We start from the raw sequence: 68,974 nt of genomic DNA, 5'->3' as shown, positions 1-68,974 counted from the left end.
TGTGACTGTGACTCTGTCACTCTGTGATTGTGACTGTGATCCTGTAACTCAGTCACTCTGTGACTCCATGATGGTGACTCTGTGTATCTGTGACTGTGACTCTATGACTGTGACTCCTAATCTGTGACTGTGTGACGTTTGTGACTCTGTGAATGTGACTCTGTGATTATGTGACTCTGTAACTCTGTGACTGTGACTCTCTGACATCTGTGACTCTGTGACTCTGTGACCGTGCCTGTGATTGTGACTCTGTGACTGTGACTCTCTGATATTTGTGACTCTGTGACTCTGAGACTGTGACTCTCTGGCTCTGTGACTCTGTGAGTGAGATTGTGACTCTATAACTGTGACCCTGTAAGTCTGTCACTCTATGACTTCGTAACTGTGACTCTGTGCATCTGTGACTGAGACTGTGACTCTGTGACTATGCGACGGTTACTCTGTAACTGTGACTCTGTGACATCTGTGAATCTGTGACTGTGACTCTCTGACATCTGTGACACTGTGACTCTGCGTCTGTGATTCTGTGACTGTGACTCTGTGACTGTGACTTTCTGCTATTTGTGACTGTGACTGTGATTCTGTGATTCTGTGAGTGTGACTGTGACACTATGACTCTGACTCTGTGACTGTGACCCTGTAACTCTGTCATGCTGTGACTCTATGACTGTGACACTGTTTATCTGTGACAGTGACCCTGACTCTGTGACTTGGTGACTCGGTGACTTGGTGACTCTGTGAGTGTCACTCTGTCACTCTGTGAATGTTACTCTGTGAATGTGACTGTGACTCTGTGACTATATGGTTGTGACTCTGTGACTCTGTGATCATTACTCTGTGAATGTGACTGTGACTCTGTGACATCTGTGACTCCATGACATCTGTGACTCCATGACTGTGACTTTGTGACTCTGTGACTCCGTGACTCCGTGACTCTGTGACTCTGTGACTCTGTGACTCTATGACTCTGTGACTCTGTGACTCTGTGACTTGGTGACTCTGTGACTTGGTGACTCTGTCTTTGTGACCCTGTAACTCTGTGACATCTGTTACTCTGTGACCATGACTCTGTGACTGTGTGACTTTGTGACTGTGTGACTCTGTGACTATATGACTCTGTGACCCTGCAGCTCTTATTCTGTAACTCTGTGAATGTGATTCTGTGACTCTGTTACTGTGTGACTCTGAGACTGTGATTCTATGACTCTGTGACTCTGTACTGTGACTCTGTGACTGTTACTCTCTGACATTTGTGACCCTGTGACTTTGACTCTGTGACTGTGACTCTGTGAATGTGACTCTGTGACTCGGTGACTGTGTGACTGCGACTCTGACATTTGTGACTCTGTGACTGTGACCCTGTAACTCTGTCACTCTGTGACTCTGTGACTGTGACACTGTTTATCTGTGACTGTGACCCTGACTCTGTGACTCGATGACTCTGTGAATGTGACTCTGATTATGTGACTCTGTGACTGTGATTCTCTGACATTTGTGACTCTGACTCTGATCATGACTCTGTGACTCTGTGAGGGTTGCCCTGTGACTGTGACTCTGTGACTGTGACTCTGTGGCTTTGTCTCTGTGACTGTGACTGTGACTCCATATTTGCGACTCTGGGACTCTGTTACTGTTTGAATGTGACTCTGGGACTATGTGACTCTGGGACTATGTGACTCTGGGACTCTGAGTCTGTGACTGTGTGGTTGTGACTGTGAATCAGTGTCTGTGACTCTGTGACTATGACTGTGACTCTCTGACGTCTGTGACTCTGTGACTCTGACTCTGTGACTCCGTAACTCTGTGACTCTGTGACTGTCACTGTGACTGTGTGACTGAGATTTCGTGACTCTGTGACTCTGTGGATGTGACTGTGACTCTGTGTCTGTGACTCTATGACTATGATGCTGACTCTATGACATCTCTGACTATGTGACTATGACTCTGTGACTCTGTGACTCTGTGACTGTGTGACGGTGACTCTGTGAGTCTTTGACTCTGTGATTGTGTGACTGTGATTGTCACTCTGTGACTCTGTGACTGTTACTCTGTGACTGTGACTCTGACTCTGTGACTCTGTGATTCTCTGACTCTGAGTATGTGACTGTGTGTCTGTGACTCTGACTATCTGACTGTGACTCTGTGACTGTGACTTTATGAGTCAGACTCTGTGACTGTGTGCCTGTTACTCTGTGACTCCGTGACTTTTTGACTCTGTGACAATGACGCTGCCTCTGACTCAGTGACTCGGTGACCCTGTGACTCTGTGACTATGATTCTGTGACTCTGAGACTGTGACTCTGATTTTGACCCTGTGACTTATGTGACTCTGTGACATCTGTGACTCTGTGGCTGCAACTGTCTCTGTCTGTGACTGTGACTGTTACTCCGTGACGTGTTACACTGTGATTATGGCTCTGTGACTGTAACTCTGTGACTGTGACTGTTAATCTGTGACTGTCACTCTGCGTCTGGGACCCTCTGAGTGTGCCTGTGACTCTGTGACTCTGTGAGTATGACCCTGTGACTCTCTGACTTCAGAGAAAGAAAGAAATAAAGATAGAAAGAAAACTGATAGGATGAAGGACATGGGAGAGACAAAGAGAGAAGGGAGGAGGACATGAATTGTCAGAGAAACACGAAGACAGGGAGCAGAACAGGGTGACACAGATAGAGAAAAATGGTGAGTGAGGCAGCACAAAGGCAAAGACAGGCAAAAGTGAGAGACAGGCGGTGGGGCACAGCCTGGGCTGGGCAGCAGGACAGAGATATAACATTTTAGGTCTTGGTACCCTAATTGGTCCAGGGACAGAAAATTTTACCTTGAGTGGCCCAAGGTGTCCAGGGATGGGAAATATTGACTTGTAGTGGCCTCACAGTTTCCAGGGCTGGGACACTGCAGTGGCAAGAGCAGCTCCAGTAGCGACGCTGGCCACAGCAGTGTGTCTGGCTGTGACCACGTCTCCTCTTTCACTGGGACCGCACCATGGTGGGGTGGCTGCCTCCCTATCCTGCCAGAGGATGCAGCTCTGCAACCCCTGCCCCTTTTTTAAAGGGATGCCTGGACGGGGCCCTTTGTGACATCACCAGTGACATCACAATGCTGTGGCAGTTGCACATTTCCCTGAGATCCAGAGCCTTCAATAGGGCAGTCAATGGTTCCTTAGCACCTTTTGTGCCCCACTGTGCCTGTCCCCATGTACACACCAGGGTGGTACCAAGGCACTGACAGTCACATCCTCCCCTACCTCAGGCAGGGTGACTTCACCTCCACCAGCTTGATACAGGGAATTAACAATTAACTAATTAACACTTAAAGAGCTAACAGAGAGCTAACCCTTAACCCACATCACTATTGCCTAACCTTGCTTAGCTTTGTGTAAATTATTGTATGAGAAACAGGAGTTCACTCACACATTGCAAAGATAAAAAACCTTGGGTGCACCCTTGGGTGAACTAGATAACAGAAACTTGAGCACAAGACAGGAGATACGCCAGTTCAAACCAGCTCAGCAGTCTGAGTCCCATCCAACTTGTCACACTGGACCAATGGTGACCGTGTACAGAGAAGAGGACCCGGGCTCATGATCACTGAGCAGCTGCAACCATGAAGAGCAGGAGACTATGGAAATGGTCTCCCGCAACTCACTGTAATAAGAACCACCTTCTCGGGGACAGGTTATGAATATATATAGGTGTTCCTAAAACTTTCATGAATATGTAACACTTTACTGCATTTAACAAAGCTCACACCTATTGGAAATACACAGGTATTAAATGAAATTATTCCCCATGTGTCCAGTGCTGTAAATACATACCTTCTTTACAATCTCAAGGGTTGTAAGGTCATTTCTGCGCCTCACATGAGCCTGCTGGTGGTCTTCCTCTGCCTGCCAGGTGCATCTCCATACTGCTAGTATTTTTAAACTAATTCTCATGAAACTTTTCATAGTTAGTTAGTTAGCTAGTTAGTTTGTTTGTTTGTTTTGACAGCACCATGGACAAGTTCCAGCAAGCTAATTAAACACTCTATCTCTATGTGAATGCTTTTATGCCATCATTTCCCAAAATACATTGCCTACCAATGATTCGAGTTGAGAAACACTGTTCAGAGGATCTTCTCAATTTGTATTGGCACATTTTGTATCTCTGCTTCTTTCCCTCTGTTTCCTTACGTCCTTGCCTATTCTTTGGAGAGACTCCTTTGCAAGGATATTTGCGACAGTGTCTTCAACTGGATCAAGTGAGTCTCCCCTTACAACTGTTCTGCTGAGTTCTTATAATGCAGCCAGCCTGTTGTCCTGCACATCCTCTCTGGCACGTGCAAGCAACTGAAGTAATTACTGTTTACTCAATTTTATTCAGTTTTGCAGCAGAAACTGCTACAGGGATCTCTGAAACAGTCAGATTCTTCACTCAGGATGTTAATAACTACCTTTATGCACAGGAAATAGGCCCAGGCACAGCAGGATCTGCCTGTCTCCAGCACTGTCTGGAATCCCACCTGGAGAAATCCCACACAAGTCAGGTCAACATTTAATTTGAAGGTGACTAATTTTTGCTTATTTTGGAGGTGGATGATGTTGAAGGAGGTTGACTGAACTCAGTCACTTGGTTTCAAGTTGATCCATTGTCTCAGACCAGTTTCTCCTGTTGTCTCTGATGATGAGATGGACAAGTCCTTGGACCACCCAGGTGACTAACGACTGAAGAGCTCTCGTTGCACATCCACACAACTTCGCTTCACAACCTCAAATCCACCATCTCCTCCTCTCCCCTTTCTCCCCTTGCATTTTGAATCATCCTGGTTTTGGAGCCTTCTGCTCTACTCCATTCCACGTCTGAAAACAAATGTAAAGATGAAGGGATAAACACCAGTCTTTATCGTATATGTGGACTTTTTTTGTGCTTCTTTCTCCTAGATGTGTAGTTTGATTTAAAAAAACATAATAACTCAAGAAATGGGAGATTTGAGACTTGAATAGTGAGTTTCACTTACTTCACAACAGATGCCTGTGAGAATTTGTTTTCTCAAGGCTCCCTGCGTAATCAATGGAGATGGGAGAAATCTCTCCAGGCTGGGTCCTCCCAACATATAGGTGGCATGCAAAAGAGAAGTTCTAAATCTCTTCCAGTCTGCGTGAAACTGGAATTTGCCAGGAATGGGGTAAAATAGCTAACAGACTTTAAAATCCTCTGTCATGAAGGAAGAATTCTTTATGCATGTTTGAAAAAGGTAGAAAGAAGACAACAAATTCCATGAGAACTCCAACTGAAATATGATACAGAAAAATCAGGGTATGAGAAATGCTTGAAGTACTCTACCCATATACTATAGGAAGACTGCAAGAAAGGAAAGAAGCAGAAAAGGTTTTGTAGAGCCTTTCACCCAGACTGTGGAATTATCACACTTGCTTTTTGCCATGTTCCTGTCTCAGCATAATGAACCGAATTTCAACCTGGGACTAGAAAATGAAACTGCAGTTACTGGGTTCATCCTAGAGGCTTGATCAAAGACTACAGCTTGTATTCTCCCTGGTCTTTCTACTCATATATCTGACAACAGTGGAACTCTACCATCATTTTCCTCATGTATGCAGATCACTGCCTTCAAACCCCCATGTACTTTTTCATTGGCAATCTGGCCTTCCTGGAAATCTGGTTTACATCCTCCACAAGCATCAAGTTGTTTGTGATCCTGGGTTCTGGTAGGAGAACAGTCTCACTAAGCAGCTGCTTTGCCTAATCCTATTTCTGTTTTGCCCTGGGCTGTACAGAGTTGTTCTACTTTTTGTTATGACCTTTGACCGCTGTGTTGCCAACTGCCAACCTTTGCGTTGTGCTGCCATCATGAAGCCTCAGCTCTGCATCCACCTGGTTGTTGCTCCTTGGGTCACACGCTTCACACTCTTGAGTTACCACCTGGTCATTCTCTCTCAGCTGACTTTCTGTGACTCTAATGAGATCCATCGCTTTTTCTCCCCCTTATTCAAACTGTCCTGCTCTGACACCAGGCTGCTTTGGAAAGTAGATTCTGTTTTCTTATCATTTGTCTTTCTGGGTTCCTTATGTTTAACTCTGGCATTTTACATGTGCATCCTTTTCTGCATTCTACATCTTCCAGCTGCCTCTGGTAAGCAAAAAGTTTATTCTACATGTTCTTCCCACCTCACCACCTTGACAATTGAATAAGGGAGCTGCATTGCTCTCTACCTGGGTCCTTCAGTAGATGTTTCCTTGTAGAACAGCAGAATTGTAGCATTGCTGAACACCATCTTGCACCCATTCTTAAATCCATTCATCTACAGTCTTAGAAACAAGACTGTGATACTGGCCCTGAATGCAGCCGTTGCCCGTACAACAACACAGCTTTTTCTTTTTTTTTTTTTCTGGACAGCAATTCCAGTGATCTCCTATCATATGTTAAATAATACCAATGCATATGTATGTAACCTCCAGACAGAGATACCTCAGGAGATTTATAGAATCATAGAATCCTTTCAGTTGGAAGAGACCCTCAGGATCATCAAGTCCAACTATAACCCAACTCTAGTGCTAAATCATGTCCCTAAGAACCTCACCTAAACACCTTTTAAACATCTTCAGGGATGGTGACTCCCCCACTGCTCTGGGCAGCCTGTTCCAATGCCTGACAACCCTTTCCAGGAAGAATTTTTTCCTAATATCCAATCAGAACTTCCCCTGGTGCAACTTGAAGTCTTTTCCTCTTGTCCTTTCTCTTTGGATTGTGTTAAGTGATAAAAAGCTCCTCTGCACACACAAAGAAGGCACTAACAATGGCAGGAGGAGTAAGTCAGTTAATATCCCGACCCGACTGCTCCCAGCACCATCACTGGGGAGCCACCAGCTCATCACGAGCCCATCTCCAAAATCAAGAAGAGCACAGAGGCTCATTGGCAAGTGGGAACCCTAATTACAGGCTCTGAAGAATGAACATCTTGTCTCAAGGATACCCTGGGAGGGCCATCAGCCTCATTGTCCAGGTGTGAAGCCCATCAAGAGGAGTCACTGAGGGCAGCTCTCTGGATCACCACTTAGATTAACGAGATTGTTGCCTAGGGCTGCAGGTCACATTAGGGGATGCAGGGGAATAGCACTTTTGGATTACACAGGATTTACCATAGGAAGTTTGGGGAAGGACCCCAACCAGTGCAGTCTGTCCTGTCTTCTCATTAAACTTAATTTCTAAGTCTTTGCTATGTGAGCAGATTTCTTCTCTGCGTGAACGTGTGAGCGTAGCAACCAGAGCCAGACCAGGGGGTCAGGCAGCCTGTATGACATTGGTGCCACCAACTGAGAGACCAGAATCACTGGACATAAGGGTGTGTGTGCATGTATGTGACTGGGGTTGTTTTTACCAGTATCTGGAATGGGGCTGCAGCCCCAATGGGGCGCTCATGTGTCCTGATGTCTGCAACTGGCAAGGCCGGTGTCCTGGGGAGGTGTCACAGCCCATTTGGTGATGGACTCATGATGGTTCATTTACCTTGAAGTGCAAAATTAAGGCAACCAAAATCCCAAGTGGTTATAATTCGATCAAACAGTGTTACTTTATTATTTTGCCTGTAAAGCAGCACGTGATAGAGTAAGTGGAGAAAAAGGCAGGCAAAAGAAAAAGGGGGAAAAAGAATTGGCTACCACCAAACAAGTCTCCCTCTGGTCCCAGGTCCTGTAAGAAGAGTCCTGCCAGTTCTCTGTTGTGATCTGAGATCCTTTGGTGGGGGGAATCTCAGTGATGTCGAGTCGGGAATCATCTTTTATGCTTCTTCACCCCCCGTCACTCTCATGGATTGAGGCCAATCTCTGCCTTTGTTTTGTAATCCAGGTTTAACTGTGCAGGCCTGAAGAGTCCCCGCTTTGCTTGTCGGAACCCATCTGTGCCTGCGTCACCCTGCATTCAGGGGTCTCTTACTGGTCCACTGGGTGGCCTCAAGACCCTCTGCATGTCTCTGCGCATGCTGCTCTTCATTGGCCTTTGTAACAGGGAGGAGGTGGGGGCAAGGTTGGCTGATGCAGCAGGTGAAATCCACTTTCTGGACAGCAGCTATTGCCCCAGGTTGGAGAGACCTGTATAACACAATTATTTTCCTCAAGCCCCTCTCCAAGTCCTTGTACAATTCTCTCTATCAGGGCATCTGTTCTTCAAGTCCCTGATGTTGATGTTCAGACAAATACTGTTCTTTAGACCGACTCTTACACTGTGATTCTGAATTGTGCCAGAACAATCAGAGAGGTTCTGAGGTCCTTGGAAAGGGCAGTTGTCAAACCTGTCTTCAAGATGGGCATGAACAAGAACTGTGAGAATTCCGAGCTGGTCAGCCTGTGTCCTTCCATGGGAAGGGGATGGGACAAGTCTTCATGAAGCCATGTCCAGGCACTGGGAAAACAAGGAAGGGATTGCTGAACCCAAATGGGCAGGGAAAGAAAAGCATGTTGTGCACATAGAATTTTGCAAGGTGTCAGACATGGTTTCCTGTGATGTCCTTATAATGTGATTGGTTCTCTCTGGGCTAAAGAAGTGGACGCTGGGTGGGAAGTTGGCTGGATGATGAAGCCCAAATGTCACCAGTGGTACAAAGTGCCCCATAGAGCCAGTTACCAGTGGAATCCCTCACAGACCAGCACTTGGACTAACGCTGTTGAATGTCTTTATTCTCCCCCTGAATGATGTGACGGAGTGAACCTTCAGCTCCTTTGTGGATCGTGCAAAGCTGGGCAGAGGTCTTGGACAACCTCACCTGGTTCACCCTGCCCTGAGCAGGACAGTGAGACAAGATGATGTTCAAACCTGAGTTACTCTGTGATTCAAGGAATCTTTCCCCTGGAAAGGTTTTGGAAGAAGGAATAGGTGGAGAGAGGAGACATAAAAGGTGTCAAATAAACAGAGCAGTTCCTGTGAAGAAAGTTTCTCTACTCAAATTGTTAGCAGGAAATCTATAATCGGCTCCCCAAACTCCTTGTTTCACTCACTGGCCCCCTGGGATTTACAGCACATTTCTTTAAATCAGATTCTGCACTGAAGTTTGCACCTGATTGTTACAGCTTCTTTGCAGGAATTGCTTCATGTTTCCTTAGAGAACTGGATGTAAACAGGCACTGGGGGAAATTTTAATTAGAAGAAACAAAAAAAGGAGAAAAAAAAAAAACCACAATAGAACTTAATGATGTTTATCAGCTCTATGGTTAAATTAAGTAGTTTCCAGTGAGGTCCATTGCCATAATTGAAGAGTTGCCTATAGCGAGTATGAGAGCAACTGCTGAAAAACTTTACCTGCCTGAAGCTCAAAGCAGGGAGAGAGCTGAGAGGCTCTGAATGAGCAATGGAAAGTGCAAATGTCCAGACAGGCTTCTGAAGAGATGAGTTCAGACATGGTGAGCTGAATAAGGACAGGTGGAAACACCTGGATGTTCAGGGGATTTAAATACACATCGTGATAGACAGAATTCTGGCAATGCAAGCACAAGGAAAGGTCAATGTTTCTTCTCTCACAGTACACACACATTCCAAAAATTTATTTTGGCAGAATAGAAATTCCACAGACATTTTATTGGAAATACTGAATTATTTCATCTGATAAAGAAAGTGTGGGCTTTTTAGTTCTTCTTGTTGTTGTTGCTTTGGTTTGGTTTCATTTGGTTTGGTTTTCAGTTTTGAGGGGAATTCTCAGGTTTTCGGGTGGAGCTCCATGGTCTCACTATAAGCACCCAGTGCAAACCTCGAGAGGCGCCTGGGTACCTAAGGTGTTTGCCTGGAACTGGCAGGTATCAGACAAGACTGATAAAGACATGTCACTTCTATCATTTATATCTAGTGTTCAAGACTTTTGTGCTTAATTAGAAAAGTTTCAGGACTGTAGGTAAAGAGGCAGGTATGTAAAGAGCACTTAGAAGAAGTGACAGAAGACGTATGCAGTGTGTATCACAGAATCATAGAATCGTTTCAGGTGAAAGAGACCCTCGGGATCATCAAGTCAAACCATAACCTGACTCGAGCACTAAACCATCTCCCTTAAAAACCTCATCTAAACTCCTTTTAAACTCCTGCAGGGATGGCGACTCCACCATTTCCTTGGGCAACCTGTCCCTATGCCTGACAAACCTTTCCAGGAAGAATTTTTTCCTAATATCCAATCTTAACCTTCCCTGGTGCAACTTGAGGCCTTTTCCTCTTGTCCTATCACTTCCTACTTGGGAGAAGAGACCAACACCTTCCATGTTCCAGCCTCCTTTCAGGCACTTGTAGACAGCAATAAGGTATCCCTTCAGCCCCCTGTTCTCCAGGCTGAACAGCCCCAGCTCCCTCAACCGCTCCTCGTCACGCTTCTGATCCAGCCCCTCACCAGCTCCGTTCCCTCCTCTGCACTCTCTCTAGTACCTCAATGTCCTTCTTATGATGAGGGATCTGAAACTGAACACCGGATTCAAGGTGCAGCCACATCAGTTCCAAGTACAGTGGCACAATCACTTCACAGAATCACAGAATCACAGAATCGACTGGGTTGGAAAAGACCTCAGAGATCATCGAGTCCAACCCTTGGTCCAACTCTAGTCCGTTTACTAGATCATGGCACTAAGTGCCATGTCCAATCTCAGCTTAAAAACCTCTAGGGACGGCGAGTCCACTACCTCCCTGGGCAGGCCATTCCAATGCCTGACCACTCTCTCTGTAAAGAATTTCTTTCTAATATCCAGCCTAAATTTCCCCTGGTAGAGTTTAAGCCCATGCCCCCTTGTCCTATTGCTAACTGCCCGGGAGAAGAGACCAATCCCCACCTGGCTATAACTTCCCTTCAGGTAGTTCTAGAGAGTGATGAGGTCACCTCTAAGCCTCCTCTTCTCTAGACTAAACAACCCCAGCTCCCTCAGCCTCTCCTCATAGGTCTTATGTTCAAGTCCCTTCACCAGTCGTGTTGCTCTTCTCTGGACCCGCTCCAGCACTTCAATGTCTTTCCTGAACTGAGGGGCCCAGAACTGAACACAATACTCCAGGTGTGGCCTCACCAATGCAGAGTACAGGGGAAGGATCACTTCCCTTGTCCTGCTGACCACGCTGTTTTTGATACAGGACAGGATACCGTTGGCCTTCTTGGCCACCTGGGCACACTGTTGGCTCATGTTGAGCTTCCTGTCAATTAGCACCCCCAGGTCCCTTTCTGTCTGACTGCTCTCCAGCCACTCTGCGCCCAGCTTGTAGCGCTGCAGGGGGTTGTTGTGACCAAAGTGCAGCACCTGGCATTTGGCCTTATTGAACTTCATCCCATTGGAATCAGCCCATTTTTCCAGTCTATCCAGATCCCTCTGCAGAGCCCTCCTGCCTTCCAGCAGGTCGACACTCCCTCCCAGCTTGGTGTCATCAGCAAATTTGCTGATGATGGTCTCAATCCCCTCATCTAAATCATCAATAAAGATGTTAAACAGGACTGGACCCAACACTGACCCCTGGGGAACACCACCAGTGACTGACCGCCAGCTGGATGCAGCCCCATTCACCAGCACTCTCTGGGCCCGGCCCTCCAGCCCGTTCTTAACCCAGCGTAGAGTACACTTGTCCAAGCCATGGGCTACCAGCTTTTGCAAGAGTATATTATGGGAGACAGTGTCAAAGGCCTTGCTGAAGTCCAGATAGACCACATCCACGGCTTTCCCCTCATCCACCAGCTGGGTCACCTGATCATAAAAGGAGATCAGGTTGGTCAGACAGGACCTGCCCCTCCTAAACCCATGCTGGCTGGGTCTGATCGCTTGTCCATCCTGAAGGTGCTGTGTGATTCCATTCAGGATGATCTGCTCCATAACCCTGCCAGGCACCGAGGTCAGGCTGACAGGCCTGTAGTTGCCAGGGTCAGCTCTGCAGCCCTTTTTGTGGACTGGGGTAACATTGGCCAATTTCCAATCATATGGGACCTCCCCAGTGAGCCAGGACTGTTGGAAGATGATGGAGAGCGGCTTGGCAAGTTCTTCTGCTAGCTCCCTCATCACCCTAGGATGGATCCAATCTGGTCCCATAGACTTGTAAGGATCCAGATGGCTCAGTAAATCACCAACTATTTCCTCCTGGAATACAAGGGGCCTATTTGGCTTTCTATCTCTGCCAACCATCTCTAGACATGAGTTGTCCTGAGGGCCACCTGTCTTACTGGTAAAAACTGAGGCAAAGTAGGTATTAAGTACCTCAGCTTTCTCCTCATCTTTGTTAACTATATTTCCTTCAGAGTCCAACAGAGAATGGAGGTTTTCCTTGCCCCTCCTTTTGTTATTAACATATTTGAAGAAGGACTTTTTATTATCCCTGACAGAATTGGCCAAGTTAACTTCAAATTGCACTTCTGTTTCCCTGATCTTTTTTTCTGCATGATCTAGCTATTTCCATAAATTCTTCATAAGTAGCCAGCCATTTTTTCCACAGTTGGTAAAGTCTCTTTTTATTTCTGATTTCATTCAAAATCTCCCTGTTTAGCCAAGCCGGTTGTCTTCCCCGCCGGCTAGCCTTTCGGCACACTGGTATAGCCTGTTCCTGTGCACTCAAAACCACCTGCTTGAAGCATGTCCAACCCTCCTGGGCCCCCTTGTTTTTAAGCATTGTTTCCCAGGGTATGCTCTGAACTAGACTTCTGAATAGGCAAAAATCTGCCCTCCGGAAGTCCAGCATAGAGGTTTTGTTAATGGTTCTCCCTGCATCTCTGAGTATTGAAAATTCTATTATTTCATGGTCGCTATGCCCCAGGCGGCCTCCAACCACTACATCTCCCACCAGCCCTTCTCTGTTTGTAAACAGTAGGTCTAGCGGGGTCTTGCCCCTGGTGGGCTCATTTACCAGCTGATGAAGGAAATTGTCCTCTATACACTCTAGGAACTTCCTAGGCTGCCTCTTCTGTGCAGTATTGAGCTCCCAGCAGATATCCGGCAGGTTAAAGTCACCCACAAGAACAAGGGCTGTCGATTTTGAGACATCTGCCAGCTGCTTGTAGAATAATTCATCTCCTTCATCGTCCTGGTTGGGTGGTCTGTAACAGACACCCACGAGGACGTCAGCCTTGTTGGACTTCCCCCTGATTCTGGTCCACAGGCACTCAACCTTGTCACTGCTGACCTCAAGTTTAACAGAGTCGAGTGACTCTCTAACATATAAAGCCACCCCTCCACCTCTCCTACCCTGCCTATCTTTTCTGAAGAGCTTGTAGCCACACATAGCAGCACTCCAGTCATATGAGTCATCCCACCATGTTTCTGTGATGGCAACTATGTCATAGCTTTCCTGCTGCACGATGGCTTCCAGCTCCTCTTGTTTGTTGCCCATACTGCGTGCATTAGTGTACATGCACTTCAAGTGGGCTGCTGATTTCCCTCTTAATTTGGGCTTTCCATCCGTAGGCTGATTTTTGGAGAGCCCAGTTTCAATCCCTTCCCCCTTCAAACCTAGTTTAAAGCCCTCCTGATCAGCCCTGCCAACTTATGGGCTATAGTCCTCTTGCTCTCCCTAGAAGGATGAAGCCCATCTGATTTGAGGAGACTGGGTACCACGGAGCTTGGCCCATGGTCAAAAAACCCAAAATTTTGACAGTGACGCCAAATCTTAAGCCACCTGTTGATGAGATGGGCTTTTCTACTCCTCTCTTTATTTAGTTCCTCATCCATCCCAGCTAGCACAGGAACTGAGGCAAATATCACTTGTGCTCCCGTCCCATGAACTGACTGACCCAGTGCTTTAAAGTCCTTTTTAATTATCTTGTTACTTCTTCTGTTGATGTCCTCGCTGCCAGCTTGGACTACTAACAGGGGATAGTAGTCTGAGGGCTGAATTAGCTCTGGAAGTCTTCTATTAATGTCCCTCACCCTGGCCCCAGGAAGGCAGCAGACCTCCCTGTGGGATGGGTCTGGGCGACACATAGGGCCCTCTGTTCCCCTCAGAAGAGAGTCGCCGACTACTACCACTCTTCTTTTTTTTTTCCCTCTTACAGCTGCAGTTATGATTCTTTTTGTTGATGAGGTCCATCCAGAGGGCTCTCCAGGTGGATCTTCTTGGCTGTCCTCTGCCTGATTTTCAGGGTCCAGGGCCTCATATCTATTTGTTAGGGGCACCAAGGGTGGTGATGGGGTTCGAGAGAGGGTTCTTTTACCTCTCCGATCAGGGACCTGTTTCCATTCCCCCCCATTAATTAGATCTGCTGTATCTGCCTTATGGCAGGAGGGACAAGGCTTTGCCATCTCCTGTTGCACACCCTTAGGAGTCAAAAGAGCCTGACCCCACCAGTCTATTTCTTCTTCACTCTCCCTAATGCTCCTTAGTCTCTCCACCTCTTCCTTAAGCTCTGTCACTAGGCACAGGAAGTCATTCACCTGGTCACATCGTACACAGGCCACGTCACCCTTCAGTTGCCTCTTCTCCAAACTAAAGAGCCCCAGCTCCCTCAGCCTTCCCTCACATGGGAGATGCTCCTTCATCATCTTTGTGGCTGTGCTGGTCTCTCTCCAGCAGTTCCCTGTCCTGCTGGAACTGAGGGGCCACAACTGGACACAATATTCCAGGTGTGGTCTCCCCAGGGCAGAGTAGAGGGGCAGGAGAACCTCTCTGACCTACTGACCACCCCCTTCTAATCCACCCCAGGTGCCATTGGCCTTCCTGGCCACAAGGGCTCAGTGCTGGCTCTGGTTATCCTGCTGTCCCCAGGACCCCCAGGTCCCTTTCCCTTACACTGCTCTCTAATAGGTCATTCCCCAACTTATACTGGAAAATGGGGTTGTTCCTACTCAGATGCAAGACTCTACATTTGCCCTTGTTATATTTCTTTAAATTTTTCCCCGCCCAGCTCTCCAGCCTGTCCAGGTCTCTGGATGGCAGCACAGCTTCCAGTGTCAGCCACACCTCCCAGCTTGGTGTCATCAGCAGACTTGCTGACAGTCACTCTGTTCCCTCATCCAAATCATTGATTAATATATTGAATAATACTCGCCCCGGTACTGACCCCTGAGGCACTCCACTAGATAAAGGCCTCCAACTGGACCCTGCCCCATTGACCACTACTCTCTGGCTTCTTCCCTTCAGCCAGTTCACAGTCCACCTCACTACCCGGTCATCCAGACCACCCGCCCTCAGTTTAGCCGTGAGGATGCTGTGGGAGACTGTGTCAAATGCTTTACTGAAGTCAAGGTAGACCACATCCACCACTCTGCCATCATCTATCCACCTCGTTATGTCCTCATAAATGGTGATGAGGTTGGTCAAGCACAACTTCCCTTTGGCGAAACCATGTTGACTGCCCTAATGACCCTCTTATCCTTGATACGCCTTGAGATGGCACCAAGGATAAGTTGTTCCATCACTTTCCCAGGGATGGAGGTGAGGGATCAGAAGGAGAGTGTGGGAGTGGAATGAGAACAGCTCTGGAAGATGAAGCTCTGCTGCTCCCTGGCAGTGCTGCCATGCTGGACTCTTTTCCCCTCCTCCCATGCACACAGGAACTGTCCCTGCAGCTCCAAACAGGCCTTGATGAAGGGATCTCAGGAAAAAATAGATGCTGCAAGGCCTTTTAATTTGTTTAAACACACATAGAGCACAGCTCCTCATTTACACAGCCCCTCAGAAAGCAGAGATGACAGTGAATTTGAAAGGGGATGACAATATTATCACATGTGAAAAACCACAAGCAGCAACAAAAAATACAGAAGACAGGCTGGGCCTGCAACAATGTACACTATAACTGTAAGATGATGGTCAGATTATTGCTTTAGAAAATAATCCAGTCATCAGTTTCCTCAGGGCATCCTTGAGCTCCTGGTTCCTCATGCTGTAGATGAGGGGGTTCACAACTGGAGGCACCACCAAGTACAGAACGGACATCAGCAGGTCCAGGGATGGGGAGGAGATGGAGGGGGGTTTCAGGTGGGCAAACACGCCAGTGCAAATAAACAGGGAGACCACGGCCAGGTGAGGGAGGCAGGTGGAAAAGGCTTTGTGCCGTCCCTGCTCAGAGGGGATCCTCAGCACCGCCCTGAAGATCTGCACATAGGACAGCACAGTGAACACAAAACATCCAAATCCTAAACAGACACTAACCACAATAAGCCCAGCTTCCCTGAAGTAAGAGTGTGAGGAAGAGAGCTTGAGGATCTGGGGGATTTCACAGAAGAACTGGTCCAGGGCATTGCCCTTGCACAGTGGCAGTGAAAATGTACTGACCGTGTGCAGCAGAGAATAGAGAAACCCAGTGGCCCAGGCAGCTGCTGCCATGTGGACACAAGCTCTGCTGCCCAGGAGGGTCCTGTAGTGCAGGGGTTTGCAGATGGCAACGTAGCGGTCATAGGACATGACTGTGAGAAGAAAATACTCTGCTGCAATAAACAAGAGAAAGATAAAGACTTGTACAGCACATGCCAAAAATGAGATAGCCCTGGTGTCCCAGAGGGAATTGTCCAAGGACTTGGGGAGAATGGTGGAGATTGAGCCCAGGTCGAGGAGGGAGAGCTTGAGCAGGAAGAAGTACATGGGGGTGTGGAGGTGCTGGTCCCAGGCTATGGTGGTGATGATGAGGCCGTTGCCCAGGAGGGCAGCCAGGTAGATGCCCAGGAAGAGCCAGAAGTGCAAGAGCCGCAACTCCTGAGTGTCTGTGAATGCCAGGAGGAGGAACTGGGTGATGGAGCTGCTGTTGGACATTTGTTGCCAATGAGCCTGGGGCACTGGCAGACCAAGAAAAGACAGTAACAAGTTACAGGACATTTCTCTGAGCAAAATCAAAGCCATTTCTCATACACCCTGCCCTAGTCCACTCCCATTGTCCTTTTCCAGACCTTCCTTCAGCTCCGTGGCTGAGCCCTGGGTGGTGTTGGTTGGATGTGCCGTGAGGAGCAGGGCCTGTGCCCACTGGCTGCAGAGGAGTCAGCCCTGCTCTGCAGCATGGGGTCATGGGAATGGGGGGCAGGGGACAGACCTGGGGTTCAGTTTTGTCACATGAAACCATGACATGTCTCACCCTTTCCTAAGGTCTCAGTACCCTGTGTTTGGACCACGACACACACGGCTCATTTCACAAACCCAACAGCATTTTCTCTATCGCAGCATCTCTGCGCTTCTCCTCAGGGCATTCAGATAACACACAGATGCTGGAGGACAGGTTTGCATCCTGGAGGGAAGCTCACAGCTTGGAAGGAAACCTCAAGGACATAGTGAAGTGTTCCAATGATAGCATTTGACTAAGGGAGACTCAGCTCATTCCCCAGCCCCACAGACTGCATTGCCCACAGCCCCACAGGTCAGAGCAAAGCTGGGACACATGTTCCCATGGACACACCTGCAGGAAAGGACCCACAAGATCAGGCTGTAACTCTGCAGCTGAAACTGCCATCCCCGCAGAGCCTGACAGCAAGAACAAGATCAAAACAACAGTGACCCAGAGCAGTGGAGCAAGAAGGAAAATGCAGTGAGGGTGAGTGTGAGAGAGGTCAGGGCCTTGGAGCCCCCGGCCCTGAGGGCAGAGGCTTTGCTGGGTGGGAGAGTCGGCCAGGGGGCTTCTCACAGGAGGGATCTGCACTGCAGGGGATCATAGGGACTTTTCTCTGTTCTCCCTCCCATAACAATTCCGGGTTCAGTTTCCTCTCATTTCTGATCATTTCCCAGCTGCCTGGAGATTCTCCTCCTGGACGGTGTTTCCCTGTCCATGTCTCTTCCCTGTCAGCACACACAGACCATCCCACCCTCTGTGCCCTCCCCCTGGCCCTACAGATCCTGCCTGTTCACAGGGCACTGCCTGGGGGCATCTTCCTGTTTGCAGGTTGGAAAACAGGACAGGTCAGAGTAAGGCTGACGGGTTCAGCAGATGGGATGCTGCTGCTCTCCATAGGCAAAAGAGTGACTGAAGGGATGTTCCGAGGGTTCTGGCAGATGTACTGATCACTCAGAGTTGCAGTTCAGGAGTCTCAGTGACTTGTTAAAACTTAAGAGCTCTATTTTATATTTAACCTTTCCCGCACACCCCTCCCACCCCTTTAGTCTTGGAGTACAAAACTGAAAAGACAGACTCGGGAAAGGTCCTTATCTTTAAAGTAATACCTGTATAGATCTTGTCCTTGAAAGCTCCAATTGGATGCAGTCTGCAGTGAGCTGAAGCTGTAAGCAGCCCTGACCCATGGAGAACCCAGCAGCAGAAGGAGCCTGGACTGCTGGAGGTTGCTTCGCCCACCCACATCTTCTCCCCTCAGTGTTGTTGGGATCTCCCTGGGCAGGCTGAGCGCTGACCCTGGCAGGCGGCAGAGTCCCTGCCCCGGCACAGCCCTGGGGTGCAGGGACCCTGTTCTGCAGGACAGCCCTGGGCACCCCTGCCTGCACATTTACATTTATACCCCACTGCCATCCTTGGGAGAACACAACATTCATGTCTTGTCACTCTGACAGCACAGAAGGCAATCCCTGCTCTGCAGCACATCCTCTCCTCTGCATCAGAGAATCTCTGACAGTTGTACTTACGTCTCTTGTAGGCTCTGAAAAGTGACAGTTTTCTGAGATTCTGCCATGATTTGCAGATGCAATGCCCCACAGCCACAGGCTTAATATCTGTGAAGTCTTTTCTCCCAGTGAGCTCTCAGCATCCTCCCACCCCAGGCTATGTTTCCTTCCCTCTGCCCGTCTCCTCTGCCCTCGGTGCTGCAGGCAGAGCCCTCAGCCCTGCTGCGCTTTGCAGAAGAGCTGCTCCTGGGCAGAGCTGTCTCTCTGCAGCGCTGCTGCTGCCATGAGCTCCCTGTATCCCAGGAGCCCAGCCCAGCTCAGCAGCACAGCAGCAGCCCATGATGTCCCTTTCTCTGTGCCCTCTGGGCTCCCTCCAGGTGTCCCTGGGCCTCCAGGGGCACATCCTTTGAAACAACCTGAAGTAATCAGTGAGGTTGATTCTCTCTCCTCTGCAGAGACACTTCTTGCCAGCATTGTGTTATTTGTATTAAAAAAAAATGAATTGATATGACAATCATATTTTCTTGTCCCATCATTAGACAGGACACCAGGAAGGTTACAGCAAAGGATCTAATTCCTCCAAGCTGGGGGAGGAGTATCTTCAGTTGAATGAATTTAGGCCTTTTATTCTGGTTTTATATTCCTAGGTGTAGAGAGACATTCAACAATCTGTGGCCATGTCATGTCTGTGCTCTGAGGCAAAGACTTTGCACACATGGGGTCTTGGACACTTGGTACCAGGTTTCCTGTGGCAGGTCAGAGCTGGGCTGGTGCCACAGCTGGGGTGATTCAGCCCAGATGTGAGGCAACGTCCTCAGCCAGGGACCTGACGGGGTGGGCTGGAGCTGTCAGTGCTGCAGACAGAGCCGTGACACGGATGGAATAAACTGCCAGGCAGGGTGGCAGGAGTGAATTCATCTGGTGCTCAATGACAGCAGCCGCCAAGCACAGCAACAGTCCAGATCAGAACTCAGTCTAGACCTGTAAGGCAATTCAAGTTCCTATAATGAGCTGTTACTACTACAGGAACAGTTGAAGGAGAAACAAAGACACCACGTGGCCACTGCTGAATTTAGTAAGGGAAAGTAGTGAGAATTTCTTTGCCCTCTTTTCCTCCATCTTCACCAGCAAGTTCTCCCAGGCCTCTGTGACATGAGACGGGAATCTGGAGGAGAACAAGCAGCAGTGGATGGGGATCAAGTCAGGGGTCACTGGAACTAACACAGTCCTTTCCAGTCTATGGGACAGGAGGGGCAGCACCCCAGGAGCTGAGACAGCAAGACGATGTCACAGTGAGGCCACTCTCCACCATCTTGGAAAGCTCATGGAGACTGGGGGGACTCCCTGACCACTGGCAGCTCTCACACAGTGTGTGCACTTTTCAAAAGTGGCCAATGAGTGAGCAGGGGAACCAAGGGCTGTGCCTCAGAACATGTCCACTGGGACCCCTTTCTGGGTGTCTGGCAGAGAAGATGACAGGGTTTACCCAGGATATGTTGCGTCTGTCCATCCTCTTTGCTTTCTGCAAGGAAAGGACAGGGTTGCTGGACATGGGCAGAGCAGTGGTGGTCTGTTACCTGGAAGTCAGCAAGGCATTCAGCATCATACCCCACAATATTCTTGTGTCAAAGGAAAGATATCACAGTCTTTGTCAGTAGATGGGTAAACACCAATTTGGATGGTTGGGCTTGGAAAGGTGCTATAAAGGGAGAAACTTTTCCATCATGAGGACAGTCAAGCACTGGAAGCTGTTTCCCAGGAGTGTGCATTCACTCTACCCCAGAATACGTCCAAAATATGTTTGGATAAAGCCCAGAGTAATCTGGTCTGACCCTGCTTTGAGAAGGAGGTTGGTCAAGACTCCTTCTGGGGCTCCATTCAGCTTGAATGATGCTGTCCCTTCATCTCCTTCATGTTTTAAATTTAGGGAGAACTCTCAGGTTCTCCCTGACCGCAGGAATAATCCACCTGAGGTGCAGGGCTGCTTTACAATTGCCCCCAAACAGCCCTGACCACATCTTGTGCATCCCTTTTCATTTGCCCCCACCCAGGTTCTATCCTCATGCCTGCCTTTTTAATCCTTTCAGAGCAGGTTGCTCAACAGGTGTCAGCATCCATGTACAGAGTCTGCACTTCAGCCAGGCAGCAAAGCCACCATCACAGAAATGGAGACGAGGCTCTTGACCAGCTCCTTGCACCCAGCAATCAGCACGCCTTGTCACCTGAGATTCCCGGGAACACCTGAACCTGAATTGAAAAGCATGTGAGTCCTCGTTGGGTATCCTGGCTTGTCTCCTGACCCACGTGGTGCTTCAGGCTGTGAAGAGAATCAAAACCAACTTTTACACTGGAGTAGTTTCATTTTACATGTGTCACACAGGGTAGATTAAGGCAGCTCTGAACTCCAGTGTCTGCTGTACAGCTGGGACTTGAGAGACTTGAAATGTAGGTGGTGGTGCATGTCAGTGGACACCACATTAACATTCTGGCTTCATTTGTGCCTTTGCACCAACACAGCATCTGTTTCTTGGCATTCTTTGGCTAAAAAAGAAAAAACTCTCTTATGCTACCTCCCCCTCTCACCAGAAAAAAAGGAGAACAGGTATGGAATAAGAGGATTTGGGGACAGTTCTGTATAAGAGTTGTACTTTTTCAATGACAAAATATGTAGTAGAAAGAGAAAAAGTACTGGTCTAAGAACTTAATGCAAGAGATCAGCTGCTGAAACATAGCAGCTCTTTGGAGAAGAAAGAATAACTGTTGGGAAAGAAATTCAAAAGCTTTAGTTCACCATCATAATTGAGAATAAGGAGTTCCCTGTGACTGTTATTAGTGATAGTGCCACTGTTGAAAAACATCCTTGAGACCATCTCTGTTGTCCCTCAGCTCCAAAGCTCAGCCTGCTCAGATTTTGAAAGGACGACTTCAAACCTCTGCCACCCAAATCTCTACAACTGTCTGTCATTGCAGGTCTTTTAGCCCAGGAAGGGGAAAACTCCCAATGCAGGCACCAAACCAGTGCCCAACCCGCCTGGAAAGCCAAGACAGTTGTGCCACACAACAGCCACCCTTGATGGAAGGTGGAAGTGATGGAAATGTTTTTGACTGAAATAATAGAATTTGAGAATAATTTAAGTTGGAAAAGACCCTGAATATCATTGAATCCAACTGTAAATCTAACACTGTCAGGCCCAACTCTAAACCATATACCAAAGCACCACATCTGCACATGTTTTAAATACCTCCAGGGATGGAAGCTCCAGTCCTGAGCTGGCAGGACAACATTGGCTGCAGGCTGGTTGCCAGAGTTTCTCACACCCTTCACTGAGTAGGGCAGGTGTTGGGAGGTGGGCGCACACTTCAGTTTCCCACATGCCAGGACAGTGCCCGACCCATCCTTCCCTTGGGCTTTGGCTTCCGGTTTCTTGAGATGGAAAGCTGGTGGGCTTTCTGTGGATAATCATGGTAAAATGCATCAATAATCCTCCAAGTGTTTGTGTAATTTCTCTAATATTATTAATATAATTTTTAAAATAAAAATCAAAAGGAAACAAAAGGTTAATCTGCCTAAATATAAAGCTCTGCAACACAGTAGTCAGCAGCTGCAGTAGCCATTCTGGGCAGTGCCAATTATATGGACATTTACATTAAAAGCCTTGATACCCCATCCGCAAGTACATACCTTGGTTCAGATGACAGGTGGTCTTGCACCCTTTGTGTCCCTTGGTGCCATGGACACAGGGTTTGTCTCTCCAGAGAGTGGCAGAGGCTGGATCCCCTTCTCAGGACAGACTCTGTGGGATCATTTCTGGAAACAAATGGGCATCTGTGCAGTGAGCAAGACTGCATCAAGCTGATTTAGGCCACAAGTGAAGGGTCATTGAAGAGTCCTTGACCACACAGAATGGGGAAGAAAGTTGATGAAGCAAGAGAAGAATGAGGAATTAAAGTAGTTTGTGGCAAGACATGGGAGGTGATGAGTGTCTACGATAGCAACTAATCATGTATTAGCTAGAGAAATGTAAGCAGCACGTAATCTAACTATAATAATTCAAGTATAAATGACGTAACTACAAAATCAGCAGTTTAAGAGTATATAGCCTGATCAAACTTTGCATTAAACGGCTTCAGTTTATAACTCTCATAGAGCTGTTGGAGTCCGTTCTTTTCCTGCAAGGGCTGGAAGGAAAATAACTTGTGTCTTGTGTGTGTGAGGTGAGTTGTGGGGTTTGTGTAGCTCACAGAAACTTGTGCTGTGGCATTATATAATATTTTAAATTAGATCATATTTATTATATAATAAATATATTTCTATTATATTTATTTCTATTTAAATATTATTATTTATATTATAGGACAGGGAACAGCTTGAGAGTGTCCAGCACAGAGCCATGACGATGATGAAGGGATTGGAGGAAAGGCTGAGGGAGCTGGGGCTCTTTAGCTTGGAGAAGAGGAGACTGAGGGGTGACCTTATTAATATATATAAATATGTAAAGGGTGAGTGTCAGGAGGATGGAGCCAGGCTCTTCTCGGTGACAACCAATGATAGGACAAGGAGCAATGGGTACAAACTGTAACACGGGAGGTTCCACTTAAATATAAGAAGGAAATTCTTCACAGTGAGGGTGCCGGAGCCTGGAACAGGCTGCCCAGAGAGGCTGTGGAGTCAAACCCACCTGGATGCCTTCTTGTGTAACCTCCGTTCCTCTCCTGCAAGACTCCTTGCCAGAAAGACACAGCCACGGGGGTAACTCTGGGTAACTCGTTCAGATGAAAAACATCTGAATGACAACACAGTCATTGGTCCCAGCCACCGCAGGTTCATGAGGGGAATCTCTTGCCTGACCAACTTTATTTCATTGTATGACAAGGTTACCCACCTAGGTGACCAAGGGAAGCAAATCAATGTGATCTTTTTGGATTACAGTAAAGCTTTGACAGTGTCTCTCACAGGATCCTCCTGGACAAGATGTCCAGCACACAGCTGGGCAAACACACACTACAGTGGGTGAGCAACTGACTGACGGGCCGGGCTCAAAGGGTTCTAGTAAATGGGGACATGTCGAGCTGGTGACCAGTCACTAGCGGGTTCCGCAGGGTTCCATCTTAGGGCCAGTGCTCTTTAATGTCTTAATAAACGACTTGGACACAGGACTTGAGGGATTGCTTAGTAAGTTTGCTGATGACACAAAATTGGGGTGAGCTGTTCACACTCTGGAGGGCAGAGAGGCCCTGCAGAGGGGTCTGGACAAACTGGAGAACTGGGCAATCACCAACCACATGAAGTTCAACGAGAGCAAGTGCCAGATTTTGCACATGGGACACGGCAACCCTGGCTGTACAGACGGACTGGGGTACAAGATGATGGATAGCAGCTCTGCAGATAGAAAGCGCAGGGTTCTGATCGACGGCAAGTTGAACATGAGTGTCCTGGTTTTGTTAAAAACCAGACTGGTTGTCTCTTAGTGGTTTTTCCTTCAACTCAGTTCTTCTCAGTATCTGTACTTTTCCGAGTTTTAGCCTGCATATTTTTCCTCGGATGCTGTACACGGTGCTGATAAGAGACCAACGGAATGCTGAAGAAGGTCATGTTTAGATTTATTACTATGGTAGCCAAGAAAGACTGGTAAGTTTTCCCATGTTCTGTTGTGGGAGGGACGTGTTTGGGGAGGGGTGGAAGGAGCAGGTTACTAGAACTGACCAACGGAAGTATTCCACCCCATAACTATCATACCCCCTATATAAGAGGGTGATCACGAGGGTCACTCTCTCTTCGACCATGGCCGGCATCTGGAGAGAACCCTGTCTGTCTGCCTGTTATCTACAGGCCTCAGGCCCTGCATCCTGCAACCAGGTTCCAGTTTGCTGTGCAGTCCCGCCCGTGACTTCCGGGTGCCTGAGCTGCAGGTACTGGAGCCGCCAGCTCCGCACACCCAGCTCTGCTGCTGAGTGACGCCAACTGCACATCCAGCACTTGAGATCTGAGGTGTGGAATGATGTTACAACCTGTGAGGTTACAAGGAAGGTATGTATTCATTTACGACGTCAGACACACGGGGAATCATTTCACCAAATACGTGTGTGAAATTACAGTACCTGTGAGCTTGGTTCAATGCAGTGAAGTGTTACATATTAATGAAAGTTTTAGGAACGCCTATACATGTTCATAACCTGTCCCCGAGAAGGCGGTGCTTATTACAATGAGTTCAGGAGACCATTTCCATAGTCTCCACCTCCGGCTCCTCCTGCTTGCAGCTGCGCAGTGATCGTGACCCCGGGTCCTCTTTCTCTGTACACGGTCACCTTTGGTCCAGTGTGATGAGTTGGTTGGGTCTCAGACTGACGAGTTGGTTAAACTGGCGTATCTCCTGTCCTGTGCCCAGGTTTCTGCTATCTAGTTCACCCAAGGATGCACCAAGGATTATTATCTTTGCGAGGCGTCAGTGAAGTCCTGTTTCTCGTACAATAAGTTACACAGAGCTAAGCAAGGCTAGGCAATAGTGATGTGGGTTAAAGGGTTAGTTCTTTAAGTGTAAGTGTTAATTGTAAATTCTTTAAGTGTTAATTAGTTGATTGCCAATTCCCTGTATCAGATCAGTTTTGTATATTTTGTATATATTCTCTATTTATTAGTAGCATTAATAAAACCCTTTTAAACTCTCCAACTTGAAGGCTAAGTCTCTCTTCCTTTCCCCTTATCTTTCCAATCATCCTTCCAATCTAAAGGAAGGGGTTGCGCGAAATGAGGGGATAACAGGGAGCATCTGCCATGGTTTATTTGCTGCCTTGCCTTAAACCTTGACAGATTTAATTGGTGGCCTGTATGGGGAGGCAAGACCATACGGGGAGAAATGAGACCGTACAGAGAGAGAGAGTGTACGGGGATGAGATAAGAGAAACCGTGACAGGTTTTATTGGTGCGGTTACTCAGATCAGCATGAGAAATCATGACAGATTTTATTGCGCCGGAGCAGGGACAGGGTTTTGACTGAGATGGGCTGCGAGCAGTAGCTGACAATTACTGTAAACAGCTTACCAGGTAGCGTAAGTGAGGGAGGCTTTGATGTGCGTGGCCTGTGTTTGAATCCTCTGGTGGGAGGAAGCTTTGGGGAACCATAGATCTGTGTGCTTTATGGGTCATGAAGCAGACTGTGGTTTGAGTTTGTTTTTAATTTTAAAGGATGTTGTTGCAAATCTATTTGGATTTAATAATGCCTTGTTCGGGGTTAATTCTTCTTGTTTATGTTTTTGTGCAGAACATTACTTCTGGAAGTAGAGATGAACTGGTTATAATAGCTGTGGCCCTGGGTTGCGTGTCACTGATTTATGTGATTTTAGTTAAGTCCATGATGTATCTCTACTCATTTTTACCATACTTTGGGAGTATGCATTTTTGAAATTTTCTGGTAGAAGCAGAAGAAATTAAAGAGACCTATGCCTTTTGTTTTCTCAGTTTCAGGAGTGAGATTTTAGGAAAGCTATTTAGCTATTTTCTGCCTGTGTCATTAGAGCAAATTACAGATGCTTTTGGGAGTTTTGAATACCCCTGGACCTTTGAGCGAAGCTTGTTGGTGTTATTTGGTCTCTGGAATGTGTGTCAGTCTTTGCTGCTGATAAAACTGTTTAGGAGGACGGTAGCGATTCTAACTCCTGCAGCAGGAGTTGCCGCTTTTAAAGCTACAACATCCATGACAGCTACTGCACCCCCCTCGACAGACTCTGCAGCAGCTCCGGTTCCTGACTTGGGTACAGCAGCCACTACAACTGCAACGTCAGTTTCTGCATCCACTCAAAACCCCACAACATGTAACGTGGCCATTCAGACTTCAGCAGTATTAGTTGCCCCAACAACAAGGAAGCAAAAGAAAGCACAATGGGAATCCATTGTAAAGGAAGATGAGGAAGACGAAGCAGAGGGTCCTTCTACCACAGAGCAGGGAGAGGTTGTTTCTGGAATAGAGCAAGGTGATGAAGGAGAATCAGAGGAAGAAGAGGGCCCTTCTGCAGCTCCTCCCATAGCCCTTTCTAAACTCCTTCCACTGTGATCCCAGGCTACTACAGCAAAGCAACCAGCGGGTCCTTTTAAAACAAAGCGACCAGCAAAGAACGAGCTAACAGAATGCTCCTTATCTCTGAAGGAGCTGAGGACTGTGAAACAAGACTTTAGATTTTGTGAAGGTGAGCCAGTTGTCACTTGGCTCATTCGGTGCTGGGACAATGAGGCTAATAGTTTGGACTTAGATGGCAGTGAAGCCAGTCAGTTGGGATCCCTGGCCAGAGATGATGGCATTGATAAGGCAGTTGCAAAGAAGAAACTAAATCAAAGCCTCTGGAGAAGAATTTTGTCAGCAGTAAAAATCAGGTACCTTTCAAAAGATGATATCATATGCCACCCAACCAAATGGACTACTATGGAGAGAGGTATTAGGTATCTGAGAGAACTGGCTGTGCGAGAGATAATTTACAGTGACCCACAGACAATTATAGATCCTGACGAAGTGCCATTTACCCCAGGTATAATGCGGAAGTTTGTGCAGAGCACACCACCGTCTTATGGCCACACCTTAGGATTGCTCAACCTTTCAGAAGATGGTCTGTCACCTGTGGGTGAAGTAGCAGACATGTTGCAGCAGTATGAAGACATTCTTTCTTCTCCCCTACAAGCCTGTGTCACAGCTGTGGAGAAACTGTGTGACAAACTGTCCAAGAGGGAGGACAGATCCTACTCATCGCATACACGGGCCCAAGCCACAGCTATTGGGAAGAGATGCCCTTCTGTAGCATCAGCCCAAGAGAAATGCGACATGTCATGAGTTGAATTATGTTTTTTTTCTGCGTGACCAGGGAGAAGATATGAGTAATTGGCACGGCAAGCCCACTGCTGACCTAGAGGCAAGAGTACGTGAGTTGAAAAAGAAAGCTCCCAAGAGAAAAGATGCTCCAGTTTCCAGTGGGAGGCTTTCCAGACAGAGTAGGAGGGATTCTCGTGGCTCCCTACCAGAAACTGTGCAAAGTACAAATTAGTGGGGCCCTGCCTCCAGCCAGGTGGAGGAGAGGGACAATGACAACAGAGTTTATTGGACTGTGTGGATTCGGTGGCCTGGTATGTCAGAACCACGTGAGTATAAAGCCCTGGTAGACACTGGTGATCAGTGTACAATGGTGCCATCAAATCATAAAGGGTCAGTATCTGTCAGTATTGAAGGAGTGACTGGGGAATCTAAGGAATTGACTGTATTAGAGGCTGAAGTGAGCCTAACAGGAAAGGAGTGGGAAAGGCACCCTGTTTTGACTGGTCCAGATGCTCCATGCATCCTTGGTATAGACTACCTAAGGATTGGGTATTTTAAAGACTCAAAAGGATATCGATGGGCCTTTGGTATAGCAGCTGTAGAGACTGAGAACATTAAACAGCTGTCTAATTTGCCTGGTCTTGCTGATGACCCTTCTGTTGTAGGACTGCTTGAGGTCGAAGAGCAACAGGTGCCGATTGCTACCACGACAGTGCACAGACAACAGTATCGCACCTACCGAGATTCCCTGATCCCCATTCATAACCTGATCAAACAACTAGACAGTCAAGGAGTCATCAGTAAGACTCACTCATTTTTCAATAGTCCTGTATGGCTTTTTCCAAAGCCTAATGGAGAATGGAGACTGACTGTAGACTATCGTGGCTTAAATCAAGTTACGTCACCATTAAATGCTGCTGTGCCGGACGTGTTAGAACTGCAACATGAACTGGAGTCAAAGACAGCCAAGTGGTATGCCACAATTGACATTGCTAATGTATTTTTCTTTATTCCTTTAGCAGCAGTGTGCAGGCCACAGTTTGCCTTTAGCTGGAGGGGCACCCAGTACATGTGGAATCGACTGCGCAAAGGGTGGAAACACAGCCCTACTATCTGCCGTGGACTGAATCAGACTGCACTGGAACAAGGTAAACCTCCAGAGCACCTGCAATTGTGGCAGGACATTGCTGCTCGACTAGAGAATCTGACTGTAAAAGTACCGCATGTGGATGCCCATGTGCCTAAAATTCGAGCCACTGAGGAACATCAAAACAACCAGCAGGCAGATCAAGCTGCTAAGATTAAAGTAGATGAGGTGGATTTGGACTGGCAACATAAAGGTGAATTTCTTCTAGTTCGGTGGGCCCATGATGCTTCAGGGCATCAAGGACGGGATGCAACATATAAATGGGCTTGGGACCAAGGGGTGGACTTAACCATGGACATTATTCCACATGTTATCTATGATTGTGAAACATGTGCTGCAATCAAGCAGGCCAAAAGGTTAAAGCCTGTGTGGTATGGGGGGCGGTGTTTGGAATATAAATATGGGGAGGCTTGGCAGATTGATTATATTATACTCCCTAGAACACGCCAAGGCAAGCGCTATGTGCTTACAATGGTGGAAGCAACCATGGGATGGCTAGAAACGTAGCCTGTGTCTCATGCCACTGCCCGGAACACTATTCTGGGCCTTGAAAAGCAAGTCCTGTGGCGACATGGTACTCCACAAAGAACTGAGTCAGACAATGGGACTCATTTTAAAAATAGTCTCGTAACCAACTGGGCCAAAGAACGTGGTATTGAATGGATATATCATATCCCCTATCATGCACCAGCCTCTGGGAAGATTGAGCGATATAACGGTTTGTTAAAAACTACTCTGAAGGCAATGAGAGGTGGAACTTTTAAAAATTGGGAGAAGAATTTGGGACAAGCCACCTGGTTAGTTAACACCAGGGAATCATTCAAGCGAGCTGGCTCTGCTCAATCAGAGCTTTTACATACAGTGGAAGGGGATAAAGTCCCTGTGGTGCGTGGAAGGAACATGATAGGAAAAGCTGTCTGGGTTATTCCCGCTTTGGGCAAAGGAAAACCCATTCGTGGGATTGTTTTTGCTCAAGGACCTGGATGTACTTGGTGGGTGATGCTGAAGGATGGTGAAGTGCAATGTATACCTCAAGGAGATTTGATTCTGTGTGAGAATACTCAATTTCAAACTAGGAGAGAAATTACTGCATGACACTAACAGTGTTCCATAAGTGTCTTTCAGGTTGATGCAATGGTGGTGATGAACCCCGAGCTAACCTCATCGAGTGGTATCCAGTAACTTGCCTGAGACTGACACCTCTGATTTACAGTTTCTGGACACAAACTGCATCAGATTGCACATCACCTCTCCTGCCAAGAGAGAGACTGCTGTGATAGAGAGACGTGCACTCATGCACTAGTGATATGCATATTTTTGTGTGTGTGTATATACATTTGAAGACAGGCAGAAAGCAGTAGTGATTTGGGTATGACTCAAATGGTATGGAATAAGGGGTAAAATGTACTGGTTTTGTTAAAAACAGGACTGGCTTTCTTTAGTGATTTTTCTTTCATCTATGTTCTTCTAGGTGGCTGTACTTTTCTGAGTTTTAGCCTGCATATTTTTCCTCGGATGCTGTACTCAGTGCTGATAAGAGACCAACGGAATGCTGAAGAAGGTCATGTTTAGATTTATTACTATAGTAGCCAAGAAAGACTGGTAAGTTTTCCCACATTCCGTTGTGAGAGGGGCAGGTTTGGGGAGGGGTGGATGGAACAGGTTACTAGAACTGAACAACGGAATTATTCCAGCCCATAACTGTCATACCCCCTATATAAGAGGGTGATCACGAGGGTCACTCTCTCTTCGACCATGGCCAGCATCTGGAGAGAAGCCTGTCTGTCTGCCTGTGATCTACAGGCCTCAGGCCCTGCATCCTGCAACCAGGTTCCAGTTTGCTGTGCAGTCCCGCCCGTGACTTCCAGGGGCCTGAGCTGCAGGTGTTGGAGCCGCCAGCCCCGCACACCCAGCTCTGCTGCTGAGTGACGCCAACTGCACATCCAGCACTTGACATTGGGTTTGTATATTTTGTATATATTCTCTATTTATTAGTGGCATTAGTAAAACCCTTTAAAACTCTCCAACTTGAAGGCTGTATCTCTTCCTTTCCTCTTATTTTTCTTATCATCTTTCCAATCTAAAGGAAGGGGTGGCGGGAGGTAAAGGGGATAACAGAGAGCATCTGCCACGGTTTATTGAGGCCTTGCCTTAAGCCATAACAATGATAGAATGGAGGAGAAGATGACTTGGGCACCACTTTAATTCACTGGCACCCCTAGGGCTTTAGAGTCTTCCTGGATTCTACCCAGGTTCCGCCTTGCGCTGCCATTTGTGCCCACAAGGAAGAGTGGCTGTGCTGTACAGAGGCAGAGCGAGGTCAGAGCCTGCAAAGGGATGTCCATGAACAGTGAGATAAACTTCAGCTACTGCAGGAACCAATTGGAGAACAACATTTCTGAGGGGTGAGGATGGCTGCCGGGCATGACAGGATGGTTGGAAATAACCACTCAAGGCAGCATGGAAGCATAACTGTTTGGGATGATGAAATTGGTGAAAAGGCAGGTTAGTACATCCATAACCACCATTGAGAGGGGGTCATCCCCATCCCTGCTGCGCAGCCGACAGCAGAGTGCCCATGCAACCGAGATGTGATGTCACAGCCCATGTTCCATCTGCAGCGCCGGTTTCCAGCAACAACCACAAAACAGTGACCCCCTCCAGCTCTCAGCACTGCCCTTGTCTGCTCCTCTTGCTTTCTTCCCACTTACCCTGGTCCCAGTCCAGACCTTCTCTCCTGTTCCCAGCGCCTCAACCGCTTAACCCAACCAATCACCTACACCCAATGCCTCAGTCGCTTTTTTTGGCTCACCCGTCTTTTGTTGTGAAGCTCCGGAGCAAGAGGAGACTTGTGTTGCTGGAGGTACAGTCCCGCTCCATGGCTTTGGGCACCTCCACTGCCCGGGCAGGCTGGAGCAGGCACTGCGGGGTTGGCGTGGAGTGGGGACCCGACTCTGGGGAGCTTGGGGACCAGGAGCTCAGCTCGTCCGCTCCACCCACCCCTGCAAGGCCATGGGCTGGGAGAAGCCCTTCTGGGCTGCTCGTCCCCTGCTGAAATCAAGCATCCCTGACTGGGGGGACACGTCCCCGTGGGAGTCCAGGGCACCCTGGGCTCGTGCTGGAGGGATGCTCAGTGGGAGCAGCTGGTGCTGCCAGGAGCCTGAGCCCGTGCCTTCTCTGCCCCTTTCCAGGCTGGAGCCAGGGCAGCCCAGCCCTGCCTGTGGAGCAGCACGGAGCCAAAAAACACCTGAGCAAGGTAAGGAGCTTCTGGGCACCAAGGGAGGTGTGGGGCCGGAATCTCTGCTTGTGACGCCCCGAGGGGCAGGGGCATGGCTGTTCACCCCTGCCCTCTCCACTCCCACAGAGCTGCTCCACAAGATGCTGAAGCGCACAAAGCACGGGATGCTCTGGATGTAGGTGCTGGCCCGTGGGTGCTGGTGGCCCAGGAGCTGCCCAAACTCCAGGCAGCTCTTGCTGGCGAAGTGCCCAGGGGACCCATCACCCCACAGCTGTCCCTGGGCAGCAAGAGGGGTCAGGGGTGCTGAGACTCCCATCCCACAGCTCTGCTGAGCAGCCCAGGGCGGGACCAATGCACTTTTCTGCTTGGCTTTTGCCTTAGGTTACACCACACTGTGCTGGGGGCTGGAGAGCCAGTTGCTGCATGGGGAATGAGCAGGTAGAGGAGATGAAGGTGGATGAAAACATTGAAGAAGACCTGGAGGTAGATCAAGTGCAGACGGATGAAGACATGGAAGTGGATGAGGATGCGGAGGAAGAAATGGAAGTGGATAGTGGAAATGGAAGGAAAGTGGATAGAGGAAATGGAAGTGGATGGGTAGATTATATGTTGATGATGGGTCTGGTGGGGTGAGAGAGATAGAAGAGGGAGTTAGTAGTTTGTTGTGTGTATTTACATAGTGTATTGATTTGTAGGGTGTATTTATTGATAGTGTAGTGTATATTTATGTTGTATGTATCAAGTAGTATGTTGATTGTATTTCATTTGTTGTAGTTTGCATTTCTTTCTGTAAATAGGTTTACTTTTCTATTTTTTTCTGTAAAGATATTTATTCATGTTTTTTCAGACCTGTGCTCTTTTTCTTTTTCTGGTATTGGCTGAGTTGTAGTTTCCACTTGCTCGGGGTTCCTGGGGCTGGACGTGGCTGGGGGTGCTGGCACGGCCACCCTGGGGACAGGGGGTCCCTGTGCACAGAGGGCTCCCACTTGCAGAGCTCATGGCACTGGGCACCAGTGGGGTTGGTTCATGGGCTGCTGGAAAGCGGTGTCCCCGACAGCAAAGCTGCCACCAGCAACAAGTGAGCTCTTACATGACCAAGACCTGCCTTGATATCATCAGAAGAAATACAGAAGGACTTGTGGGCAACGGGGAGGTCGCCTTGGGCATAGTGACCATGAAATGATGGAGTTTTCTGTTCTTGGAGAAGTTAGTAGGGTGCTCAGCAGAACTTCCACCTTGCACTTCCCAAGAGCAGACTTTGACCTGTTCAGGAGGCTGGTTGGCAGAGTCCCTTGGGAAGCAGTCCTGAAGGACAAAGCAGCCCAGGAAAACTGGTCTGTCTTCAAGAAGGAAATCTTAGAAGCACAGGAGCAGGCTGTCCCCGTCTGTCTAAAGATGAGACGGCAGGGAAGAAGTTCCAGCCTGGCTGAATAGAGAGCTGTGGCTGGAACTTGGGAATAAAGGGAGAATTTATAAACTTTGCAAGGAGGGGCAGGCTGCTCAAGAGGAATACAAGAATGCCGCAAAGCTAGGCAGGGAGAAAATTAGAAAGGCCAAAGACCAACTAGAGCTGAGCCTGGCCACCACTGCGAAAAGTAACAAGAAATGTTTCCATAAATATATGAGCAACAAAAGGAGGGCTAAGGGGAATCTCCATCCCCTGTGGGGTACGGCGGGAAACACAGCGGCAGAAGACGAGGGAAAGGCTGAAGTACTAAATGCCTTCTTTGCCTCAGTCTTTAAGAGTCAGAGTGGTGGTGCTCCAGGTACCCAGCACCCTGAGACAGGAGGCAGGCTCGGGGTGCAGAATGAAGCCACAATAATCCAAGGGGAAATGGTTAGCGACCTGCTACACCACTTGCACACCCACAAGTCTATGGGGCCAGATGGGATACGCCCAAGGGTGCTGAGGGAGCTGGCCAAGGTGATCACTAAGGCACTTCACACTATCTATCAGCAATTCTGGTTAATTGGGGAGGTCCCAGTTCACCGGGAGTTGGCTAATGTGACGCCCATCCACAAGAAGAGCTAGAAGGAGGATCCAGGGAACTACAGACCTGTCAGTCTGGTCTCGGTGCCAGGGAAGGTCGTGAAACAGAACATCCTGAGTGATATCACACAGCACATACAAGAAAACCACGTGATCAGGACCACTCAACATGGGTTTATAAAAGGCAGGTCTCGCTTCACCAACCTGATGTCCTCTTACAACAACGTGACCCACCTAGTAGATGAGGGAAAGGCCGTGGATGTTGTGTAATTAGACTTCAGTAAAGCCTTTGACACCCTATCCCACAGCATCCTCCTGGAGAAGCTGGCAGCTCCTGGCCTGCATGGGTGTATTCTTCAGCAGGTAAAGAACTTTTCCCCAAGTAGCAAGAGACAGGACAAGAGGAAATGGCCTCACATTGCGCCAGGGGAGGTTAAGATTGGATATTAGGAAAAAATTCTTCATGGTGAGGGTGGTGAAGCAGTCTGTTCTTTCTAAAGCAGGAAGGGACACAGCCAATGTCTCTGTGCTGCAAGTTCCTACTACAGCTTTCAACTTTCTGAGTTTCTGCAGGGCTTAGAAACTGTCCTGGTTTTGTTAAAAGCAAGACCAGTTCTCTTTGAGTGATTTTTCTTTCATCTATGTTCTTCTAGGTGGCTTTCTGAGTTTTAGCCTGCATATTTTTCCTCGGATGCTGTACTCGGTGCTGATAAGAGACCAGAGGAATGCTGAAGAAGCTCGTGTTTAGATTTATTACTATGTTAGCTAAGAAAGTCTGATAAGTTGGGAGTAAGATCCCATGCAAACTGCCTAAAATCAGCACTGGGTTGTGGTTCCTTTAACCAATGTCCCCATGTCCATTCCTCATGGCGTGGGACATCTCAGATGAGTGCCGAGCAGGGTGACACACCACAGGGCTGAGGTGCCTCCCATCCCTTGGAAGTGGCAACAGAAGGCCAGACAGACACTGTAACTCCTGCCTCTGTGTGTAAAAGGGACAGACTCTGTCTCTGAACATCCCTGGGTGCAGAAGGAGTCCAGGATGCCAGCTTAGATGTGGATGCCTGACAGACCCTGACATTTCTGTGTGTGAATCCAGGAACAAACCCCACTGGCCCAGTGAGATCCATCTCAGCTGCCCTGGACAACCTCATTGCAAGTGCTCCTGTCTGCTACGTCACCCTTGCCCATGATGCCGGGCTGTGCTGTCAAAAGTGCCACAGCAATCAGAGAGGTTCTGGGGTCCTTGGAAAAGCCAGACATCCAACCCAACTTCAAGAAGGGCTCTTTATTAAAATCCAGCCATTTTTCCGCAAGCAGAGCTGCTCCTCCACCTGGGTCAGTGACGCCAGCAGCACAGGGCTTGCAGGGCCCATCGTGATCGTGGCTGCTCCCTTGGACTGCTCAGGATGACAATGGTCTGAGCAGCGAGGGAGCGGACGAAGGATTTACTGTCCTTCTCCAAGGGCCGAAGGGCTGCAACAGAAAGAAGCAGAGCCCGGATGATCTCCCACGTCTGCAGAGACACCCAGGCATCCCCTCCCGACCAAGCTCCCTACTCACCACTGCAGATCTCAGCCAGCTTCTCCTCCTCCTTTTGGTCCCTCAGGGGCCGCGCAGCCAGCCCTGGGCACAGAGTTCCATCAGACTCCTGTTCCCTCCCCCTCATCAGAGCTGGCCCCAGGGGATACCCCAGAGCTGACATAGCGGGACTGAGCAAGGCAGCCACCAAGCCCACCTGTGTGGGCAGGGCTGGGAGGGGAGGCCAAGGCCCTGCACGGGGCAGCTGGGGCTCTGAAGCCACAGGGCTGCTCCTTGTGCCAGAGCAGCAGTGGGGACTGGGGCCAGGCTGCCAAGAGAGGGACCCTGGGGCTGTGACTCACCGATGAACCTCATGGCCACCTCTCGCAAGCTGGCCTGAGCATCCCTCAGGTATGGCAGGCTCTGACTCAAGAACTCTTGAGCCCTGCTCCTGTTCTGCTCCAGCTAGAGAGAGCACAAGGGTGTGAGCATGTCACTGTCTGCACCCCACCCTGAGCTGGCTGGACCAGTCCCTCCTCCCAGTAACCCAGGTTTCCCTTTCCCCGCAGGCCACTCCTGCCCCCCAGCCAGTAGACCTGTTGGGCTGAGGCTGAGAGACAGACACAGGCAGAGTGGTCCCAGGGGTGCTGAGAGTCCTTCTTCCCACCGGGAGTGGGGCAGAGGGAAGAGCCCTTGGGGGTTCTGTTCTTGAGGACAGGGAACACCAAGTTGACACCAAGTTGGGAGGGAGTGTCGACCTGCTAGAAGGCAGGAGGGCTCTGCAGAGGGATCTGGATAGACTGGAAAAATGGGCTGATTCCAATGGGATGAAGTTCAATAAGGCCAAATGCCGGGTGCTGCACTTTGGTCACAACAACCCCCTGCAGCGCTACAGGCTGGGCGCAGAGTGGCTGAAGAGCAGTCAGACAGAAAGGGACCTGGGGGTGCTAATTGACAGGAAGCTCAACATGAGCCAACAGTGTGCCCAGGTGGCCAAGAAGGCCAGCGGTATCCTGTCCTGTATCAAAAACAGCGTGGTCAGCAGGACAAGGGAAGTGATCCTTCCCCTGTACTCTGCATTGGTGAGGCCACACCTGGAGTATTGTGTTCAGTTCTGGGTCCCTCAGTTCAGGAAAGACATTGAAGTGCTGGAGCGGGTCCAGAGAAGAGCAACACGACTGGTGAAGGGACTTGAACATAAGACCTATGAGGAGAGGCTGAGGGAGCTGGGGTTGTTTAGTCTAGAGAAGAGGAGGCTTAGAGGTGACCTCATCACTCTCTAGAACTACCTGAAGGGAAGTTATAGCCAGGTGGGGATTGGTCTCTTCTCCCAGGCAGTTAGCAATAGGACAAGGGGGCATGGGCTTCAACTCTGCCAGGAGAAATTTAGGCTGGATATTAGAAAGAAATTCTTTACAGAGAGAGTGGTCAGGCATTGGAATGGCCTGCCCAGGGAGGTAGTGGACTCACCGTCCCTAGAGGTTTTTAAACTGAGATTGGACATGGCACTTAGTGCCATGATCTAGTAAATGGACAAGAGTTGGACCAGGGGTTGGACTTGATGATCTCTGAGGTCTTTTCCAACCCAGTTGATTCTGTGATTCTGTGATTCTGTGGTGCAGCTCGGGGCTGCAGCAGGGCGGGCAAGGCACATCTGCAGAGCCCACAGCCCAGACACGTGGGGCAGCCCTCAGTCAGCCTGGGCCTTCGCTGTTCTCACCAAGCTCTCTCCAATCCTCCATGTCTGCTGAGTCCGCACTAGGTGTTTGAGCTGCTTCCATTTCAGGAGCTCTGCTGCACCAAGGAGGGTTTCCCTGGCGGCCTGCGGAACAGCAGAAGATGGGACATGGCACCCACAGTCTGCATAAGGAGACCTGGCGTACCCCCATTCTCGGCTTTGTTTCTGGAGCACCTGCCCTTTGGGGGCAGCGACATGCCCTGGCCCAAACATCTGGGGCTCTCTTGGGCACAGCCCTGGGGGACAGGGACTGAGGCTCAAAGCTCGAGACCCAGCACCTGCAGGGACAGCTGAGGAGCCCGTAGGGATGCACCTGTTCAGGCCTCGGTGGCCACAGGCTGCTGCTGAGCCCTGTGAGACCAGTTATGGCAGGTGGTGGAAATGGCCATGGCAGCTTCTCTACCGCTACTCGTGCTGGGTCTGTAAGGACCCTTCCTATGGGCTGGAGGAGGCTGCCAGTTGCCAGCAGCCCTGTCCCCTGGTGCCCAGGCCACCTGTGTGCTGTCAGCACACCCCTCTCTGCCTCAGTGCTCAGCGTGGAAATCTGTACCTTGGCCACGTTGTTGCTCTGATCGTTCAAACGAAAGAAGAGGGGGAGCAGTGCACGGTGCACGTAGCTCTTAATCCTCGTCTTGTCGTGCGCCATCACTGACTGCACCCGCTCTCTGAAGAGACAGATGGAGAGCTCTCGGAGCTGGCTGGACTCCTGGGAGGAAGGAGGAAAGCCGGACTTCAATCCCAGCAGCTCTCTGCCCATGGTGAGCAGGGGCAGTATCGGGGCTGACGTGAGGGGAGATGCTCCAGGGTCAGGTTGTGCAGCAGGGAGCTGTGCTGGGCTGTAAAGCCCAGAAGCCATCCCACGAGAGCCCAGGGGAGCAGAGCCTGCTCCCAGTGCTGTCCACGGGGCTGGGCTGAAGGGCAGCTGTCACTGCAGGCTGCCCACCCCCAGGGCTCAGTCTCCGTCATCAGCCTTACATCATCAAAGAGGGGCAGGAGCTTTTCCTCCAGCTGCTCGACAGTGGGTCTAGCCTCTTCCCTCTTCAGGTGTCCCATCACGCTGCAGAAGAATGTCAGGACTTTCCTTTTCATTTCTGTGTTGCTGTAGTCGAGCAACCCCACGACTTGTGGCAGGAGGGACTGTATTTTTCTTGCCTGTATGAAAAACAGTTTCACTTTTGTGAAAGGATCAAAGACCACCCGGGCGAAAAAGCCAGTCACTGAGCACCAGCCTCCTGTCCAGCTTCGTGGCAGGTGGTGGCACAGGAATCTCTGTGGCAGCCTCCTGGCAGGTGGTGGCCATGGGCACAGCCACGGAGATACAAGAGAGCAGGGCCAGGGCAGGGAGGGTTGAAAAGCAATGACTCCCTGTGGCCTGCTCAGCCATCCCCTTTTCCCACAGGCCCCCATGGGCAGATGTCTTGGAGAGACTCCATGCCTGGAAAGCTCCCCAGGCAGCCATCAGGCCCCAGCACGGCAGGGAGGGCATGTGGAGCTCTCACCCACTGCCTGACCCCCAGCCAAGGCCAAGCCACCACCTCACCCAATGCCCCAGCCCCACCTGCCAACATGGCTCCCTTGACACCGCCCCGCTCACCATGTCAGGTCTTTCTGACCCACTGATGACGCCTTCGGGAAACATGGAGTCTATGACCAGGAGTCTTCTGCGCGAGTCTTTTAAGATCTTCTTCAGAGGCCGGGGTGTGGAGATCATCATGTCCCACAAGTCCAGGGCAGTCCCTCGAGAGAGCGCTCTGTCAGCAGGGCAGCCTGGGCCACAGCAGCGTGTCCAGGCTCAGCGCTGCAGGACGCTTGGGATGCCCTGGGCAGCAGCAGAGGGCTGAGCTGCTGCTCCCATGGGGCTGGCAGGAGTGCAGTGGGGGGCTCTGGGCTGTCTTGCTCAGCTGCGGCTGCTGCGGGCCTGGCTGACCCCCAGCGCTGGAAAATGTGGTGGGATGGAGGGTCCTGCTCCTCGGGGGTGTCCTGCAGGATTCCTTGTCTCTGTGCCCCTCTCCCCACAGGGAACAAGCCCTCATGGCTTTTGGGGCCAGTACTATCCCAATATTTGCCCCCCATCCCATCTTTCCCCCCCATCCTCATTTCTCCCCCCACTCCCCTTTTTGCCCCCCATCATTGTCCCCCCAATTCCCCCACTCTTTGCTCCCCCATCTTTTCCCCCCATATTTGCCCCCCATCCCCATCTCTCCCCTCCTTCCATCTTTCCCCCAGTCTTTGTTTTCCCCATCCCAATATTTGCCCCCCATCCTTGTCGCTCCCTCAAGCCCCATTTTGCCCCCCCATCCCAATATTTCCCCCATCCCCATCTTTCCCCCAAGTCTTTGTCCCCCATCTCCATCTTTCCCCCATCCCCATCTCTCCCCCCATCCCCTTTTTGCCCCCCATCTTTGTCCCCCCCATCCTTGTCCCCCATCCCAATATTTTCCCTCCATCCCCATCTCTGCCCCCATCCCAATATTTGCCCCCCATCCCCACCTTTTCCCCACCCCCTTTTTGTCCCCCATCTTTGTCCCTCCATCCCAATATTTGCCCCCCCATCCCAATATTTGCCCCCCCATCCCCATCTCTCCCCCCCATCCCCATCTCTCCCCCCCATTTTGCCCCCCCATCCCAATATTTGCCCCCCCATCCCCATCTCTCCCCCCCATCCCCATCTCTCCCCCCCATCTTTGCCCCCCCATCCCAATCTCTCCACCTCATCTCCACCTTTACCCACCCAGGCCGGCCATGAGCTGCCCCCACGCCCTCATCAGCTTTGATGTTGAGGCCCCCACGACACTGCTGCCCTGCAAGGTGGGGACTCCCCCGTTTCCCATACCCCACTCTGTGGGAGGTACTGTTAGCATTCAAGACACATAACCACAGGTGCAGTTATATGCGGTGCTTTATTTCAGCGCTGGGAAACCAGGGGTTCGCACCCAAAGCTGGCTTCAGCCACTGATTCAGTTTACACCATATTTATACAATTTGATCACATACATATGCATTACAATTCTTGACAACCATTAGCATATTCCACACCTATTCTAACACAAATTATCTATCTAAGCAATGCTAAGTAACATTCGCATGTTTATCAGTTATTTCTAAGTTACCTGTTTTAAAGAATATATCATAAATCTATATCAATCTTAAGAATAGGGTATGTTTTAAGTTACCTGTTCTAAAGAATATGTCATAAATCTATGTCAATTTCAGGAATAGGGTATGGTTATATAAAATCATGCTTGAATGCACATTCTGAACCTGGATACAGTATCAAAGCTAAGAATCTTGGATACGGTCTACAGAATCAAAACACAGCCCACAAAATTCAATTCAACTATAACATTTCCCCCCTTTGAAAATGCTTTTCTATTCCTAGACAATGCATTTTCACTACATTATATTTTCCTTATAAGCTGGAGGGTTGTCAAAAGTGGATCTGCTAAGGACAGTAAAGATGCGGTCGTTCCTTGCCTTTGATTGACTTATTTGATGCTTAATACAAGCATAAAGCAAAAAGAAAAGAGCAACTATAATGGCAAGCAAAAATAAACTCTCCAATAACTAATGTACCCATCCTCCCAGGTTCAGGTTCAATTTGCTTAGCAAGGCCCCAACCCAGCTCTGCTCTACATCTTGTTTTTCCGCTTGCAGTTCTTCTTCTGTTTGGGTTAATTGGGAAATATCTTTTTCCACTTCAGAGGTTACGTTTGGGATATGAATGTAGCAGTGGTCAACCCTATCTTTTAAATATCCACAAACCCCATTTTCTTTTAGCAACATTATGTCAAGTGCCATTCTGTTCTGCAAAGTCATTTTGGTCGTAGCTTGCAATTGTATATTGAATTCTCGAAAACCCTTTTTGGTTACCCTTGCCAATCGATCCATCTGTCCAATTAATCTGTCAATCATTTCTCTGTTTCTATAGGCTGCGATTGGTGCAAAGAAAGATTCTAATGCCCAGCCGAATTTAACACTACCCAATGGCTCGTGCCACACATCGTCTTCATCTATCTCTCGCTTGTGCCTAACTTGTAGGAGTTCTTGCCTATTCTTCAAGGGTGACCTTTTCCAAATGGGACATAGGGTTGGTAACCCCAAAGTAACCTCCCTTACTGATCCTGCTATCGGTAAATGTGTTGTCCAGGTTCCATCACTTAAGGCCCAAACCAAATGTCCCACACTACCTATAGTTCCTCTACAATCTATCTTATCTCCATCAATGCCTATTTTGATTGCTTCCTTTGGATCCAATTGTTTCTGACAAATGCAACCTGCGATTACTGCAACTTTAATGATGGACAGAGGTATTTCTTTCACATCTGTCTGGCAGGTCATTACTTGAGAGCAATTCCACCACGGTACTGTTACTCCTCTTGTTACATTGGTCCATCGTATACACCATGGAAATGCTTCGCTATATTGATATTGCTGTACTATACTCAACGTCCACATGTTATCCCATGATTCAGTTATGTTCTGATTATCCTGATCTTTACATTCCCAATAGGCTCGCTCAACCTTTTCATATACTGTTTTGGTGGTCCACTTTTCATACGTGCAATACCCAATATTATGAAATCATCATATCTTTACAAATTCTGCTCCTGGCAACTTTAAGCAGTCACCTCTTTTTATCATGGCATTCTTAACAAGCTCTTTTGTCCGTTGTTCAATTGGTACTTGCTCTATTTTAGTATGGGACTCACAGACTATCTTCTGTCATGGTCTTCTGTCAGCCATGAGCAGAAGCAGGGACTCCACGCTCTGCCGAGCTGGTGCTGTGTTGAAGCTGTCCAGGTTTTTGTGGATGCATCTCATGATCTTTGGCAGCTGGAGGAGATACAGGTGAGGATGGCGCTGTCTCTGGAGTGCAGCCACTTCCTCAGCTGTCCTTCCCATTCCTCTCTGCCACCTTCATGTGGCTTCACATTCCTGAGACACCAGGGGTTGGGGGGTAGGGATGGAGGAAGGAACAAGGCCTGACAGGGCTGAAGCCTGGTAGGGCAACCCAGCCACTGGCCACTTACATCCGCCAGCCAGAAGTCAGGGAATTCCATGACCATGTCCAGCAAGTCTGTTGCCCGCTTCTTGTCAAAGATGCTGGTGTGTCTCATCACCTCGATGAACACAAGGACATCTGTCCTTTCAGAAGTTCTGAGGTATCTCGCACAGGACTATGGGAGGAAGGAAAGAAAAGAAGGAAGTGAAGCCAAATCACACCGAGTGCCCTGATGCTGCTGCTTAGCCAGGCAGTGCCAGCAGCCCTGCAGAGACACCCGACAGTGCTGGTGGCAGAGCCCGCAGCAAAGCTGGCAGCAGGGGCGGCAGTGACTGCACGGGGAGGATGAGAACAGAGGCCCTGGAGTGAGGGAGGAGGGTTGGACTCATGGGCACAAGGTGCTGGCCCTGCCATGAACCAGGGCTTGCTGGTGGCCAGGAGGACTGGGGCTGCTGCTGGGACACTGGTGCCAAAGCCCGGAACCCAAGCGTGTGTCCAGGGCTGGCTCTGTGGGTAGTCAGGGCTTTGCAGACCCGTGCCGGCCACAGCTCCCAAAGCAGCTGCCTGGGCAGCAGCCCCGCATGGGGCAGCTGCAGGCTGCTCTGGGGTGCAGGGATGGGGAGACGGCCTGGCTGGAGGGTGCCTGGCTCCTTACCGCCAGTGTGGGATGTCTGAATAGCGCAGAGCTCATCTTCTCAATCCTCCCCACAGCCCTCTCCTGCACACATTTTCTCTCAGAGGTGGCGAAGGTCAAGAGCATCTGGGAAGAGAGAAGCTGCTGGTGAGCCTTGGGAGCAGCCACCGCTCCAGCAGAAGTAGCACCACTCAACTCCTGGGCTGGACTCTGTTCTCGAGCAAAGCCTGTAGTGGGCTTCTGGCCCTCGGGCCCCTGGCAGGCTTGGAACAAATGCCCTGGGCCTTGTGGGCAGGCAGGGAGGCAGATGTCACCCTCTGCGGCCACTGTGCTGCGGAAGAGCCTGGCGGGCAGCCCCTGGTTCCCCGGGGAGGTGGGCACCCTCCCGGCAGCGCTCTCTCTGCACGGCACCGGGTGGGACTGTCCACTCCAGAGTGGACACCCTGTCCCCCAGGGTGAGGAACAGTCCTTGTGAAGCCCACTCTTTGCACACGCCAGACCTGGAAGATATTCTGGAGCAGCTCGCTGACTCTGGAGGCTGAAGAGCCGAGCACCAATGCCTGTAGCATGTTGTCCATGGCTTCCATGGTCTGCAAGGAGACAACGAGTTTTGGCCGTGTTTCCTGTCATCTGTTTCACACACGGGGGACTGATATGAACTCTCAGTGCCAAGAGGCAACTCCTGTGCTGATTTGCTGTGCCTGGGAGAGACTCAGAGGCAAATAATCTGCTACGGGCAGAGCAGCAGTTGGCACTGGATGTGGCCAGGCCAACTGTCAGCAGATGAAGGCATGAGGGTGTGAATGCAGAGCTGAGAACAACCCTGCCTTGTCTTTCTGGTTATATATCAGCATGGGGTGAACAGGGAGCAGCCAGAGGGACTGTTGGGTCCTGCAGTTCACCAAGCACTTACTTTTAAGAAGAGATAATGGCCCATATCCTGCATTTTCTCTTCTGGAGGAAGCAAGAAGACACTAGAGAAGCAGGCTTGGAGGAGGCTTGCCTCCTTGCCCTCCAGCACCCTCTCCACTGCACTGCAAAGAGAGAGGAGCCAGTCACACTTGGGTATTTGGAGCAGTGCCTCGAGATCTCGTACAGGGGTCCCCGGGAGGGATGGGCAGGTAAGCAATGGCAAGCATGGCGTTCCACCCCACCGCCGTGCGCAGTTTGTTTCTGGGCTCATCTTCCAGCAGCACCTGCAGAGCACAGCCGGGATGGGACCTGGCAGCTGCCAGCACTCAGTGCCACCAGCCCCTGGCCCTGCCCAACGCTGTCCTCACAGGGTGCCGGGGGCATCACCCCCTTCCCCAGAGGCGCCACGTCTCCCCTCACCTTGATATTCTCTGCCAGACCATATCTCTGGCAGAAGAGATGTAGGCCCTGTGGAGGGCCGTGGTGCTTGCTGTTGTAGCACAGGTCACAAACGTTCTGAAGAAACGGAATCTTCTGGCTCTCCTCCTGGCAACAAGGGGACAGAGAGACAAACAGGGAGTGTGAGATGGGGACACACAGCCAGCAGCACCACAGTGTGGGGGTGCAGTGCCAATTAGTGCCCTGGGATAAGCAGCTCTGCCCAGCCAGCACCCTCCAGCACCCCGCAGCAGAGCCTCTGTCAGCAGACACTGGCTCAGCCGCCTTCCAAAAGGCCATGGTTACCTTTTCTGGGCTGCTGACAAAGGACACGATGGAGTCCACGTGTCTCCTTTCAAATTGGTAGACAGGTAACCAGCCAGCATCTAATAAAGGAGAAGAGCAGGGAGGGCTGCAGAGAGGGTTTGCAGGCAGGACAGAGCAGAGGAAGGAGCTCTGCCCCATGTCCATCCCAGTGCCCGCTGCCCTGGCACGGTCTTCCCATGCGTGTCACGGCTGGAGGGTGCCTGGCAGACGGGCTGAGATGCTGGAGCCAGGCAGGACGGGGAAAGCCCCCAGTGCAGTGGGTGAGGAACTCGCTTCAGACGGGCAGGAAAGGTCCCCGTCCCACAGCACGGCTGCCTCCTGCCCACCCAGCTGCCTCTCGCTGCCAGTGCCCTGGAGCAGCATCTGGGTCCCCTCTGCCCATAGAAGCTGTGCTGGTGCCAGCTCCCAGCTCAGAGCAGCCCTGGACTTCAGGCAGCATAATCACCACCCGTGGGAACCCCCTGCCAGCCTGTGGGGAAACGTGATGCCAGTGTGGAGCAGAGAGCCATAGCTGGGCCCCACCTTGGCCAGACAATCAGGGCCTTTCACTCACCGATCTGCAGTGGCTGGACCACATCCACCTGGTTGGGGTCCAGTGGAGATCTGAGCTCCTGGGGAGCCCCAACCTCCTCCTGCCAGGCCACCCTGGGGCAGCTGGGGGGTCTTGCCTGCCAAGCCAGCCTAGGTCGGATCAGAGGTCTCTCCTCCATTTTGCAGTCAAAGGCTATGACTAAGGATGGGGAAGGCGGATGCTTCGGAAAAATGCCTTGGTGCTGCAGCTCTGCCAGAGGCAGTGATGAAAGGTGTGGGCTGCGCTCGTGTGCTCCTCGTTGGGGAAAGATGTGAGCTGCGCTCAGGAGCTCCTTGCTCCAAGTCTGCCAGGGGCAGCAGAGAGTCTGCCGGAGGCAGCTAGAGCTGTTCCTGGAGGCGGGGCACACGCTGTAAGGGCTGTGTTGTGGGGGTGGTCCTGTTTTCCACCCCCTCCACAGCCTCCCCAGCGCACCTGGCGGGGGGGCCTGGGGGGCGAAGGGGATGCTGAGGGAGCAGCAGGCACCCTCGTGATACGTGTCCAGCAGCCCCTGCCGGCCGCTGGAGTCGTAAATGGAGTAATACCTGGGGGGGGGACACAGAAAAGGGTGAGGGGATGAAGTTGAGGGGGGAGGGGTGAAAAGAGTCGGGGTGAGACCCCCCTGGCACTCACTGGTGTAAGAAGGGCAGCACCAAAACCTTCAGGTCGTCTGAGCCAAAGTAGCTGCCCTAAAAAACAAATAAAATGGGGGAGGGGGGAGGTTACAGTGGTTGTCCACCCCTGGTGAGTGGTACTGTTATAGTTGAATTGAATTTTGTGGGCTGTGTTTTGATTCTGTAGACCGTATCCAAGATTCTTAGCTTTGATACTGTATCCAGGTTCAGAATGTGCATTCAAGCATGATTTTATATAACCATACCCTATTCCTGAAATTGACATAGATTTATGACATATTCTTTAGAACAGGTAACTTAAAACATACCCTATTCTTAAGATTGATATAGATTTATGATATATTCTTTAAAACAGGTAACTTAGAAATAACTGATAAACATGCGAATGTTACTTAGCATTGCTTAGATAGATAATTTGTGTTAGAATAGGTGTGGAATATGCTAATGGTTGTCAAGAATTGTAATGCATATGTATGTGATCAAATTGTATAAATATGGTGTAAACTGAATCAGTGGCTGAAGCCAGCTTTGGGTGCGAACCCCTGGTTTCCCAGCGCTGAAATAAAGCACCGCATATAACTGCACCTGTGGTTATGTGTCTTGAATGCTAACAGTACCTCCCACAGAGTGGGGTATGGGAAACGGGGGAGTCCCCACCTTGCAGGGCAGCAGTGTCGTGGGGGCCTCAACATCAAAGCTGATGAGGGCGTGGGGGCAGCTCATGGCCGGCCTGGGTGGGTAAAGGTGGAGATGAGGTGGAGAGATTGGGATGGGGGGGCAAAGATGGGGGGGAGAGATGGGGATGGGGGGGAGAGATGGGGATGGGGGGGAGAGATGGGGATGGGGGGGCAAATATTGGGATGGGGGGGCAAAATGGGGGGGAGAGATGGGGATGGGGGGGAGAGATGGGGATGGGGGGGCAAATATTGGGATGGGGGGGCAAATATTGGGATGGAGGGACAAAGATGGGGGACAAAAAGGGGGTGGGGAAAAGGTGGGGATGGGGGGCAAATATTGGGATGGGGGCAGAGATGGGGATGGAGGGAAAATATTGGGATGGGGGGACAAGGATGGGGGGGACAAAGATGGGGGGCAAAAAGGGGATGGGGGGAGAGATGGGGATGGGGGAAAGATGGAGATGGGGGACAAAGACTTGGGGGAAAGATGGGGATGGGGGAAATATTGGGATGGGGGGGCAAAATGGGGCTTGAGGGAGCGACAAGGATGGGGGGCAAATATTGGGATGGGGAAAACAAAGACTGGGGGAAAGATGGAAGGAGGGGAGAGATGGGGATGGGGGGCAAATATGGGGGGAAAAGATGGGGGAGCAAAGAGTGGGGGAATTGGGGGGACAATGATGGGGGGCAAAAAGGGGAGTGGGGGGAGAAATGAGGATGGGGGGGAAAGATGGGATGGGGGGCAAATATTGGGATAGTACTGGCCCCAAAAGCCATGAGGGCTTGTTCCCTGTGGGGAGAGGGGCACAGAGACAAGGAATCCTGCAGGACACCCCCGAGGAGCAGGACCCTCCATCCCACCACATTTTCCAGCGCTGGGGGTCAGCCAGGCCCGCAGCAGCCGCAGCTGAGCAAGACAGCCCAGAGCCCCCCACTGCACTCCTGCCAGCCCCATGGGAGCAGCAGCTCAGCCCTCTGCTGCTGCCCAGGGCATCCCAAGCGTCCTGCAGCGCTGAGCCTGGACACGCTGCTGTGGCCCAGGCTGCCCTGCTGACAGAGCGCTCTCTCGAGGGACTGCCCTGGACTTGTGGGACATGATGATCTCCACACCCCGGCCTCTGAAGAAGATCTTAAAAGACTCGCGCAGAAGACTCCTGGTCATAGACTCCATGTTTCCCGAAGGCGTCATCAGTGGGTCAGAAAGACCTGACATGGTGAGCGGGGCGGTGTCAAGGGAGCCATGTTGGCAGGTGGGGCTGGGGCATTGGGTGAGGTGGTGGCTTGGCCTTGGCTGGGGGTCAGGCAGTGGGTGAGAGCTCCACATGCCCTCCCTGCCGTGCTGGGGCCTGATGGCTGCCTGGGGAGCTTTCCAGGCATGGAGTCTCTCCAAGACATCTGCCCATGGGGGCCTGTGGGAAAAGGGGATGGCTGAGCAGGCCACAGGGAGTCATTGCTTTTCAACCCTCCCTGCCCTGGCCCTGCTCTCTTGTATCTCCGTGGCTGTGCCCATGGCCACCACCTGCCAGGAGGCTGCCACAGAGATTCCTGTGCCACCACCTGCCACGAAGCTGGACAGGAGGCTGGTGCTCAGTGACTGGCTTTTTCGCCCGGGTGGTCTTTGATCCTTTCACAAAAGTGAAACTGTTTTTCATACAGGCAAGAAAAATACAGTCCCTCCTGCCACAAGTCGTGGGGTTGCTCGACTACAGCAACACAGAAATGAAAAGGAAAGTCCTGACATTCTTCTGCAGCGTGATGGGACACCTGAAGAGGGAAGAGGCTAGACCCACTGTCGAGCAGCTGGAGGAAAAGCTCCTGCCCCTCTTTGATGATGTAAGGCTGATGACGGAGACTGAGCCCTGGGGGTGGGCAGCCTGCAGTGACAGCTGCCCTTCAGCCCAGCCCCGTGGACAGCACTGGGAGCAGGCTCTGCTCCCCTGGGCTCTCGTGGGATGGCTTCTGGGCTTTACAGCCCAGCACAGCTCCCTGCTGCACAACCTGACCCTGGAGCATCTCCCCTCACGTCAGCCCCGATACTGCCCCTGCTCACCATGGGCAGAGAGCTGCTGGGATTGAAGTCCGGCTTTCCTCCTTCCTCCCAGGAGTCCAGCCAGCTCCGAGAGCTCTCCATCTGTCTCTTCAGAGAGCGGGTGCAGTCAGTGATGGCGCACGACAAGACGAGGATTAAGAGCTACGTGCACCGTGCACTGCTCCCCCTCTTCTTTCGTTTGAACGATCAGAGCAACAACGTGGCCAAGGTACAGATTTCCACGCTGAGCACTGAGGCAGAGAGGGGTGTGCTGACAGCACACAGGTGGCCTGGGCACCAGGGGACAGGGCTGCTGGCAACTGGCAGCCTCCTCCAGCCCATAGGAAGGGTCCTTACAGACCCAGCACGAGTAGCGGTAGAGAAGCTGCCATGGCCATTTCCACCACCTGCCATAACTGGTCTCACAGGGCTCAGCAGCAGCCTGTGGCCACCGAGGCCTGAACAGGTGCATCCCTACGGGCTCCTCAGCTGTCCCTGCAGGTGCTGGGTCTCGAGCTTTGAGCCTCAGTCCCTGTCCCCCAGGGCTGTGCCCAAGAGAGCCCCAGATGTTTGGGCCAGGGCATGTCGCTGCCCCCAAAGGGCAGGTGCTCCAGAAACAAAGCCGAGAATGGGGGTACGCCAGGTCTCCTTATGCAGACTGTGGGTGCCATGTCCCATCTTCTGCTGTTCCGCAGGCCGCCAGGGAAACCCTCCTTGGTGCAGCAGAGCTCCTGAAATGGAAGCAGCTCAAACACCTAGTGCGGACTCAGCAGACATGGAGGATTGGAGAGAGCTTGGTGAGAACAGCGAAGGCCCAGGCTGACTGAGGGCTGCCCCACGTGTCTGGGCTGTGGGCTCTGCAGATGTGCCTTGCCCGCCCTGCTGCAGCCCCGAGCTGCACCACAGAATCACAGAATCACAGAATCAACTGGGTTGGAAAAGACCTCAGAGATCATCAAGTCCAACCCCTGGTCCAACTCTTGTCCATTTACTAGATCATGGCACTAAGTGCCATGTCCAATCTCAGTTTAAAAACCTCTAGGGACGGTGAGTCCACTACCTCCCTGGGCAGGCCATTCCAATGCCTGACCACTCTCTCTGTAAAGAATTTCTTTCTAATATCCAGCCTAAATTTCTCCTGGCAGAGTTGAAGCCCATGCCCCCTTGTCCTATTGCTAACTGCCTGGGAGAAGAGACCAATCCCCACCTGGCTATAACTTCCCTTCAGGTAGTTCTAGAGAGTGATGAGGTCACCTCTAAGCCTCCTCTTCTCTAGACTAAACAACCCCAGCTCCCTCAGCCTCTCCTCATAGGTCTTATGTTCAAGTCCCTTCACCAGTCTTGCTGCTCTTCTCTGGACCCGCTCCAGCACTTCAATGTCTTTCCTGAACTGAGGGACCCAGAACTGAACACAATACTCCAGGTGTGGCCTCACCAATGCAGAGTACAGGGGAAGGATCACTTCCCTTGTCCTGCTGACCACGCTGTTTTTGATACAGGACAGGATACCGCTGGCCTTCTTGGCCACCTGGGCACACTGTTGGCTCATGTTGAGCTTCCTGTCAATTAGCACCCCCAGGTCCCTTTCTGTCTGACTGCTCTTCAGCCACTCTGCGCCCAGCCTGTAGCGCTGCAGGGGGTTGTTGTGACCAAAGTGCAGCACCCGGCATTTGGCCTTATTGAACTTCATCCCATTGGAATCAGCCCATTTTTCCAGTCTATCCAGATCCCTCTGCAGAGCCCTCCTGCCTTCTAGCAGGTCGACACTCCCTCCCAACTTGGTGTCAACTTGGTGTTCCCTGTCCTCAAGAACAGAACCCCCAAGGGCTCTTCCCTCTGCCCCACTCCCGGTGGGAAGAAGGACTCTCAGCACCCCTGGGACCACTCTGCCTGTGTCTGTCTCTCAGCCTCAGCCCAACAGGTCTACTGGCTGGGGGGCAGGAGTGGCCTGCGGGGAAAGGGAAACCTGGGTTACTGGGAGGAGGGACTGGTCCAGCCAGCTCAGGGTGGGGTGCAGACAGTGACATGCTCACACCCTTGTGCTCTCTCTAGCTGGAGCAGAACAGGAGCAGGGCTCAAGAGTTCTTGAGTCAGAGCCTGCCATACCTGAGGGATGCTCAGGCCAGCTTGCGAGAGGTGGCCGTGAGGTTCATCGGTGAGTCACAGCCCCAGGGTCCCTCTCTTGGCAGCCTGGCCCCAGTCCCCACTGCTGCTCTGGCACAAGGAGCAGCCCTGTGGCTTCAGAGCCCCAGCTGCCCCGTGCAGGGCCTTGGCCTCCCCTCCCAGCCCTGCCCACACAGGTGGGCTTGGTGGCTGCCTTGCTCAGTCCCGCTATGTCAGCTCTGGGGTATCCCCTGGGGCCAGCTCTGATGAGGGGGAGGGAACAGGAGTCTGATGGAACTCTGTGCCCAGGGCTGGCTGCGCGGCCCCTGAGGGACCAAAAGGAGGAGGAGAAGCTGGCTGAGATCTGCAGTGGTGAGTAGGGAGCTTGGTCGGGAGGGGATGCCTGGGTGTCTCTGCAGACGTGGGAGATCATCCGGGCTCTGCTTCTTTCTGTTGCAGCCCTTCGGCCCTTGGAGAAGGACAGTAAATCCTTCGTCCGCTCCCTCGCTGCTCAGACCATTGTCATCCTGAGCAGTCCAAGGGAGCAGCCACGATCACGATGGGCCCTGCAAGCCCTGTGCTGCTGGCGTCACTGACCCAGGTGGAGGAGCAGCTCTGCTTGCGGAAAAATGGCTGGATTTTAATAAAGAGCCCTTCTTGAAGTTGGGTTGGATGTCTGGCTTTTCCAAGGACCCCAGAACCTCTCTGATTGCTGTGGCACTTTTGACAGCACAGCCCGGCATCATGGGCAAGGGTGACGTAGCAGACAGGAGCACTTGCAATGAGGTTGTCCAGGGCAGCTGAGATGGATCTCACTGGGCCAGTGGGGTTTGTTCCTGGATTCACACACAGAAATGTCAGGGTCTGTCAGGCATCCACATCTAAGCTGGCATCCTGGACTCCTTCTGCACCCAGGGATGTTCAGAGACAGAGTCTGTCCCTTTTACACACAGAGGCAGGAGTTACAGTGTCTGTCTGGCCTTCTGTTGCCACTTCCAAGGGATGGGAGGCACCTCAGCCCTGTGGTGTGTCACCCTGCTCGGCACTCATCTGAGATGTCCCACGCCATGAGGAATGGACATGGGGACATTGGTTAAAGGAACCACAACCCAGTGCTGATTTTAGGCAGTTTGCATGGGATCTTACTCCCAACTTATCAGACTTTCTTAGCTAACATAGTAATAAATCTAAACACGAGCTTCTTCAGCATTCCTCTGGTCTCTTATCAGCACCGAGTACAGCATCCGAGGAAAAATATGCAGGCTAAAACTCAGAAAGCCACCTAGAAGAACATAGATGAAAGAAAAATCACTCAAAGAGAACTGGTCTTGCTTTTAACAAAACCAGGACAGTTTCTAAGCCCTGCAGAAACTCAGAAAGTTGAAAGCTGTAGTAGGAACTTGCAGCACAGAGACATTGGCTGTGTCCCTTCCTGCTTTAGAAAGAACAGACTGCTTCACCACCCTCACCATGAAGAATTTTTTCCTAATATCCAATCTTAACCTCCCCTGGCGCAATGTGAGGCCATTTCCTCTTGTCCTGTCTCTTGCTACTTGGGGAAAAGTTCTTTACCTGCTGAAGAATACACCCATGCAGGCCAGGAGCTGCCAGCTTCTCCAGGAGGATGCTGTGGGATAGGGTGTCAAAGGCTTTACTGAAGTCTAATTACACAACATCCACGGCCTTTCCCTCATCTACTAGGTGGGTCACGTTGTTGTAAGAGGACATCAGGTTGGTGAAGCGAGACCTGCCTTTTATAAACCCATGTTGAGTGGTCCTGATCACGTGGTTTTCTTGTATGTGCTGTGTGATATCACTCAGGATGTTCTGTTTCACGACCTTCCCTGGCACCGAGACCAGACTGACAGGTCTGTAGTTCCCTGGATCCTCCTTCTAGCTCTTCTTGTGGATGGGCGTCACATTAGCCAACTCCCGGTGAACTGGGACCTCCCCAATTAACCAGAATTGCTGATAGATAGTGTGAAGTGCCTTAGTGATCACCTTGGCCAGCTCCCTCAGCACCCTTGGGCGTATCCCATCTGGCCCCATAGACTTGTGGGTGTGCAAGTGGTGTAGCAGGTCGCTAACCATTTCCCCTTGGATTATTGTGGCTTCATTCTGCACCCCGAGCCTGCCTCCTGTCTCAGGGTGCTGGGTACCTGGAGCACCACCACTCTGACTCTTAAAGACTGAGGCAAAGAAGGCATTTAGTACTTCAGCCTTTCCCTCGTCTTCTGCCGCTGTGTTTCCCGCCGTACCCCACAGGGGATGGAGATTCCCCTTAGCCCTCCTTTTGTTGCTCATATATTTATGGAAACATTTCTTGTTACTTTTCGCAGTGGTGGCCAGGCTCAGCTCTAGTTGGTCTTTGGCCTTTCTAATTTTCTCCCTGCCTAGCTTTGCGGCATTCTTGTATTCCTCTTGAGCAGCCTGCCCCTCCTTGCAAAGTTTATAAATTCTCCCTTTATTCCCAAGTTCCAGCCACAGCTCTCTATTCAGCCAGGCTGGAACTTCTTCCCTGCCGTCTCATCTTTAGACAGACGGGGACAGCCTGCTCCTGTGCTTCTAAGATTTCCTTCTTGAAGACAGACCAGTTTTCCTGGGCTGCTTTGACCTTCAGGACTGCTTCCCAAGGGACTCTGCCAACCAGCCTCCTGAACAGGTCAAAGTCTGCTCTTGGGAAGTGCAAGGTGGAAGTTCTGCTGAGCACCCTACTAACTTCTCCAAGAACAGAAAACTCCATCATTTCATGGTCACTATGCCCAAGGCGACCTCCCCGTTGCCCACAAGTCCTTCTGTATTTCTTCTGATGATATCAAGGCAGGTCTTGGTCATGTAAGAGCTCACTTGTTGCTGGTGGCAGCTTTGCTGTCGGGGACACCGCTTTCCAGCAGCCCATGAACCAACCCCACTGGTGCCCAGTGCCATGAGCTCTGCAAGTGGGAGCCCTCTGTGCACAGGGACCCCCTGTCCCCAGGGTGGCCGTGCCAGCACCCCCAGCCACGTCCAGCCCCAGGAACCCCGAGCAAGTGGAAACTACAACTCAGCCAATACCAGAAAAAGAAAAAGAGCACAGGTCTGAAAAAACATGAATAAATATCTTTACAGAAAAAAATAGAAAAGTAAACCTATTTACAGAAAGAAATGCAAACTACAACAAATGAAATACAATCAACATACTACTTGATACATACAACATAAATATACACTACACTATCAATAAATACACCCTACAAATCAATACACTATGTAAATACACACAACAAACTACTAACTCCCTCTTCTATCTCTCTCACCCCACCAGACCCATCATCAACATATAATCTACCCATCCACTTCCATTTCCTCTATCCACTTTCCTTCCATTTCCACTATCCACTTCCATTTCTTCCTCCGCATCCTCATCCACTTCCATGTCTTCATCCGTCTGCACTTGATCTACCTCCAGGTCTTCTTCAATGTTTTCATCCACCTTCATCTCCTCTACCTGCTCATTCCCCATGCAGCAACTGGCTCTCCAGCCCCCAGCACAGTGTGGTGTAACCTAAGGCAAAAGCCAAGCAGAAAAGTGCATTGGTCCCGCCCTGGGCTGCTCAGCAGAGCTGTGGGATGGGAGTCTCAGCACCCCTGACCCCTCTTGCTGCCCAGGGACAGCTGTGGGGTGATGGGTCCCCTGGGCACTTCGCCAGCAAGAGCTGCCTGGAGTTTGGGCAGCTCCTGGGCCACCAGCACCCACGGGCCAGCACCTACATCCAGAGCATCCCGTGCTTTGTGCGCTTCAGCATCTTGTGGAGCAGCTCTGTGGGAGTGGAGAGGGCAGGGGTGAACAGCCATGCCCCTGCCCCTCGGGGCGTCACAAGCAGAGATTCCGGCCCCACACCTCCCTTGGTGCCCAGAAGCTCCTTACCTTGCTCAGGTGTTTTTTGGCTCCGTGCTGCTCCACAGGCAGGGCTGGGCTGCCCTGGCTCCAGCCTGGAAAGGGGCAGAGAAGGCACGGGCTCAGGCTCCTGGCAGCACCAGCTGCTCCCACTGAGCATCCCTCCAGCACGAGCCCAGGGTGCCCTGGACTCCCACGGGGACGTGTCCCCCCAGTCAGGGATGCTTGATTTCAGCAGGGGACGAGCAGCCCAGAAGGGCTTCTCCCAGCCCATGGCCTTGCAGGGGTGGGTGGAGCGGACGAGCTGAGCTCCTGGTCCCCAAGCTCCCCAGAGTCGGGTCCCCACTCCACGCCAACCCCGCAGTGCCTGCTCCAGCCTGCCCGGGCAGTGGAGGTGCCCAAAGCCATGGAGCGGGACTGTACCTCCAGCAACACAAGTCTCCTCTTGCTCCGGAGCTTCACAACAAAAGACGGGTGAGCCAAAAAAAGCGACTGAGGCATTGGGTGTAGGTGATTGGTTGGGTTAAGCGGTTGAGGCGCTGGGAACAGGAGAGAAGGTCTGGACTGGGACCAGGGTAAGTGGGAAGAAAGCAAGAGGAGCAGACAAGGGCAGTGCTGAGAGCTGGAGGGGGTCACTGTTTTGTGGTTGTTGCTGGAAACCGGCGCTGCAGATGGAACATGGGCTGTGACATCACATCTCGGTTGCATGGGCACTCTGCTGTCGGCTGCGCAGCAGGGATGGGGATGACCCCCTCTCAATGGTGGTTATGGATGTACTAACCTGCCTTTTCACCAATTTCATCATCCCAAACAGTTATGCTTCCATGCTGCCTTGAGTGGTTATTTCCAACCATCCTGTCATGCCCGGCAGCCATCCTCACCCCTCAGAAATGTTGTTCTCCAATTGGTTCCTGCAGTAGCTGAAGTTTATCTCACTGTTCATGGACATCCCTTTGCAGGCTCTGACCTCGCTCTGCCTCTGTACAGCACAGCCACTCTTCCTTGTGGGCACAAATGGCAGCGCAAGGCGGAACCTGGGTAGAATCCAGGAAGACTCTAAAGCCCTAGGGGTGCCAGTGAATTAAAGTGGTGCCCAAGTCATCTTCTCCTCCATTCTATCATTGTTATGGCTTAAGGCAAGGCCTCAATAAACCGTGGCAGATGCTCTCTGTTATCCCCTTTACCTCCCGCCACCCCTTCCTTTAGATTGGAAAGATGATAAGAAAAATAAGAGGAAAGGAAGAGATACAGCCTTCAAGTTGGAGAGTTTTAAAGGGTTTTACTAATGCCACTAATAAATAGAGAATATATACAAAATATACAAAATATACAAACCCAATGTCAAGTGCTGGATGTGAAGTTGGCGTCACTCAGCAGCAGAGCTGGGTGTGCGGGGCTGGCGGCTCCAACACCTGCAGCTCAGGCCCCTGGAAGTCACGGGCGGGACTGCACAGCAAACTGGAACCTGGTTGCAGGATGCAGGGCCTGAGGCCTGTAGATCACAGGCAGACAGACAGGCTTCTCTCCAGATGCTGGCCATGGTCGAAGAGAGAGTGACCCTCGTGATCACCCTCTTATATAGGGGGTATGACAGTTATGGGCTGGAATAATTCCGTTGTTCAGTTCTAGTAACCTGTTCCATCCACCCCTCCCCAAACCTGCCCCTCTCACAACGGAATGTGGGAAAACTTACCAGTCTTTCTTGGCTACTATAGTAATAAATCTAAACATGACCTTCTTCAGCATTCCGTTGGTCTCTTATCAGCACTGAGTACAGCATCCGAGGAAAAATATGCAGGCTAAAACTCAGAAAAGTACAGCCACCTAGAAGAACATAGATGAAAGAAAAATCACTAAAGAAAGCCAGTCCTGTTTTTAACAAAACCAGTACATTTTACCCCTTATTCCATACCATTTGAGTCATACCCAAATCACTACTGCTTTCTGCCTGTCTTCAAATGTATATACACACACACAAAAATATGCATATCACTAGTGCATGAGTGCACGTCTCTCTATCACAGCAGTCTCTCTCTTGGCAGGAGAGGTGATGTGCAATCTGATGCAGTTTGTGTCCAGAAACTGTAAATCAGAGGTGTCAGTCTCAGGCAAGTTACTGGATACCACTCGATGAGGTTAGCTCGGGATTCATCACCACCATTGCATCAACCTGAAAGACACTTATGGAACACTGTTAGTGTCATGCAGTAATTTCTCTCCTAGTTTGAAATTGAGTATTCTCACACAGAATCAAATCTCCTTGAGGTATACATTGCACTTCACCATCCTTCAGCATCACCCACCAAGTACATCCAGGTCCTTGAGCAAAAACAATCCCACGAATGGGTTTTCCTTTGCCCAAAGCGGGAATAACCCAGACAGCTTTTCCTATCATGTTCCTTCCACGCACCACAGGGACTTTATCCCCTTCCACTGTATGTAAAAGCTCTGATTGAGCAGAGCCAGCTCGCTTGAATGATTCCCTGGTGTTAACTAACCAGGTGGCTTGTCCCAAATTCTTCTCCCAATTTTTAAAAGTTCCACCTCTCATTGCCTTCAGAGTAGTTTTTAACAAACCGTTATATCGCTCAATCTTCCCAGAGGCTGGTGCATGATAGGGGATATGATATATCCATTCAATACCACGTTCTTTGGCCCAGTTGGTTACGAGACTATTTTTAAAATGAGTCCCATTGTCTGACTCAGTTCTTTGTGGAGTACCATGTCGCCACAGGACTTGCTTTTCAAGGCCCAGAATAGTGTTCCGGGCAGTGGCATGAGACACAGGCTACGTTTCTAGCCATCCCATGGTTGCTTCCACCATTGTAAGCACATAGCGCTTGCCTTGGCGTGTTCTAGGGAGTATAATATAATCAATCTGCCAAGCCTCCCCATATTTATATTCCAAACACCGCCCCCCATACCACACAGGCTTTAACCTTTTGGCCTGCTTGATTGCAGCACATGTTTCACAATCATAGATAACATGTGGAATAATGTCCATGGTTAAGTCCACCCCTTGGTCCCAAGCCCATTTATATGTTGCATCCCGTCCTTGATGCCCTGAAGCATCATGGGCCCACCGAACTAGAAGAAATTCACCTTTATGTTGCCAGTCCAAATCCACCTCATCTACTTTAATCTTAGCAGCTTGATCTGCCTGCTGGTTGTTTTGATGTTCCTCAGTGGCTCGAATTTTAGGCACATGGGCATCCACATGCGGTACTTTTACAGTCAGATTCTCTAGTCGAGCAGCAATGTCCTGCCACAATTGCAGGTGCTCTGGAGGTTTACCTTGTTCCAGTGCAGTCTGATTCAGTCCACGGCAGATAGTAGGGCTGTGTTTCCACCCTTTGCGCAGTCGATTCCACATGTACTGGGTGCCCCTCCAGCTAAAGGCAAACTGTGGCCTGCACACTGCTGCTAAAGGAATAAAGAAAAATACATTAGCAATGTCAATTGTGGCATACCACTTGGCTGTCTTTGACTCCAGTTCATGTTGCAGTTCTAACACGTCCGGCACAGCAGCATTTAATGGTGACGTAACTTCATTTAAGCCACGATAGTCTACAGTCAGTCTCCATTCTCCATTAGGCTTTGGAAAAAGCCATACAGGACTATTGAAAAATGAGTGAGTCTTACTGATGACTCCTTGACTGTCTAGTTGTTTGATCAGGTTATGAATGGGGATCAGGGAATCTCGGTAGGTGCGATACTGTTGTCTGTGCACTGTCGTGGTAGCAATCGGCACCTGTTGCTCTTCGACCTCAAGCAGTCCTACAACAGAAGGGTCATCAGCAAGACCAGGCAAATTAGACAGCTGTTTAATGTTCTCAGTCTCTACAGCTGCTATACCAAAGGCCCATCGATATCCTTTTGAGTCTTTAAAATACCCAATCCTTAGGTAGTCTATACCAAGGATGCATGGAGCATCTGGACCAGTCAAAACAGGGTGCCTTTCCCACTCCTTTCCTGTTAGGCTCACTTCAGCCTCTAATACAGTCAATTCCTTAGATTCCCCAGTCACTCCTTCAATACTGACAGATACTGACCCTTTATGATTTGATGGCACCATTGTACACTGATCACCAGTGTCTACCAGGGCTTTATACTCACGTGGTTCTGACATACCAGGCCACCGAATCCACACAGTCCAATAAACTCTGTTGTCATTGTCCCTCTCCTCCACCTGGCTGGAGGCAGGGCCCCACTAATTTGTACTTTGCACAGTTTCTGGTAGGGAGCCACGAGAATCCCTCCTACTCTGTCTGGAAAGCCTCCCACTGGAAACTGGAGCATCTTTTCTCTTGGGAGCTTTCTTTTTCAACTCACGTACTCTTGCCTCTAGGTCAGCAGTGGGCTTGCCGTGCCAATTACTCATATCTTCTCCCTGGTCACGCAGAAAAAAAACATAATTCAACTCATGACATGTCGCATTTCTCTTGGGCTGATGCTACAGAAGGGCATCTCTTCCCAATAGCTGTGGCTTGGGCCCGTGTATGCGATGAGTAGGATCTGTCCTCCCTCTTGGACAGTTTGTCACACAGTTTCTCCACAGCTGTGACACAGGCTTGTAGGGGAGAAGAAAGAATGTCTTCATACTGCTGCAACATGTCTGCTACTTCACCCACAGGTGACAGACCATCTTCTGAAAGGTTGAGCAATCCTAAGGTGTGGCCATAAGACGGTGGTGTGCTCTGCACAAACTTCCGCATTATACCTGGGGTAAATGGCACTTCGTCAGGATCTATAATTGTCTGTGGGTCACTGTAAATTATCTCTCGCACAGCCAGTTCTCTCAGATACCTAATACCTCTCTCCATAGTAGTCCATTTGGTTGGGTGGCATATGATATCATCTTTTGAAAGGTACCTGATTTTTACTGCTGACAAAATTCTTCTCCAGAGGCTTTGATTTAGTTTCTTCTTTGCAACTGCCTTATCAATGCCATCATCTCTGGCCAGGGATCCCAACTGACTGGCTTCACTGCCATCTAAGTCCAAACTATTAGCCTCATTGTCCCAGCACCGAATGAGCCAAGTGACAACTGGCTCACCTTCACAAAATCTAAAGTCTTGTTTCACAGTCCTCAGCTCCTTCAGAGATAAGGAGCATTCTGTTAGCTCGTTCTTTGCTGGTCGCTTTGTTTTAAAAGGACCCGCTGGTTGCTTTGCTGTAGTAGCCTGGGATCACAGTGGAAGGAGTTTAGAAAGGGCTATGGGAGGAGCTGCAGAAGGGCCCTCTTCTTCCTCTGATTCTCCTTCATCACCTTGCTCTATTCCAGAAACAACCTCTCCCTGCTCTGTGGTAGAAGGACCCTCTGCTTCGTCTTCCTCATCTTCCTTTACAATGGATTCCCATTGTGCTTTCTTTTGCTTCCTTGTTGTTGGGGCAACTAATACTGCTGAAGTCTGAATGGCCACGTTACATGTTGTGGGGTTTTGAGTGGATGCAGAAACTGACGTTGCAGTTGTAGTGGCTGCTGTACCCAAGTCAGGAACCGGAGCTGCTGCAGAGTCTGTCGAGGGGGGTGCAGTAGCTGTCATGGATGTTGTAGCTTTAAAAGCGGCAACTCCTGCTGCAGGAGTTAGAATCGCTACCGTCCTCCTAAGCAGTTTTATCAGCAGCAAAGACTGACACACATTCCAGAGACCAAATAACACCAACAAGCTTCGCTCAAAGGTCCAGGGGTATTCAAAACTCCCAAAAGCATCTGTAATTTGCTCTAATGACACAGGCAGAAAATAGCTAAATAGCTTTCCTAAAATCTCACTCCTGAAACTGAGAAAACAAAAGGCATAGGTCTCTTTAATTTCTTCTGCTTCTACCAGAAAATTTCAAAAATGCATACTCCCAAAGTATGGTAAAAATGAGTAGAGATACATCATGGACTTAACTAAAATCACATAAATCAGTGACACGCAACCCAGGGCCACAGCTATTATAACCAGTTCATCTCTACTTCCAGAAGTAATGTTCTGCACAAAAACATAAACAAGAAGAATTAACCCCGAACAAGGCATTATTAAATCCAAATAGATTTGCAACAACATCCTTTAAAATTAAAAACAAACTCAAACCACAGTCTGCTTCATGACCCATAAAGCACACAGATCTATGGTTCCCCAAAGCTTCCTCCCACCAGAGGATTCAAACACAGGCCACGCACATCAAAGCCTCCCTCACTTACGCTACCTGGTAAGCTGTTTACAGTAATTGTCAGCTACTGCTCACAGCCCATCTCAGTCAAAACCCTGTCCCTGCTCCGGCGCAATAAAATCTGTCATGATTTCTCATGCTGATCTGAGTAACCGCACCAATAAAACCTGTCACGGTTTCTCTTATCTCATCCCCGTACACTCTCTCTCTCTGTACGGTCTCATTTCTCCCCGTATGGTCTTGCCTCCCCATACAGGCCACCAATTAAATCTGTCAAGGTTTAAGGCAAGGCAGCAAATAAACCATGGCAGATGCTCCCTGTTATCCCCTCATTTCGCGCAACCCCTTCCTTTAGATTGGAAGGATGATTGGAAAGATAAGGGGAAAGGAAGAGAGACTTAGCCTTCAAGTTGGAGAGTTTAAAAGGGTTTTATTAATGCTACTAATAAATAGAGAATATATACAAAATATACAAAACTGATCTGATACAGGGAATTGGCAATCAACTAATTAACACTTAAAGAATTTACAATTAACACTTACACTTAAAGAACTAACCCTTTAACCCACATCACTATTGCCTAGCCTTGCTTAGCTCTGTGTAACTTATTGTACGAGAAACAGGACTTCACTGACGCCTCGCAAAGATAATAATCCTTGGTGCATCTTTGGGTGAACTAGATAGCAGAAACCTGGGCACAGGACAGGAGATACGCCAGTTTAACCAACTCGGCAGTCTGAGACCCAACCAACTCATCACACTGGACCAAAGGTGACCGTGTACAGAGAAAGAGGACCCGGGGTCACGATCACTGCGCAGCTGCAACCAGGAGGAGCCGGAGGTGGAGACTATGGAAATGGTCTCCTGAACTCATTGTAATAAGCACCGCCTTCTCGGGGACAGGTTATGAACATGTATAGGCGTTCCTAAAACTTTCATTAATATGTAACACTTCACTGCATTGAACCAAGCTCACAGGTACTGTAATTTCACACACGTATTTGGTGAAATGATTCCCCGTGTGTCTGATGTCGTAAATGAATACATACCTTCCTTGTAACCTCACAGGTTGTAACATCATTCCACACCTCAGATCTCAAGTGCTGGATGTGCAGTTGGCGTCACTCAGCAGCAGAGCTGGGTGTGCGGAGCTGGCGGCTCCAGTACCTGCAGCTCAGGCACCCGGAAGTCACGGGCGGGACTGCACAGCAAACTGGAACCTGGTTGCAGGATGCAGGGCCTGAGGCCTGTAGATAACAGGCAGACAGACAGGGTTCTCTCCAGATGCCGGCCATGGTCGAAGAGAGAGTGACCCTCGTGATCACCCTCTTATATAGGGGGTATGATAGTTATGGGGTGGAATACTTCCGTTGGTCAGTTCTAGTAACCTGCTCCTTCCACCCCTCCCCAAACACGTCCCTCCCACAACAGAACATGGGAAAACTTACCAGTCTTTCTTGGCTACCATAGTAATAAATCTAAACATGACCTTCTTCAGCATTCCGTTGGTCTCTTATCAGCACCGTGTACAGCATCCGAGGAAAAATATGCAGGCTAAAACTCAGAAAAGTACAGATACTGAGAAGAACTGAGTTGAAGGAAAAACCACTAAGAGACAACCAGTCTGGTTTTTAACAAAACCAGGACACTCATGTTCAACTTGCCGTCGATCAGAACCCTGCGCTTTCTATCTGCAGAGCTGCTATCCATCATCTTGTACCCCAGTCCGTCTGTACAGCCAGGGTTGCCGTGTCCCATGTGCAAAATCTGGCACTTGCTCTTGTTGAACTTCATGTGGTTGGTGATTGCCCAGTTCTTCAGTTTGTCCAGACCCCTCTGCAGGGCCTCTCTGCCCTCCAGAGTGTGAACAGCTCACCCCAATTTTGTGTCATCAGCAAACTTACTAAGCAATCCCTCAAGTCCTGTGTCCAAGTCGTTTATTAAGACATTCAAGAGCACTGGCCCTAAGATGGAACCCTGCGGAACCCGCTAGTGACTGGTCACCAGCTCGACATGTCCCCATTTACTAGAACCCTTTGAGCCCGGCCCGTCAGTCAGTTGCTCACCCACTGTAGTGTGTGTTTGCCCAGCTGTGTGCTGGACATCTTGTCCAGGAGGATCCTGTGAGAGACACTGTCAAAGCTTTACTGTAATCCAAAAAGATCACATTGATTTGCTTCCCTTGGTCACCTAGGTGGGTAACCTTGTCATACAATGAAATAAAGTTGGTCAGGCAAGAGATTCCCCTCATGAACCTGCGGTGGCTGGGACCAATGACTGTGTTGTCATTCAGATGTTTTTCATCTGAACGAGTTACCCAGAGTTACCCCCGTGGCTGTGTCTTTCTGGCAAGGAGTCTTGCAGGAGAGGAACGGAGGTTACACAAGAAGGCATCCAGGTGGGTTTGACTCCACAGCCTCTCTGGGCAGCCTGTTCCAGGCTCTGGCACCCTCACTGTGAAGAATTTCCTTCTTATATTTAAGTGGAACCTCCCGTGTTACAGTTTGTACCCATTGCTCCTTGTCCTATCATTGGTTGTCACCGAGAAGAGCCTGGCTCCATCCTCCTGACACTCACCCTTTACATATTTATATATATTAATAAGGTCACCCCTCAGTCTCCTCTTCTCCAAGCTAAAGAGCCCCAGCTCCCTCAGCCTTTCCTCCAATCCCTTCATCATCGTCATGGCTCTGTGCTGGACACTCTCAAGCTGTTCCCTGTCCTATAATATAAATAATAATATTTAAATAGAAATAAATATAATAGAAATATATTTATTATATAATAAATATGATCTAATTTAAAATATTATATAATGCCACAGCACAAGTTTCTGTGAGCTACACAAACCCCACAACTCACCTCACACACACAAGGCACAAGTTATTTTCCTTCCAGCCCTTGCAGGAAAAGAACGGACTCCAACAGCTCTATGAGAGTTATAAACTGAAGCCGTTTAATGCAAAGTTTGATCAGGCTATATACTCTTAAACTGCTGATTTTGTAGTTACGTCATTTATACTTGAATTATTATAGTTAGATTACGTGCTGCTTACATTTCTCTAGCTAATACATGATTAGTTGCTATCGTAGACACTCATCACCTCCCATGTCTTGCCACAAACTACTTTAATTCCTCATTCTTCTCTTGCTTCATCAACTTTCTTCCCCATTCTGTGTGGTCAAGGACTCTTCAATGACCCTTCACTTGTGGCCTAAATCAGCTTGATGCAGTCTTGCTCACTGCACAGATGCCCATTTGTTTCCAGAAATGATCCCACAGAGTCTGTCCTGAGAAGGGGATCCAGCCTCTGCCACTCTCTGGAGAGACAAACCCTGTGTCCATGGCACCAAGGGACACAAAGGGTGCAAGACCACCTGTCATCTGAACCAAGGTATGTACTTGCGGATGGGGTATCAAGGCTTTTAATGTAAATGTCCATATAATTGGCACTGCCCAGAATGGCTACTGCAGCTGCTGACTACTGTGTTGCAGAGCTTTATATTTAGGCAGATTAACCTTTTGTTTCCTTTTGATTTTTATTTTAAAAATTATATTAATAATATTAGAGAAATTACACAAACACTTGGAGGATTATTGATGCATTTTACCATGATTATCCACAGAAAGCCCACCAGCTTTCCATCTCAAGAAACCGGAAGCCAAAGCCCAAGGGAAGGATGGGTCGGGCACTGTCCTGGCATGTGGGAAACTGAAGTGTGCACCCACCTCCCAACACCTGCCCTACTCAGTGAAGGGTGTGAGAAACTCTGGCAACCAGCCTGCAGCCAATGTTGTCCTGCCAGCTCAGGACTGGAGCTTCCATCCCTGGAGGTATTTAAAACATGTGCAGATGTGGTGCTTTGGTATATGGTTTAGAGTTGGGCTTGACAGTGTTAGATTTACAGTTGGATTCAATGATATTCAGGGTCTTTTCCAACTTAAATTATTCTCAAATTCTATTATTTCAGTCAAAAACATTTCCATCACTTCCACCTTCCATCAAGGGTGGCTGTTGTGTGGCACAACTGTCTTGGCTTTCCAGGCGGGTTGGGCACTGGTTTGGTGCCTGCATTGGGAGTTTTCCCCTTCCTGGGCTAAAAGACCTGCAATGACAGACAGTTGTAGAGATTTGGGTGGCAGAGGTTTGAAGTCGTCCTTTCAAAATCTGAGCAGGCTGAGCTTTGGAGCTGAGGGACAACAGAGATGGTCTCAAGGATGTTTTTCAACAGTGGCACTATCACTAATAACATTCACAGGGAACTCCTTATTCTCAATTATGATGGTGAACTAAAGCTTTTGAATTTCTTTCCCAACAGTTATTCTTTCTTCTCCAAAGAGCTGCTATGTTTCAGCAGCTGATCTCTTGCATTAAGTTCTTAGACCAGTACTTTTTCTCTTTCTACTACATATTTTGTCATTGAAAAAGTACAACTCTTATACAGAACTGTCCCCAAATCCTCTTATTCCATACCTGTTCTCCTTTTTTTCTGGTGAGAGGGGGAGGTAGCATAAGAGAGTTTTTTCTTTTTTAGCCAAAGAATGCCAAGAAACAGATGCTGTGTTGGTGCAAAGGCACAAATGAAGCCAGAATGTTAATGTGGTGTCCACTGACATGCACCACCACCTACATTTCCAGTCTCTCAAGTCCCAGCTGTACAGCAGACACTGGAGTTCAGAGCTGCCTTAATCTACCCTGTGTGACACATGTAAAATGAAACTACTCCAGTGTAAAAGTTGGTTTTGATTCTCTTCACAGCCTGAAGCACCACGTGGGTCAGGAGACAAGCCAGGATACCCAACGAGGACTCACATGCTTTTCAATTCAGGTTCAGGTGTTCCCGGGAATCTCAGGTGACAAGGCGTGCTGATTGCTGGGTGCAAGGAGCTGGTCAAGAGCCTCGTCTCCATTTCTGTGATGGTGGCTTTGCTGCCTGGCTGAAGTGCAGACTCTGTACATGGATGCTGACACCTGTTGAGCAACCTGCTCTGAAAGGATTAAAAAGGCAGGCATGAGGATAGAACCTGGGTGGGGGCAAATGAAAAGGGATGCACAAGATGTGGTCAGGGCTGTTTGGGGGCAATTGTAAAGCAGCCCTGCACCTCAGGTGGATTATTCCTGCGGTCAGGGAGAACCTGAGAGTTCTCCCTAAATTTAAAACATGAAGGAGATGAAGGGACAGCATCATTCAAGCTGAATGGAGCCCCAGAAGGAGTCTTGACCAACCTCCTTCTCAAAGCAGGGTCAGACCAGATTACTCTGGGCTTTATCCAAACATATTTTGGACGTATTCTGGGGTAGAGTGAATGCACACTCCTGGGAAACAGCTTCCAGTGCTTGACTGTCCTCATGATGGAAAAGTTTCTCCCTTTATAGCACCTTTCCAAGCCCAACCATCCAAATTGGTGTTTACCCATCTACTGACAAAGACTGTGATATCTTTCCTTTGACACAAGAATATTGTGGGGTATGATGCTGAATGCCTTGCTGACTTCCAGGTAACAGACCACCACTGCTCTGCCCATGTCCAGCAACCCTGTCCTTTCCTTGCAGAAAGCAAAGAGGATGGACAGACGCAACATATCCTGGGTAAACCCTGTCATCTTCTCTGCCAGACACCCAGAAAGGGGTCCCAGTGGACATGTTCTGAGGCACAGCCCTTGGTTCCCCTGCTCACTCATTGGCCACTTTTGAAAAGTGCACACACTGTGTGAGAGCTGCCAGTGGTCAGGGAGTCCCCCCAGTCTCCATGAGCTTTCCAAGATGGTGGAGAGTGGCCTCACTGTGACATCGTCTTGCTGTCTCAGCTCCTGGGGTGCTGCCCCTCCTGTCCCATAGACTGGAAAGGACTGTGTTAGTTCCAGTGACCCCTGACTTGATCCCCATCCACTGCTGCTTGTTCTCCTCCAGATTCCCGTCTCATGTCACAGAGGCCTGGGAGAACTTGCTGGTGAAGATGGAGGAAAAGAGGGCAAAGAAATTCTCACTACTTTCCCTTACTAAATTCAGCAGTGGCCACGTGGTGTCTTTGTTTCTCCTTCAACTGTTCCTGTAGTAGTAACAGCTCATTATAGGAACTTGAATTGCCTTACAGGTCTAGACTGAGTTCTGATCTGGACTGTTGCTGTGCTTGGCGGCTGCTGTCATTGAGCACCAGATGAATTCACTCCTGCCACCCTGCCTGGCAGTTTATTCCATCCGTGTCACGGCTCTGTCTGCAGCACTGACAGCTCCAGCCCACCCCGTCAGGTCCCTGGCTGAGGACGTTGCCTCACATCTGGGCTGAATCACCCCAGCTGTGGCACCAGCCCAGCTCTGACCTGCCACAGGAAACCTGGTACCAAGTGTCCAAGACCCCATGTGTGCAAAGTCTTTGCCTCAGAGCACAGACATGACATGGCCACAGATTGTTGAATGTCTCTCTACACCTAGGAATATAAAACCAGAATAAAAGGCCTAAATTCATTCAACTGAAGATACTCCTCCCCCAGCTTGGAGGAATTAGATCCTTTGCTGTAACCTTCCTGGTGTCCTGTCTAATGATGGGACAAGAAAATATGATTGTCATATCAATTCATTTTTTTTTAATACAAATAACACAATGCTGGCAAGAAGTGTCTCTGCAGAGGAGAGAGAATCAACCTCACTGATTACTTCAGGTTGTTTCAAAGGATGTGCCCCTGGAGGCCCAGGGACACCTGGAGGGAGCCCAGAGGGCACAGAGAAAGGGACATCATGGGCTGCTGCTGTGCTGCTGAGCTGGGCTGGGCTCCTGGGATACAGGGAGCTCATGGCAGCAGCAGCGCTGCAGAGAGACAGCTCTGCCCAGGAGCAGCTCTTCTGCAAAGCGCAGCAGGGCTGAGGGCTCTGCCTGCAGCACCGAGGGCAGAGGAGACGGGCAGAGGGAAGGAAACATAGCCTGGGGTGGGAGGATGCTGAGAGCTCACTGGGAGAAAAGACTTCACAGATATTAAGCCTGTGGCTGTGGGGCATTGCATCTGCAAATCATGGCAGAATCTCAGAAAACTGTCACTTTTCAGAGCCTACAAGAGACGTAAGTACAACTGTCAGAGATTCTCTGATGCAGAGGAGAGGATGTGCTGCAGAGCAGGGATTGCCTTCTGTGCTGTCAGAGTGACAAGACATGAATGTTGTGTTCTCCCAAGGATGGCAGTGGGGTATAAATGTAAATGTGCAGGCAGGGGTGCCCAGGGCTGTCCTGCAGAACAGGGTCCCTGCACCCCAGGGCTGTGCCGGGGCAGGGACTCTGCCGCCTGCCAGGGTCAGCGCTCAGCCTGCCCAGGGAGATCCCAACAACACTGAGGGGAGAAGATGTGGGTGGGCGAAGCAACCTCCAGCAGTCCAGGCTCCTTCTGCTGCTGGGTTCTCCGTGGGTCAGGGCTGCTTACAGCTTCAGCTCACTGCAGACTGCATCCAATTGGAGCTTTCAAGGACAAGATCTATACAGGTATTACTTTAAAGATAAGGACCTTTCCCGAGTACAACTCTTATACAGAACTGTCCCCAAATCCCCTTATTCCATACCTGTTCTCCTTTTTTTCTGGTGAGAGGGGGAGGTAGCATAAGAGAGTTTTTTCTTTTTTAGCCAAAGAATGCCAACAAACAGATGCTGTGTTGGTGCAAAGGCACAAATGAAGCCAGAATGTTAATGTGGTGTCCACTGACATGCACCACCACCTACATTTCAAGTCTCTCAAGTCCCAGCTGCAGCAGACACTGGAGTTCAGAGCTGCCTTAATCTACGCTGTGTGACACATGTAAAATGAAACTACTCCAGTGTAAAAGTTGGTTTTGATTCTCTTCACAGCCTGAAGCACCACGTGGGTCAGGAGACAAGCTAGGATACCCAACAAGGACTCACATGCTTTTCAATTCAAGTTCAGGTGTTCCCAGGAATCTCAGGTGACAAGGCGTGCTGATTGCTGGGTGCAAGGAGCTGGTCAAGAGCCTCGTCTCCATTTCTGTGGTGGTGGCTTTGCTGCCTGGCTGATGTGCAGACTCCGTACATGGATGCTGACACCTGTTGAGCAACCTGCTCTGAAAGGATTAAAAAGGCAGGCATGAGGATAGAACCTGGGTGGGGGCAAATGAAAAGGGATGCACAAGATGTGGTCAGGGCTGTTTGGGGGCAATTGTAAAGCAGCCCTGCACCTCAGGTGGATTATTCCTGTGGTCAGGGAGAACCTGAGAGTTCTCCCTAAATTTAAAACATGAAGGAGATGAAGGGACAGCATCATTCAAGATGAATGGAACTCCAGAAGGAGTCTTGACCAACCTACTTCGCAAAGCAAGAAAGAAAGAAAGAAAAAGAAAGAAAGAAAGGCAGAAAGAAAGAAAGGCAGAAAGAAAGAAAGAAATTCAGACTGAAAGGCAGAAAGAAAGAAAGGCAAAAGAAAGGCAGAAAGAAAGGCAGAAAGGCAGAAAGGCAGAAAGGCAGAAAGGCAGAAAGAAAGGCAGAAAGAAAGGCAGAAAGAAAGGCAGAAAGAAAAGAAAGAAAGAAAGAAAGAAAGAAAGAAAGAAAGAAAGAAAGAAAGAAAGAAAGAAAGAAAGAAAGAAAGAAAGAAAGAAAGAAAGAAAGAAAGAAAGAAAGAAAGAAAGAAAGAAAGAAAGAAAGAAAGAAAGAAAGAAAGAAAGAAAGAAAGAAAGAAAGAAAGAAAGAAAGAAAGAAAGAAAGAAAGAAAGAAAGAAAGAAAGAAAAAGAAA

The 68,974-nt window shown here is 49.8% G+C and overlaps 4 protein-coding genes, 1 long non-coding RNA gene and 1 pseudogene across 9 annotated transcripts; 2 read left to right on the top strand and 4 right to left on the bottom strand.

The window, feature by feature from the left end:
- Positions 1-5,423: 5,423 nt before the first annotated feature.
- Positions 5,424-6,592, top strand: LOC106146104 (olfactory receptor 6F1-like; annotated as a pseudogene).
- A 9,141-nt stretch (positions 6,593-15,733) lies between these two features.
- Positions 15,734-16,672, bottom strand: LOC135578048 (olfactory receptor 14A16-like). The gene is made up of 2 exons (XM_065048236.1): positions 16,347-16,672; positions 15,734-16,094 (listed from the first exon to the last, which is right to left on the bottom strand). The coding sequence occupies exons 1-2, from the start codon at positions 16,670-16,672 to the stop codon at positions 15,734-15,736; spliced, it is 687 nt and encodes a 228-aa protein (XP_064904308.1).
- Positions 16,673-34,360: 17,688 nt separating this feature from the next.
- On the bottom strand, positions 34,361-36,503 carry LOC135578047 (uncharacterized). Its single transcript, XR_010469436.1, has 2 exons — positions 35,191-36,503; positions 34,361-35,103 (listed from the first exon to the last, which is right to left on the bottom strand). It is a non-coding gene; the product is annotated as an uncharacterized LOC135578047 (long non-coding RNA).
- A 292-nt stretch (positions 36,504-36,795) lies between these two features.
- On the bottom strand, positions 36,796-38,967 carry LOC135578046 (uncharacterized). Of its 2 annotated transcripts, XM_065048235.1 has the most exons (4): positions 38,481-38,967; positions 37,862-38,038; positions 37,437-37,592; positions 36,796-36,970 (listed from the first exon to the last, which is right to left on the bottom strand). In XM_065048235.1, the coding sequence occupies exons 1-4, from the start codon at positions 38,598-38,600 to the stop codon at positions 36,839-36,841; spliced, it is 585 nt and encodes a 194-aa protein (XP_064904307.1). In that variant the 5' UTR covers positions 38,601-38,967; the 3' UTR covers positions 36,796-36,838. The 2 variants fall into 2 exon arrangements, with proteins under 2 accessions (XP_064904307.1, XP_064904306.1); XM_065048234.1 differs by having other exon boundaries at positions 36,796-37,592.
- Positions 38,968-39,767: 800 nt separating this feature from the next.
- On the bottom strand, positions 39,768-43,792 carry LOC135578044 (uncharacterized). Of its 2 annotated transcripts, XR_010469435.1 has the most exons (3): positions 43,436-43,792; positions 42,544-43,112; positions 39,768-42,063 (listed from the first exon to the last, which is right to left on the bottom strand). XR_010469435.1 is itself a non-coding variant. In XM_065048229.1 (2 exons), exons 1-2 carry the CDS (start codon positions 43,150-43,152, stop codon positions 41,704-41,706), a joined length of 969 nt encoding a protein of 322 aa, XP_064904301.1. In that variant the 5' UTR covers positions 43,153-43,792; the 3' UTR covers positions 39,768-41,703. The 2 variants fall into 2 exon arrangements, 1 of the variants encoding a protein (XP_064904301.1); XM_065048229.1 differs by having other exon boundaries at positions 42,544-43,792.
- Positions 43,793-46,808: 3,016 nt separating this feature from the next.
- On the top strand, positions 46,809-51,413 carry LOC135578045 (uncharacterized). Of its 3 annotated transcripts, XM_065048233.1 has the most exons (7): positions 46,809-47,293; positions 47,736-47,912; positions 48,182-48,337; positions 48,804-48,905; positions 50,161-50,263; positions 50,521-50,583; positions 50,671-51,413. In XM_065048233.1, the coding sequence occupies exons 1-7, from the start codon at positions 47,174-47,176 to the stop codon at positions 50,805-50,807; spliced, it is 858 nt and encodes a 285-aa protein (XP_064904305.1). In that variant the 5' UTR covers positions 46,809-47,173; the 3' UTR covers positions 50,808-51,413. The 3 variants fall into 3 exon arrangements, with proteins under 3 accessions (XP_064904305.1, XP_064904304.1, XP_064904303.1); XM_065048232.1 differs by lacking the exons at positions 50,521-50,583; positions 50,671-51,413 and having other exon boundaries at positions 50,161-50,513; XM_065048231.1 differs by lacking the exons at positions 50,161-50,263; positions 50,521-50,583; positions 50,671-51,413 and having other exon boundaries at positions 48,182-48,941.
- Positions 51,414-68,974: the final 17,561 nt, after the last annotated feature.

Source organism: Columba livia, unplaced genomic scaffold, assembly GCF_036013475.1.
Source record: "Columba livia isolate bColLiv1 breed racing homer unplaced genomic scaffold, bColLiv1.pat.W.v2 Scaffold_277, whole genome shotgun sequence".
NCBI lineage: Eukaryota > Metazoa > Chordata > Aves > Columbiformes > Columbidae > Columba > Columba livia.
Note: the sequence above shows the minus strand (reverse complement) of the source record. Positions and strands in the feature narration are given on the sequence as shown.

Excerpts from the sequence above, each read along its gene's own strand:
- LOC135578048 (XM_065048236.1), bottom strand. The coding sequence starts at position 16,672 with ATGTCCAACAGCAGCTCCATCACCCAGTTCCTCCTCCTGGCATTCACA. Across the intron at positions 16,095-16,346 it reads CTCTTGTTTATTGCAGCAGA|GGAAGCTGGGCTTATTGTGG; the intron begins GTATTTTCTTCT and ends CTCTTACTTCAG.
- LOC135578046 (XM_065048234.1), bottom strand. The coding sequence starts at position 38,600 with ATGATGATCTCCACACCCCGGCCTCTGAAGAAGATCTTAAAAGACTCG. Across the intron at positions 38,039-38,480 it reads GGTCAGAAAGACCTGACATG|GCAAGAAAAATACAGTCCCT; the intron begins GTGAGCGGGGCG and ends TTTTTCATACAG. Across the intron at positions 37,593-37,861 it reads TCCTGCCCCTCTTTGATGAT|GAGTCCAGCCAGCTCCGAGA; the intron begins GTAAGGCTGATG and ends CCTTCCTCCCAG.
- LOC135578044 (XM_065048229.1), bottom strand. The coding sequence starts at position 43,152 with ATGACAGGAAACACGGCCAAAACTCGTTGTCTCCTTGCAGACCATGGA. Across the intron at positions 42,064-42,543 it reads TCAGACATCCCACACTGGCG|TCCTGTGCGAGATACCTCAG; the intron begins GTAAGGAGCCAG and ends TTCCTCCCATAG.
- LOC135578045 (XM_065048231.1), top strand. The coding sequence starts at position 47,174 with ATGATGATCTCCACACCCCGGCCTCTGAAGAAGATCTTAAAAGACTCG. Across the intron at positions 47,294-47,735 it reads GGTCAGAAAGACCTGACATG|GCAAGAAAAATACAGTCCCT; the intron begins GTGAGCGGGGCG and ends TTTTTCATACAG. Across the intron at positions 47,913-48,181 it reads TCCTGCCCCTCTTTGATGAT|GAGTCCAGCCAGCTCCGAGA; the intron begins GTAAGGCTGATG and ends CCTTCCTCCCAG.